Source organism: Manis javanica, chromosome X, assembly GCF_040802235.1.
Source record: "Manis javanica isolate MJ-LG chromosome X, MJ_LKY, whole genome shotgun sequence".
Lineage (NCBI taxonomy): Eukaryota > Metazoa > Chordata > Mammalia > Pholidota > Manidae > Manis > Manis javanica.
This window is the reverse complement of record NC_133174.1, coordinates 97,575,331-97,647,419: the sequence shown is the minus strand read 5'-3', so window position 1 is coordinate 97,647,419 and position 72,089 is coordinate 97,575,331. Positions and strand designations below refer to the sequence as shown.

Genomic DNA, 72,089 nt, shown 5'->3' with positions numbered 1-72,089 from the left:
TGGTAGGGAGGGTGGAGCAGCTGATTGCGAGATAAATGCAAAATTAAATAGACTATCCCCAAAGCCAATCAAGGGATAGAGAAAAAGTATAGAATCTGATACCTAATATATAAAGAATGAAGGAGGAAGAAAAAGGAGGAGAAATAGAAAAGAACCTTTAGATTGTGTTTGTAACAGCATGCTAAGTGAGTTAAGTCAGACTCTTAGATAGTAAGGAAAGTAACCTGGAACCTTTGGTAACCACGAATCTAAAGCCTGAAATGGCAATAAGTACATACCTATCGATAATCACCCTAAATGTAAATGGACTGAATGCACCAATCAAAAGACACAGAATAATAGAATGGATAAAAAAGTAAGAACCATCTATATGATGCCTACAGGAGACTCACCTCAAACCCAAAGACATGCATAGATTAAAAGTCAAGGGATGGAAAAAATATTTCATGCAAACAACAGAAAGAAAAAAGCAGGTGTTGTAATACTAGTATCAGACAAAATAGACTTCAAAACAAAGAAAGTAACAAGAGATAAAGAAGGACATTACATAATGATAAAGGGCTCAGTCCAACAAGAGGATATAACCATTATAAATATATATGCACCCAATACAGGAGCACCAACATATCTGAAACAAATACTAACGGAATTAAAGGAGGAAATAGAATGCAATGCATTCATTCTGGGAGACGTCAACACACCACTCACTCCAAAGGAGAGACCCACCAGGCAGAAAATAAGTAAGGACACAGAGGCACTGAACAACACACTACAACAGATGGACCTAATAGACATCTATAGAACTCTACATCCAAAAGCAACAGGATACATATTCTTCTCAAGTGCACATGGAACATTCTCCAGAACAGACCACATACTAGGCCACAAAAAGAGCCTCAGTAAATTTCAAAAGATTGAAATCCTACCAACCAACTTTTCAGACCACAAAGGTATAAAACTAGAAATAAATTGTACAAAGAAAGCAAAAAGGCTCACAAACACATGGAGGCTTAATAACATGCTCCTAAATAATCAATGGATCAATGACCAAATTAAAATGGAGATCTAGCAATATATGGAAACAAATGACAACAACAACAGAAAGCCCTAACTTCTGTGGGATGCAGCGAAAGCAGTCTTAAGAGGAAAGTATATAGCAATCCAGGCATATTTAAAAAAGGAAGAACAATCCCAAATGAATAGTCTAATGTCACAATTATCGAAATTGTAAAAAGAACAAATGAGGCCTAAGGTCATCAGAAGGAGGGACATAATAAAGATCAGAGAAGAAATAAATAAAATTGAGAAGAATAAAACAATAGAAAAAATCAATGAAACCAAGAGCTGGTTCTTCGAGAGAATAAACAAAATAGATAGGCCTCTAGCCAGAATTATTAAGAGAAAAAGAGAATCAACACACATCAAGAGAATCAGGAACAAGAAAGGAAATGTCACAACCGACCCCACAGAAATACAAAGAATTATTAGAGAATACTATGAAAACCTATATGCTAAGAATCTGGAAAACCTATGAGAAATGGACAAGTTCCTAGAAAAATACAACCTTCTAAGACTGAGCCAGAAAGAAAGAGAAAATCTAAACAGACCTATTACCAGCAATGAAATTGAAGCGGTAATCAAAAAACTACCCAAGAACAAAACCCCCTGGCCAGATGGATTTACCTTGGAATTTTATCAGACATGCAGAGAAGACATAATACCCATTCTCCTTAAAGTTTTCCAAAAAATAGAAGAGGAGTGAATACTCCCAAACTCATTCTATGAAGTCAAAATCACCCTAATACCAAAATCAGGCAAAGACCCCACCAAGAAAGAAAACTACAGACCAATATCCCTGATGAACGTAGATACAAAAATACTCAACAAAATATTAGCAAACCAAACTCAAAAATACATCAAAAGGATCATACACCATTTACCAAGTGAGATTCATCCTGGGGATGCAAGGATGGTACAACATTCGAAAATCCATCAACATCATCCACCACATCAACAAAAGAAAGACAAAAATCACATGATCATCTCCATAGATGCTAAAAAAGTATTTGACAAAATTCAACATCCATTCATGATAAAAACTCTCAACAAAATGGGCATAGAGGACAAGTACCTCAACATAATAAAGGCTGTATATGATAAACCCACAGCCAACATCCCACTGAACAGCGAGAAGCTGAAAGCTTTTCCTCTGAGATCGGGAACAAGACAGGGATGCCCACTCTCCCCACTGTTATTCAACATAGTACTGGAGGTCCTAGCCATGGCAATTAGACAAAACAAGGAAATACAAGGAATCCAGATTGGTAAAGAGGAAGTTAAATTGTCACTATTTGCAGATGACATGATATTGTACATAAAAAACTGTAAAGACTCCACTCCAAAATTACTAGAACTAATATCAGAATTCAGCAAAGTTGCAGGATACAAAATTAACACACAGAAATCTGTGGCTTTCCAATACATTAACAATGAACTATTAGAAAGAGAAATCAGGAAAACAATTCCATTCACAATAGCATCCAAAAGAATAAAATACCTAGGAATAAACCTAACCAAGGAAGTTAAAGACCTATACCCTGAAAACTACAAGACACTCTTAAGAGAAATTAAAGAGGTCACTAACAAATGGAAACTCATTCCATGCTCCTGGCTAGGAAGAATTAATGTTGTCATAAACGCCTTCCTGCCCAAAACAATATACAAATTCGATGCAATCCCTGTAAAATTACCAACAGCATTCTTCAATGAACTTGAACAAATAGTTCAAAAATTTATATGGAAACACCAAAGACCCTGAATAGCCAAAGCAATCCTGAGAAGGAAGAATAAAGTGGGGGGGGGGATCTCACTCCCCAACTTCAAGTTCTACTACAAAGCCACAGTAATCAAGACAATTTTGTACTGTCACAAGAACAGAGCCACAGACCAATAGAACAGAATAGAGACTCCAAACATTAACCCAAACATATATGGTCAACTAATATTCGATAATGAGGAAATGACAGTCTCTTCAACAGATGGTGCTGGCAAAACTGGACAGCTACATGTAAGAGAATGAAACTGGATCACTGTCTAACCCCATACACAAAAGTAAATTCAAAATGGATCAAAGACTTGAACGTAAGTCATGAAATCATAAAACTCTAAGAAAAAAACATAGGCAAAAATCTCTTAGACATAAACATGAGTGACCTCTTCTTGAACATATCTCCCTGGGCAAGGGAAACAAAAGCAAAAATAAACAAGTGGAACTATATCAAGCTGAAAAGCTTCTGTACAGGAAAGGACACCATGAATAGAACAAAAAGGTATCCTACAGTATGGGAGAATATATTCATAAATGACAGATCCAATAAAGGGTTGACATCCAAAATATATAAAGAGCTCACCCACCTCCACAAACAAAAGCAAATAATCCAATTAAAAAATTGTCAGAGGAGCTGAATAGACAGTTCTCTAAAGAAGAAATTCAGATGGCCAACAGACACATGAAAAGATGCTCCACATTGCTTGTCATCAGAGAAATGCAAATTAAAACCACAATGAGATATCACCTCACACCAGTAAGAATCGCCAACATCCAAAAGACAAACAACAACAAATGTTGGCGAGGTTGTGGAGAAAGGGGAACCCTCCTACACTGCTGGCGGGAATGTAAATTAGTTCAACCATTGTGGAAAGCAGTATGGAGATTCCTCAAAATGCTCAAAATAGAAATACCATTTGACCCAGGAATTCCACTTCTAGGAATTTACCCTAAGAATGCAGCACTCCAGTTTGAAAAAGACAGATGCACCCCTATGTTTATAGCTGCACTATTTACAATAGCCAACATATGAAAGCAAACTAAGTGTCCATCAGTAGATGAATGGATAAAGAAGATGTGGTACATATACACAATGAAATATTACTCAGCTAGAAGAAATAAACAGATCCTACCATTTGCAACAACATGGATGGAGCTAGAGGTATTATGCTCAGTGAAATAAGCCAGGTGGAGAAATACAAGTACCAAATGATTTCACTCATATGTGGAGTATAAGAACAAAGGAAAACTGAAGGAACAAAACAGCAGCAGAATCACAGAACCCAAGAATGGACTAACAGTTGCCAAAGGGAAAGGGACTGGAGAGGATGGGTGGGAGGGGAGGGATAAGGGTGGAGAAAAAGAAAGGGGGCATTATGATTTGCATGTATAGTGTGGGGGGAGGCACGGGGAGGGCTGTGCAGCATGGAGAAGACAAGTAGTAATTTTACAGCATCTTACTACGCTGATGGACAGTGACTGTGAAGGGGTATGTTGGGGGGGACTTGGTGAAGGGGGTAGCCTAGTAAACATAATGTCTTTCATGTAATTTTAGATTAATGATACCAAAAGAAAAAAAACTGTGAAGAAAAAAAAAAAAGAAAGATGTTGCAGAACTATTGACTATATTCTCTATGCTGTACTTTCATCACTGACTAATTCATATTATGATTAAGATTTGTGCCTTGTGAGAGAAATCTTCTGCATCTGTTGATGTTTTGTTGCCCTTGTCTAGCTTGGATTTATACTTAGTCTATAGGCACAGACCTGATCATTTACCCTTGCCCTCTTACAGCACTAAATTATGCTTTCTATCTTTATCTTGCATCTACCTACCACTTCAGCATTTTATTAAAAAAAAATAAGGGAGAAATGTGGGATTCACATATAAATCAAGTATAAAAATCAAATGAATAATCATATCTGACTTGATTGTTTATAGTTCATGATGCGTGATCAAAACCAAAAGTTTCTGTGATATGACTGCCCTTGCACTGTTCACCATGTAAGAACTTAGGCAACATGTGAGAACTTGTTCACCATGTAAGAACTTGTTCGTTATGCTTCAGAAGATTGGAGACTGTTGAGAGTTAGGCTTGGGGTTGATTAATGATTGTGCATTGAGTCCCCTATACAGAATTTTATTGTTGTTAACAACTATTTGCTCAATAAATATGAAAGATGCCATCTCAAAAATAAAAAAAAAATTAATAAAAAAGAGAAAAAAGATTTGTGCCTTGTTATCCTATTCACCTGTTTCACCCACTCACTCTAACCTCTCCCCCATGGTAACCACCGGTCACTTCTCAGTGTCTGAGTCTATTGCTGTTTTGTTCTTTTTGTTTTTAGATTCCACATATAAATGAAATTATGTGGTATTTGTCTTTCTCCACCTGATCATTTCACTAAACATAATGACCTCTAAGTCTATCCATGTTGTTATAAATGGCAGGATTTTTTCTTTTTTTATGACTGAATAATATTCCATTGTACATATGTACCACCTCTTCTTTATCCATTCATCCATTGGCAGATACTTTGGTTGCTTCCATATCTTGGCTACTGGAAATAATGCAGCAATAAATATGGGGGTGCATATATCTTTTTGAATCAGAGATTTTGTTTTCTTCAGGTAAATTTCTACAAGTGAAATGTGTAATTTTAATGGCCTGTTTTTCCTAAAGGAATTGTAAAAATTTGATGGTATTTATAATTAGAAAATTAATATTAAATATAAATTGGGTTGAGAGAAAAATAATAAAACTGTTCAGTTATTTTGAAAATATATTGGAATGAAAGAGCAAAAAGAGACCCACCCTACTGGCCTTGAATGCCTAAGAGACAATGTATCAGACATCTGTCTCATATATACACATTATCAGGAAGGGTCATGACTTAGATAAAAGCCAAAGGACAAATGAATGGATAGTAATTCTGTTGCCTGCACAATAGCAGTCTTAACCTTTCCCCAAGAAGTATTCCACATTCACTTCAGACAGGCATGTCGGTAGCTGGTAGACAGTTTGACTATCCCTTGATAGTGAGAGAATAAGAGAGACTCTGCTATCATATTTCCAAATTCTGGAGAGAAGACCCGGGTGTAGTATAGTTTTTTAAACGTGTTTTTTTACTTCAATGAAAACATTTGGTCAAAAACGCAAAATACCTATACTTTTCTGTTCTTCTAATATATATGTAAAAATAGACTGAATTGAAACACTGTATCTTTATCTATCAGGCCGTAAGAACAGACTTCAGGTGTATCATTTGACCTGGCTGAGGAACAAGATTTTGAAAGATGATCCAGAAAGTAAAAGAAGACAAGAGGAAATGCTAAAGACAGAAGAAGCCTGCAAAGCTATTGATAAGTTGACAGGCTGTGAACACTTCAGTGTCCGTAAGTCACATTTCATATTTACTATACGTATTTGGTATACTATTTTGCTTCCTTCATTTGATGAAGTGCATTGTGAAAAAGGAGAGAACTTGCAACTTCATATTATGAAAGTGAGTGAATTTCAATCAGACAACTTCTAGGTCTTTTATGCCACAAATGGCTGTTATTGAGAAAATATTTATTGACTGAATTAGCTATTGAAGTTAAGTTTGGTTTACTTTTTCACCTTTCTTCCCTTCTCAGTCACTCTTTAGTCCAGATGAATCAATATTTTTTCCTTCCTCTGTATATATTTGACTATACAAATGTTCTTGATGTATCTTCAATAATCTGGAGATACATATGATATTGTTCCTTGCAGAAGCAATAAAATAGAACCACATGATAATTTTTAAAAAAATTAAAAAATCTTTCTTAATACTAACAATGAAACTACAATGAGTCAAAAAGAAATTCTTATGGCCTGCTGGTTCTCACTCCCATAGTCAATGTTCATGAGTATAATTGCTAAATAGTTTCTGTCTAATTGGAGTGTTTTCATACCTCCTGTCTCTTCAGAACCATCCACTGTGAAATGGAGTAACAACTCCAGGGTGTCAGAATCCTACTCTCATCTATCAACAACTAGGAAGTAATGCTATCTCATTCTATTCTACTTCTGACATAAATCCCCTCTACTCTCAGAGTTCATTTTCATCTTTCTTCTTCAATAATTGTCCCTTCAGGCAGAAGTAGTGGCATATGTAAGAAAGAGTTGGAATCACATAAGTTTCAGTAGGATATTTCTATCCTGACTGACCATTTGTGTTCTACATATAAAGAGGCTTTCCCAGGATAGGTTTTCATATGTGTGTATGTATGTGCACATACACCATTAAAAGGAGAAGTAAGTACCCAGACAAATTAGGAATTAAATAAATACACTACTTTCTTCTAGTTTTATATATCAGTACTTTCCTACAAATCATATATAGTATTTTGGTAGCCAAAGGTGAATGATAGCCCCAGATATTAACCTAGGAGTTTATATAGTAGAACTGCCCCCTACTAGTAAATTTTTTAGTTCAACAAGGGAGAGTTCACAGAGATAGTTATCTTACAAATCTGTACTCTTGGTAAGTGAATAGACTAGTTAAGTCCAATTTTTTTGGATGACCCCAGTCCAACCCACATCAGCTCCCACAATCAAAAACATTTGTCCTACTGACAAGTGAAACAGTAGCATCTTCACACAGGAGGACAGCAGTATACTTACACTTGCATGGTATTTTCATAGCCTTTCAAGATCCATAAAATAACGGACACCAATTAATGCCATATAAAAAAATCATAGGAAGTGTCAACTTATCAGAGATTGTTTTGCTTATTGGGGGTATATTTATCATGCTTCTTTGACTTACTTGGGAATAGTACAAAAGAAAAAAAGAAAAAGAGGGTAATCTAGACAGAGAGAGAGAGAAGTTGTATATATTGGTTTAAAATGAATTCTGGCTAAAAAGAACAGCAACAGTGTCCCTGCCAAGAAAGAGGGGCTTTAGCACAAAGTATAAATCTAGCAGGTAGGATAACATATTCCATAAGAGCCACAAAGTATAGCTGAGAGCAAACATACTCATTTATACATTTTTTCTCTTTTTTTAAAAAAAACTCTTGAAACAATTAACATACCATACAATGCCCCATTTAAAGTGCACGATTTAATACTTTTTAGTATGTTTATAGAGCTGCATAACCATCACCATGATCTAATTTTCATCATCCCAAAAAGAAACCCTATAACTATTAGTAATCACTCCATATTCCACCGCACTTACATTCACCTTATTTCCCTCACAGTCCTAGATAACCACTGATCTATTTTATTTTGCTATAGGTTTTTCTGTTCTGAACAAATTATTTAAATGGAATCCTACATTATATGGTCTTTGGCTTTTATCACTTAGTATAATGTTTTCAAGTACATCCATGCATAGCCTGTACAACATAACTTTTTTTAAATTGCTAAATAGTATCGCAGTTGTGTAGATGTATCAGTTTTTTGTTTATCCAATATTTTATACATACATTGCTTATTTATTTTTACTCTTTCCACTGTTTGGTTATTAGGAATAATGCTGCAGTGAACATTCTCATAAATGTCTTTGTACGTGGCGATGCATGTTTTCTTTCCTTTTCGATAGTACTACCAGACTGCTTTTCAAAGTGGCTGCACCATTTTATATTGCCATAAGTATGAAGGCTCCATTTTCTCTTCATCCAGTCCAACACTTGTAGATATCTGTCTTTTGATTCTAGCTATCCAAGTGGGTGTAAAGTGTCACCTCACTGTCATATTGATTTGCATTTTTCTGATGACTAGTGTTATTGAACACCTTTTCAAGTGTTTACTGGCCATCCTTGGATTATTTATCTTTTTGTTGTTGAGTTGTAAGCATTCTTAACATATTTTGGATACTAAACCCTAATCAGATAAATGAGTTGAAAATATTTTCTTCCATTCCATAGACTGTCTTTTCACTTTCTTAATAGTGTCCTTTGAGGCACAGTAGTTTTAATTTGGTGAAACCCAATTTAGCTATATTTTTTCTTTTGTTGCCTATGCTTTTGGTGTCACATATAAAAATCCATTACCATGAATTCCTATATCTACTTCTAAGAGTTTTATAGTTTCAGCTCTTACATTTAAGTCTTTGATCCATTTTGAGTTAATTTTTATGTATAGTGTGAGGTAAAGGGTCTAACTGCATTCTTTTGTATGTGGATATTCAGTTGTCTCAGTACCATTTGTTGAAGACACTACTCTTTCCCTATTGAATGGCCTTGGCACCATTGACCATAGATGTTTGGGTTAATTTGTGGACTCCCAATTCTACTCCATTGGTCTATATGCCTATCCTTATGTCAGTACTATACTGTTTTGATTACTGTAGATTGTACTGTTTTGAAACTGGGAAGTGTGAGTTTTGCAACTTTGTTTTTCTTTTTCAAGATCATTATGGGTATTTGGGGGCCTCTTCCAGCTCCATGTGACTTTTCAGAACAGTTTCCATTCCTGCACAAGCAGCCATTGGGATTTTAATAAAGATTGCACTGAATCTCTAGATCACTTTGGATGGTATTGCCCTCTTAACAATATTAAGTCTACCCAGCCATAAACAAAGGCAATCTGTCCATTTAAGTAAATTTAGGTCTTCTTTAATTTCTTTCAGCAATGTTCTGTAGTTTTCAGTCTACAGTTTAGAGTGCTCTTGAATGCTAATGCATACACTCCATAAAACTAGGTAGTAATTTTGTTACCTTTTTGGGGACATCAAATTGTAACCAAATAGCTTTTCTAAAAATATGTTGTCTGTGTTCTTACATTTAGTTATGACATTTTCAATGACAAATACAAATACTTGCGTGTTCTTCTTAATTCTGTAGCATTGTTACTTCTTTATATTTTTATCATTGTAGTCCAACATGAAGAAACAACATATATTGCAATTGCTTTGAAATCGTCAATTCACCTTTATGCATGGGCACTGAAGTCCTTCGATGAGAGCACTGCTATTAAAGTGAGTGGTCTCTTTTTCTTGTGGATCATATGATTTTTCTTTTGAAAAATTACAAACAATAATATTTGGAACATAGTAGCAGAAATATATACCATTCTTCTACAGTTAATGTAATTTGAATATACCATGTCAATAATTATCATTTAACCCTTTTTTAGACAATTCACAGGCACCACAGCAAGGAAGACTGTGAGGGAAATCCCTGACCCTTCCCCCTAGAGGACCTCCCTACCAGCTCCTCACTCCCAATTCCTGTAGTCAACATGAAGACCTTCTCTTCTAAAGCCCCAAACACAGGTTTTGGGTGCCACCCCAATGACTTGAAGCAGAGAAAGTCCCTGTTCTCTCTTAGTGGGGGGTGGAGAGCAGAGGGAAAGTAAGGGAAGATGTGCCAGTGGTAGAGGGGGGAACCCCAGTGGAAGAGGAATGAGGGAATGGAAAAAGCCTTTGCTCTAATTACCAGGGCTACAGTAGATGGGGGTGGGGAGGAAAGGGCAGGTCTATATTCTTTCCAAGCTGGAACTCTAAACACATTTTTCTGGAGACCCATTGCAAGGAACGGTGGTTAGGTTTATTTGGATTACCAGTACTATTTCCATCTTTATTATGTTTTAACTGAACTTCCATACATCAACCTCTTAAGGTAATAATTTAAGTCCCAAGCAATTAAGCTGATGCTGATTTTTTAAATCACACCTCATTAACTGGGGGCTCTTTATATTTTTACTTTCTTTTTATAATCCTCCAGAATACCATGTAAATAGGATTATTTTGTACTTGTTCTATTTTAATAGGGCTAATTAGGGAACTGGCAGCATTATGTAAAGTCCAGTAGCTTCTAATCTGGGATGTACATCAGAGTCATCTGGAGCATTTGTTAAAAGTTTATGTCTCAGACCCAACACCAGGGCAAATCAGTACGTCTGGAGAGGGGCCTGGGAATCTATATTTTTAGTCAATGTTCCAGATGACTTTGCATTCGTTGGTCCATGGACAAGTTTTTTACAAAGCACTGATTAGGGACATATCATGACAGACTCCAGCAAGGCATTCTTGAAATGCTTTTGTATTTTTGGTATCTGCTTGCATGGTATATTTTGTAGGACAAAACATCACATGTGTATAATAAGGATGGGCTAATTTTTACAATTGCCCCTCAATGTCTATTTGCATAGTGAATATGTCCTTTTATACACAGCATAGACTACTGTATAGACGGACTGGGTCTGCCCTAACACAAATCACATCTCTGATCTGATCTCCCTAAACTGGGCCTCGGGTCAGCTGTCAGCTGTATTTGGATATGGGTTTGTTCTTGGGTGTCTGCTGATTCGTCACAGCTGCCTGGTATGGAACTGGAAAGCAAAGAAGATAAGAAGCAACACTCTCTCTAGCCTGATGCACAGTTCCTGGCCCAAGCCCTCACTCCAGTTCTTGAATCTTACCCCATGACTACAGTATGGTGAATCCCGTGATGCCCAGTCCTCTACTGTGACCTGAACTTGGCAATGAATCCTGTTTGGCTTTTTGTGTCCTTGGACTAGGAACCATAGGAGCCTAGAGTACATCCAATCTATGGTAGGTTAACGTGTCTGGCCTTTTTCATTCCCTACCAAGTATGCACTGATCAATCAGCAGACTCTGAAGGAGACTACATGTCCTATGAAGCCTATATACGAATACTGGCAAAAATACAGGCAGCTGATCCAGCGAACCGGTTTAAGAGACCAGATGAGCTCCTTCATTTGCTGAAGCTCAAGGCAAGGAATTTCAAGGCAGCAAACAGAGTGCAGAGCCATACAAGGCTCTTATGATCATTGGAGATTTGACCTTCAAAGGGAAGCTCAATATTTAGAACTTGGATGTAATCATGTTCTTGTAATGGTAACAGACCTAACAAAGTTATAATACATAGGCCTCTAAGTACATTATGTAATTTTAAAACAGCAGTCTGGGTTTCATAAACCTGTTAAGCAAAAGGGCAAGGAAATTTTTGCCTTAGAGTATCATTTTTGGCCTTTTGGTCACATTTGATTTATATCTACAGGTATTTCCAACACTTGGTCATAAGCCAGTGACAGTTGACCTGGCTATTGGGTCTGAAAAAAGACGAAAGATTTTCTTCAGCTCAGCAGATGGATATCACATCATTGATGCAGAAACTGAGGTTATGTCTGATGTGACCCTGCCAAATAATGTAAGATGCTTAGAAATTACCGTATACCAGAATTTGAGTTTTTCCAAATGTCAAAACTCTTCAAGACATAAAAATATGATTATCAATATCTATACTGAAACTGAGACCTAAGGTAAGTGTAGAGTGCCAGAAGGTAGTAATGGATAAACAAACATCACTGATGGTTTCTCAGTCTAGATAGCTTTTTTGCAGGTAGTCTTTTCTGCAGATAGTTTGTCTGGAACAGTGTTTTCTGTTTGTTTTTAAATAAATAGGGTTTACACTTTAAAACCTGGACTTCCGTTGATAAACCAAAATACCTGACAACAGCCGGCCCACATTACTGTCTCAACTGGAACCATTCATGCCTACCCCCTTGTAGATGGAATACATGTGATACATTCTTCTAGCCATCCACCACCATGTATTCCTGGTAACTGGTCCTAGTAGGTGTATGAGTTTGCAATCCTTGCTTTACTCCCTCTGCGGCCCCTAATGAGTTAACAGATTCTTTAAAAATACAGGCCTTTATTGCAGCATTACCACATGTACCACCTTCTTTATCCAGACTATAGCAAATTATTATTAAGTATTTTCTTACAGTATTATATTAAGAATTTCTGATGAAAGGATTCAGCTTTTTAAAAACTAGTGTTTCTACACTTCAACTCAACTCTTAAATAATTATAAATAATGAAAGTATGGCACACATCTAAAATATGGATAGTTGTAAAAATACTGTACACATCATTTATATAAAGAACTTGAACATAATAGAATACCCTTCCCACAATACACCATAGAAAATATAATTCTACTGTGTCTCAAATTTGACGGTGGCAATGATGTTTGTCCTATTGAAAATTTTACTTAAAAGGAGCAGTTGGACCAATAAATGTGTGCTTCACTCCTTTTTCATTCCCCAGTTTGTTGACAACTAAAATTTTAGCAATTTGACATTATATGGAAGTCCAGGAGTATACTTTGATGTAAATCACTGTAGTAATGCGATATCTTGCATAGCTTTCAGAATTGTCTTACATCTCTAACAAATTACATAGAGCAATTGTCAAATCGTTAGTGGGGACATTAAAAAAAGCATTTTGGCCATATTAACAATCTAATTAGTTAATCACCCAGTTGTCACCTGTGATTATATAGAAATCACATGGCTTATAGTGTAGAAAATACTTAACCAAGCTCTGCCAAAGCCACTTAGTTATGAGCTCAGGTTAATTTTGATAAAAATATTATTGTACTCTTCAGTTAGAGTGTCTTCCATAGCCTCCTGAAGTTTATTTTTCATGTCATGTTAGATAGCATTTATTTTGAAGCTACTGCAGTATTGAACACTGAGGTACTGGTCTAAGGTTACACTTATGTGAAAAGTTAGTCAAGAAGATTAAAGCCTGTTTTCCACTTGGCTCCTAAGCAAGGAGAATTATTTCCTTTTGAAGGAGTCAATTAATTAGAGTGGAAGCAAGAATGAGAGATGAGTTTTTAAAAAAACATTTTCTGACCTAATTAAGATACCACAAGTATATTCATAAAGAGTATTTTTAGTTAAGTGCCCTAGTGTCTTGACCCATTAAAAGAGAAAGGACTCTAATGTAAGGGAGGGGAACATGTCTTCCAAAACAAAATGTACTAAAAATAGTATTTTTCTAAGAATGCTAGGTTACAAGAACTGATGCAAAAGGGAGCTGTGTGTGCTAAAGAATATCTGGTTACTTCAGGAATCGTTGGAGAAGCAAGAAAATTACCTCTGAGGCTTTTTGGGTTTATAGCCATCTAGCTTTTTTCTGAACAACAGAATTTTTGAGACAAGCTTATTTCCTGTAATTAATTTTTCTCTCTTCCTTCATCTCATCTGATTCAATTGCTCATGCGAGTACCCAGGGAACGCATTAAAATTGCTTTTTGCCTCTGGATCCCCATTTTAGTTATAAGGATTGTTGTTGCTGAGACATGGCCTCAAACGCTGGGCCTGAGTACACTGGGTTTGGCAAGTATAGTTTCTGACCTTTTTTCCTGTAACTTGCTAATGTGGAGAAATGATAGAGAAATGTCATTGTTCATTTCTCAGGGAAATTCGATTAGTGTGACAGTATCTGTAGTTTAAGGAAATTTGTCATTTTGTGTTATACATCATGACATTTAAAAATTCTTAGCTATTTCTTAGTGTTTCATAGCATGTCATGTACTACATCTCTGAATTTGTGCATTGAAGGTATTTTGAGATGATACGAATTGAATAAGAAAACCTGCAATTTTTTGTGAAGGGAGGATGACTTATAGTTCAAGGAGCAAAGAGTATTATAAAGCTTTCCCTTGCAAACATTTTGAGCTCAAGCTATGTTTCAGTTCATATTCTATTTCTGATTTGAATGAATTGGCTGATAACCAGTGATTGTGTACTTGTTACTTGGTTCACACATTTGTCACTTTATTCACTGACATCCTGAAATGGATCTTAAATCTAACTCTGAAACAAGTCACGTTTCTTCAGTCATTATATATAATACTCTGCTACTTCTCAATGAATTTCTGTGTTGGCAATATATCTCTGCTTTTTTAAAGTTTTCTCCTAAATCTAAAGGAGAATATTGAATAGTGATGTCTTTATGACAAAGGGAAGGCTCTTTTTAAGTGTTAGCATGCTCTTCAGTATTGAAATTGAAGTTTCTCTTCCTACCTGCACTTTCAACCCCTTTTTGGTCTTTATTATTCAGCCAAGCTGCTTCAATTAAAGTAGTAGTGATAAAATGTTGGGCATATAAATCTTTATGAAACGTAATTCCAGCCCCTGAAAATCATTATACCACAGAATATCATCATTTTTCCTGATTCCTTGGGAATTGGCGTGATGCTCACTTTCAATGCTGAAGCCCTTTCTGTGGAAGCAAATGAACAACTCTTCAAGAAGATCCTTGCAGTGTGGAAAGACATACCATCTTCAATAGGTATGTACAAAATTCTTCCTTCAGATGACCCCAGAGAAGCTTCTGTTTCCTGAAGTATCATATTTTCTCAAGGCATATAGGGTTAATTTGGCATACTGCATACTTCTTACTTCCTTCATAAGGTGATGTGTGTGCTTGTCTTAATAAATTTGCAAGTCTGCCACAAAAGACTGATTTTGGCTGCCTCCGTTTCCATTTGCAATGATCATATATCTAAAATAGGAAAAGAACCCCTTTCCACAATAATGTATAATTTTATTTTAACTCCCTGTGATTGCAAGTTTTATAGATGTTGAAAATGCTTCATTCCATCACATTGATTTTAGGGATTTACTTTTATCTTGGGAGACTGCCAAATAATCATAAAAGGAACAAAATGTTTCTTTTTCATACAGTAAATTGTATTCTGTTTAGTAAGTGATATTTCTATGAAGAATCAAATGCAAACTGAATATGTGACATACTGGTTTTCACTAAGCTTTCATTTACAAAAGAGATAAATATGATAGACTGGAATGCCTATTAGGTACCACCTAGATGACAACATAAAGAACAGTGCCTTTTCAACTTAATCAAACCAGGACACTTTTTTCTTCCTGAGCAATGCAGGACTGCTAATCTGGGAAACTTAATAATTTGAGACTCTTGTGTATGTCTCTGAGGCCTCGTGACTACAGAGGTGATTCTAGATAGAGAAAAGAATGTATGAACAATAAAAATATTAGAGAGAGTAGAATGATTTTATGGAGGGTAAATGTTCCTGAAAGGAGGAGGAGTTTAATGAAGCAAATAAAGGAGAAAAGAAAGGGAGAGAGGAAAAGAGAGGGAAAGGGGAGACAAAGAAAAGAAAAGGTAGTTTGTTAATAAAGAAGCCAGAAGCTTCTGAAACATGTATAGGATGGCTAAATGCGATCCTCATGTGGCTTTAAGGATCATTTGAAAGAACTGCTTATTAACAGACATGGTTTTCATTATGGGTTGATGGCACTTCGCATTGCATCTGCAATATCCTTTCTTGTGCGTACATAATGTTAAGGATTTTCCTGAAAACCTCCTCCAATTTCCTCATATAAGTAAGAACTGACAGAGGATTTTAAACCACTTCAAGCGACAGAAGGTAAATGCTTACAATATAATTGACAGATCTGGGGCAAAAGAAACTGAAAAATAATGAATCTTGTTCTAACTGGTACAGTACTTTTGTGATCAGTATGTTAATCAGAAACTAGAGTAAGGAAATTCATCTCAAATGGTAAAGTAAACAAACTCCTATATTTATGCCACTAGATAATCATAAGACTCAAAGGGTTCTTAAAAAGTCGTCTGGTACAGCTCTTGTCCTTAGGAGGACAACTGCTGACCTAAAACATAAAGCTATTTTAAGTTGCTAGAATTTGAAAACCATCTCTCTCTATACAAAATAATTATAGCACTATAAGAACATGATATTTTGGTTTGTGTATTAATGGTATTTTGAGATTATACTAAAAACTACAGTATAACACTGACAATAAGGAAATTAGTGACTCTCTTTTTCTGTCTAAAAACAACTGCCTTATTATTTAAAACTAAGCCAGACATAGATTATACAGAATTGGATTTTACAGTCTAAATTTTACAGTCCCTTGAGATATAATAAATGGTTTCAATGATAAGATTTTTGCTGTGGATTTTCAAACAAATACATAGAGGCTTAACAATTACAGAAAGTTACCATGAAGCAGTCCAACTCCAAATCTTTGGATTCCATCTCATAAGCAAGCTAGCTCAGTAGCTAGATTAATTGACAGGTTAATTAAGGTGGAAATTATGTAAAGCCAAATGAACTGTGTACTTGGAATTAGCAGGTAGCCTGTGCACCGAGTTTAGAAAGTTTTGCTCTGTGTAGTTGCTGACAAAAATACCAATTTAAATAGAGTATTCATGTATGTGAAAAAATTCAGAATTGGATAGACTAAATCTATTACTTATTCCCATCACTCAGGCCATGAATTCCTTTCACTTCTTTTATATCTGGAGTGATTTTAATTTTAGTCTGAAATTGGACTTATAAAGTTTTCTTCCAGGACAGCCATTTTTCTGAATTACAATATGATTGTAATTTAATTACAATTTTGATATCAATTTCATACACATTTTGAATTGTAATGTAAAAGGAAGCAAATGATAATGTATGCTTGGCAAGTTCTGCTTAAGGGATTTAAAATGGCTCACACTATGCCTATGAAAAGCTACTTTTATAAAAATTTAATAATTCCTTCATGGGTCTTTTTATGTATATTTAATATATACATATGTAAGCCAGGTAAATTTTGGTTTAAACAAAGGCATCCTAGAACTTTTGATAAAGATAAAGACTGTTTAAAAAAACTATATTGGAGGCGGAGCCAAGATGGCGGTGTGAGCAGAGCAGTGGAAATCTCCTCCCCAAAACACATAGAGCTATGAAAATATAACAAAGAAAAATCTTCCTAAAATAGAGCCCACAGGACACAGGACAACATCCAGACCACATCCACACCTGCAAGAACCTAGCGCCTTGCGAAGGGGGTAAGATACAAGCTCCGGCCCGGCGGGACCCGAGCGCCCCTCCCCCCGGCTCCCAGGGGGTGGAAAGAAACCGGAGCGGATTTTTTTTTTTTTTTGGCGAGTGCTTTTTGGAAGCCTTAAAGGGACAGGGACCCCGGTGCTAGGGAGGCAGGGTGGCGGGACCGGTGAGCGGGTGCCTGGGACCGGCACTTGAGGACGGAGGAAATCGCGCGTTTTTCCCCTCTTTTTTCTCTTTTTGGCGAGTGCTTTTTGGAAGCCTAAAAGGGACAGGGACGCCGATGCTAGGGAGACAGGGCGGTGGGACTGGTGAGCGGGTGCCTGGGACTGGCGCCTGGGGACAAAGAATATCGTGCATTTTTCCCTGCGGAACCAGTGGGCAGGTGCTTTTTGGAAGCCTTGAAGGGACAGGGACCCTGGTGCTAGGGAGGCAGGGCAGAAGGACCAGTGAGCGGGTGCCTGGAAACGGCGCCTGAGGACAAAAAAAAAAAAAAAAAATCAAGTGTTTTTTCCTTTTTTTTTTTTTTTTCTGTTCCCTCTCTCATTGTTGCTGTTGTTGTTTTGGTTTGGAGAGTGCTTTTTGGAAGTCTTAAAGGGGCAGGACAGGTCACTTAGACCAGAGGCAGGGAATCTGGGGATCCCTGGGCACTCTAACCCCCTGGGCAGCAAGGAGCACAGAGGCCCCTTACGGAGAAAAATAGCCTCACAGCCGCTACCCCTACAACGGGGCTCCACCACACAGCAACAGCAGAGATAAACCCCATAGCAACCGGGCAGGAAGCAGAAGCCCTGTCTGCACACAGCTTCCCAGGACAAGCCACTAGAGGTCGCTATTCTCCCAGGTGAGGAAGGCCACAAACCAACAAGAAGGGAAGCTCTTCCAGCGGTAACTTGTACCAGCTCTGCAAACTATCTCTATCACCATGAAAAGACAAAACTACAGGCAGACAAAGATCACAGGGACAACACCTGAGAAGGAGACAGACCTAACCAGTCCTCCTGAAAAAGAATTCAAAATAAAAATCATGAACATGCTGACAGAGATGCAGAGAAAATTGCAAGAGCAATGGGATGAGATGCAGAGAAAAATGCAAGAGCAGTGGGATGAAGTCCGGAGGGAGATCACAGATGTCAGGAAGGAGATCACAGAAGTGAAACAATCCCTGGAAGGATTTATAAGCAGAATGGATAAGATGCAAGAGGCCATTGAAGGAAGAGAAGCCAGAGAACAGGAACGTATAGAAGCTGACATAGAGAGAGATAAAAGGATCTCCAGGAATGAAACAACACTAAGAGAACTATGTGACCAAGCCAAAAGGAATAATATTCGTATTATAGGGATACCAGAAGAAGAAGAAAGAGGAAAAGGGATAGAAAATCTCTTTGAAGAAATAATTGCTGAAAACTTCCCCAAACTGGGGGAGGAAATAATCGAACAGACCATGGAATTACACAGAACCCCCAACAGAAAGGATCCAAGGAGGACAACACCAAGACACATAGTAATTAAAATGGCAAGGATCAAGGACAAGGAAAGAGTTTTAAAGGCAGCTAGAGAGAAAAAGGTCACCTATAAAGGAAAACCCATCAGGCTAACATCAGATTTCTCAACAGAAACCCTACAGGCCAGAAGAGAATGGCATGATATACTTAATGCAATGAAACAGAAGGGCCTTGAACCAAGGATACTGTATCCAGCACGACTATCATTTAAATATGATGGTGGGATTAAACAATTCCCAGACAAGCAAAAGCTGAGGGAGTTTGCTTCCCACAAACCACCTCTACAGGGCATCCTACAGGGACTGCTCTAAATGGGAGCACCCCTAAAAAGAGCACAGAACAAAACACACAACAGATGAAGAATGGAGGAGGAGGAATAAGAAGGGAGAGAAGAAAAGAATCTCCAGACAGTGTATATAACAGCTCAATAAGCGAGCTAAGTTAGGCAGTAGGATACTAAAGAAGCTAACCTTGAACCTTTGGTAACCACGAATCTAAAGCCTGCAATGGCAATAAGTACATATCTCTCAATAGTCACCCTAAATGTAAATGGACTTAATGCACCAATCAAAAGACACAGAGTAATAGAATGGATAAAAAAGCAAGACCCATCTATATGCTGCTTACAAGAAACTCACCTTAAATGCAAAGACAAGCATAGACTAAAAGCCAAGGGATGGAAAAACATATTTCAGGCAAACAACAGTGAGAAGAAAGCAGGGGTTGCAGCACTAATATCAGACAAAATAGACTTCAAAACAAAGAAAGTAACAAAAGATAAAGAAGGACACTACATAATGATAAAGGGCTCAGTCCAACAAGAGGATATAACCATTCTAAATATATATGCACCCAATACAGGAGCACCAGCATATGTGAAACAAATACTAACAAATCTAAAGAGGGAAATAGACTGCAATGCATTCATTTTAGGAGACTTCAACACACAACTCACCCCAAAGGATAGATCCACCGAGCAGAAAATAAGTAAGGACACAGAGGCACTGAACAACACACTAGAACACATGGACCTAATAGACATCTATAGAACTCTACATCCAAAAGCAACAGGATATACATTCTTCTCAAGTGCACATGGAACATTCTCCAGAATAGAACACATACTAGCTCACAAAAAGAGCCTCAGTAAACTCCAAAATATTGAAATTCTACCAACCAATTTTTCAGACCACAAAGGTATAAAAGAAGAAATAAATTCTACAAAGAAAACAAAAAGGCTCACAAACACATGGAGGCTTAACAACATGCTACTAAATAATCAATGGATCAATGAACAAATCAAAATAGAGATGAAGGAATATATAGAAACAAATGACAACAACAACACGAAGCCCCAACTTCTGTGGGACGCAGCGAAAGCAGTCTTAAGAGGAAAGTATATAACAATCCAGGCACACTTGAAGAAGGAAGAACAATCCCAAATGAATAGTCTAACATCACAATTATCAAAACTGGAAAAAGAAGAACAAATGAGGCCTAAAGTCAGCAGAAGGAGGGACATAATAAAGATCAGAGAAGAAATAAACAAAATTGAGAAGAATAAAACAATAGCAAAAATCAACGAAACCAAGAGCTGGTTCTTTGAGAGAATAAACAAAATAGATAAGCCTCTAGCCCAACTTATTAAGAGAAAAAGAGAATCAACACAAATCAACATAATCAGAAATGAGAATGGAAAAATCATGACAGACTCCACAGAAATACAAAGAATTATTAAAGACTACTATGAAAACCTATATGCCAACAAGCTGGAAAACCTAGAAGAAATGGACAACTTCCTAGAAAAATACAACCTCCCAAGTCTGACCAAGGAAGAAACACAAAAGTTAAACAAACCAATTACAAGCAAAGAAATTGAAACGGTAATCAAAAAACTACCCAGGAACAAAACCCCGGGGCCAGACGTATTTACCTCGGAATTTTAACAGACAGAGAGAGAAGACATAATACCCATTCTCCTTAAAGTGTTCCACAAAATAGAAGAAGAGGGAATACTCCCAAACTCATTCTATGAAGCCAACATCACCCTAATACCAAAACCAGGCAAAGACCCCACCAAAAAAGAAAATTACAGACCAATATCCCTGATGTATGTAGATGCAAAAATACTCAATAAAATATTAGCAAACAAAATTCAACAGTATATCAAAAGGATCATACACCATGACTAAGTGGGATTCATCCCAGGGATGCAAGGATGGTACAACATTCGAAAATCCATCAACATCATCCACCACATCAACAAAAAGAAAGACAAAAACCACATGATCATCTCCATAGTTGCTGAAAAAGCATTTGACAAAATTCAACATCCATTCATGATAAAAACTCTCAGCAAAATGGGAATAGAGGGCAAGTACCTCAACATAATAAAGGCCATATATGATAAACCCACAGCCAGCATTATAATGAACAGCGAGAAGCTGAAAGCATTTCCTCTGAGATCGGGAACCAGACAGGGATGCCCACTCTCCCCACTGTTATTTAACATAGTACTGGAGGTCCCAGCCACGGCAATCAGACAAAACAAAGAAATACAAGGAATCCAGATTGGTAAAGAAGAAGTTAAACTGTCACTATTTGCAGATGATATGATACTGTACATAAAAAACCCTAAAGACTCCACTCCAAAACTACTAGAACTGATATCGGAATACAGCAAAGTTGCAGGATACAAAATTAACACACAGAACTCTGTAGCTTTCCTATACACTAACAATGAATCAATAGAAAGAGAAATCAGGAAAACAATTCCATTCACCATTGCATCAAAAAGAATAAAATACCTAGGAATAAACCTAACCAAAGAAGTGAAAGACTTATACTCTGAAAACTATAAGTCACTCTTAAGAGAAATTAAAGGGGACACTAATAAATGGAAACTCATCCCATGCTCATGGCTAGGAAGAATTAATATCGTCAAAATGGCCATCCTGCCCAAAGCAATATACAGATTTGATGCAATCCCTCTCAAATTACCAGCAACATTCTTCAATGAATTGGAACAAATAATTCAAAAATTCATATGGAAACACTAAAGACCCGAATAGCCAAAGCAATCCTGAAAAAGAAGAATAAAGTAAGGGGGATCTCACTCCCCAACTTCAAGCTCTACTACAAAGCCATAGTAATCAAGACAATTTGGTACTGGCACAAGAACAGAGCCACAGACCAGTGGAACAGTTTAGAGACTCCAGACATTAACCCAAACAAATATGGTCAATTAATGTTTGATAAAGGAGCCAAGGACATACAATGGCAAAATGATAGTCTCTTCAACAGATGGTGTTGGCAAAACTGGACAGCTACATGTAGGAGAATGAAACTGGACCATTGTCTAACCCCATATACAAAGGTAAACTCAAAATGGATCAAAGACCTGAATGTAAGTCATGAAACCATTAAACTCTTGGAAAAAAACATAGGCAAAAACCTCTTAGACATAAACATGAGTGACCTCTTCTTGAACATATGTCCCCGGGCAAGGAAAACAACAGCAAAAATGAGCAAGTGGGACTACATTAAGCTGAAAAGCTTTTGTACAGTGAAAGACACCATCAATAGAACAAAAAGGAACCCTACAGTATGGGAGAATGTATTTGAAAATGACAGATCCGATAAAGGCTTGACGTCCAGAATATATAAAGAGCTCACACGCCTCAACAAACAAAAAACAAATAACCCAATTAAAAAATGGGCAGAGGAACTGAACAGACAGTTCTCAAAAAAAGAAATACAGATAGCCAAGAGACACATGAAAATATACTCCACATCACTAATTATCAGAGAAATGCAAATTAAAACTACAATGAGGTATCACCTCACACCCAGTAAGGATAGCTGCCATCCAAAAGACAAACAAGAACAAATGTTGGCAAGGCTGTGGAGAAAGGGGAACCCTCCTACACTGCTGGTGGGAATGTAAATTAGTTCAACCATTGTGGAAAGCAGTATGGAGGTTCATCAAAATGCTCAAAACAGACCTACCATTTGACCCCGGAATTCCACTCCTAGGAATTTACCCTAAGAAAGCAGCAATCAAGTTTGAGAAAGACAGATGCACCCCTATGTTTATCACAGCACTATTTACAATAGCCAAGAATTGGAAGCAACCTAAATGTCCATCCGTAGATGAATGGATAAAGAAGATGTGGTACATATACACAATGGAATACTACTCAGCCATAAGAAGTGGAAAAATCCAACCATTTGCAGCAACATGGATGGAGCTGGAGAGTATTATGCTCAGTGAAATAAGCCAAGCGGAGAAAGAGAAATACCAAATTATTTCACTCATCTGAGGAGTATAAGAACAAAGGAAAAACTGAAGGAACAAAACAGCAGCGGAATTACAGAACCCAAAAATGGACTAACAGGTACCAAAGGGAAAGGAACTGGGGAGGATGGATGGGCAGGGAGGGATAAGGGGGGGAGAAGAAGAAGGGGATATTAAGATTAGCATGCATGGGGGGTGGGAGAAAGGGGAGGGTGGGCTGCACAACACAGAGAGGACAAGTAGGGATTCTACAACATTTTGCTAAGCTGATGGACAGTAACCGTAATGTGGTTGTTAGGGGGGACCTGATATAGGGGAGTGCATAGTAAACATAATACTCTTCATTTAAGTGTAGATTAAAGATTAAAAAAAAAAAGAAAGAAAGAAAGAAAGAAAAGGGGGATTACTCCTTGATAGGATAAAACTATTGGTAAATCAAAGATCAACGCATGTTTTAAATATCCTTAATTTTGATCACTTAAAGGGTGTCAGATGATCAGCTATGGAGGTACTCTTTTCTGATAATATTCCTTTCTCTTAAAAAAAAAAAAAAGCAGTCCCTATGTGCTGACTTCCAATGAGTTCTGCACAGTGGTATAGAGGGCATGTCAAAGTGTGGGCAAAGGGTCTGTTTGTTTCTATGCAGAAGATCAAGGCCTAGCTTGGATACCCAGAAAATGAACTAAGATACGATATGAGGAGGAGCTTCCGGCATCAGCACTCTCTGGAGGACTCGTGCCGGGGGATGATCATCAAAAAGCCTCCACAGGGATCCGGGCGATGCTGTGGTTGTGGCTGCGTCCACCCCACCATTTCCTGGACTTGCCATTGGAATGAGGAGGGAGATGTCTAGGCTGGCATGTGCATACAGTGAGACAACGAATTTGACCAGATCTGTACTGTTGGAACTCAACCAGGAGTTGGGAGGGGTGCAAGTTGTAGCACTCCAAAATCTTATGACTATAGACTATCTACGGTTAAAAGGACATATGGGTGGTGAACAGAACCCAGAAATGGGCTGCTTTAATTTGTCTGATTTCTCTCAGACTGTTCAAGTACAGTTGGACAATATCCATCATATCATAGACAAATTTTCACAAATGCCTAGGGTGCCTAAATGGTTTTCTTGGCTTCACTGGAGATGGATGGTAATTATAGATTTGCTTTGTTTATGTCACTGTATTCCTATTATGTTAATATGTGTGTGCAAATTAGTTAGTAGTTTAAAACCTATACATACATAAGGTACTCTACAAGAAGATATGTCAAAGAAATAATCAATCCTCCCATGTTTTATTCCATATGCTGCCTCTATAGCTTTTCTTCTTCCTTCCTAATTACAACCCCTAAATAGAATTCGTGCCTCATATCGAAGTTACCGAGTATCATAATTCCTCCAGGTGGTAAAGATACCTCGAGACAAGTGCTGGGCATAGAAGCCACAGGGCATAAATCTGCAAAGAAGTAAAAAGCTAACCTTTGCAAACAATATGGCTTCTCTCTCACTTACCAACTTTACATTTCCCTGTATGGCCCCGGAAGATGACTGGTTAGCCAGAGACGGTAAGATTCCTCAAGGGAGGAACAACCTAAGACAGGCACAGTCGCAGGGGGGCCATCAGGTGAGAAATTGGGGATCAACAGAGGTGAGGCTCAGAACCTCATCCCCCCTGCTTTGAGAGAAATCTTCTGCATCCGTGGATGGTTTATTGCCCTTGTCTAGCTTGGATTTACACATAGTCTACAGGCACACACCTGATCATCTACAATTGCTCTCCTACAACACTAAACTATGTTTTCTACCTTTATCTTGCATCTACCTACCACTTCAGCATTTTATTAAAAATAAAAATAATAATAATAATAAAGGGAGAAATGTGGGATCAACATATAAATCAAGTATAAAAATCAAATGAATATTCATATTTGACCTGATTGTTTATAGTTCATAATGCGTGATCAAAACTGAAAGTTTCTGTGATGAATGCCCTTGTACTGTTCACCATGTAAGAATTTATTCACTATGTAAGAATTCGTTCACCATGTAAGAACTTGTTCGTTATGCTTCAGAAGATTGGAGACTGACGAGAGTTAGGCTTGAGATGGATTAATGATTGTACATTGAGCATTGACCCCCCTATACTGAATTTTATTGTTGTTAACAACCATTTGATCAATAAATATGAGAGATGCCCTCTCAATAAAAAAAAAGTTACATTACCTTACAGATGCGTTTCATAATTGGAGAAATTGTATGTCCGACTATCACCACATGTAAATGGGCTTTTTTAAGTGTAGCAATGTTTCTAATACTGAATTGTATCACTGTCATATTGTATGCCATAAAAATTTTACAAAAATTCATTCATTAGAGTACAGGCTAGGCATATAAGCTAATGTATAGACTACACTAGGTTACCATAAAGCTGCTTTATTATCAATTCATGAATCATTATATCTGTAAATAAATATGAATTTATTTTTCAAAAAAAAACTATATTGTAATTGTATCAGCTCAGTTTATTGTCTTTATAAGAAGATGGAAAGTGTAATGAACGGGGTTCTGATTTTAGTCATGTTAATATGGAAACAAAATTACCTTGTTTTAGTGTTTTCCAGACTATTTTAGCTTGATTCAAAATCTTGATATTCTTTTAAACTCAGGATTGCATTTACCTATGGAAATTTGCTTCCTTATAAAGTACATAAAGAATATCAATTTTAAAGTTAAACATCTAAAAATAATGTTGCTCACATTGATTAATTTACAAATATTATACCATTCTTGCATCCCTGGAATAAATCCCACTTGGTAGTAATGGACGATCCTTTTGATTTATTTTTAATTTCGGTTTGCTAATATTTTGTTGAGGATTTTTGCATCCATGTTCACGAGGGATATTGGTCTATAATTCTCTCTTTTGTGATGTCTTTGGTTTGTTGTTTGAGTGGTGCTAGCCTCACAGACACTGAGAAGTGACTGGTGGTTACCATGGGGGAGGGGGAGGGGTGGGTGGATGGGGAAGGTGAGGGGAATGAAGGGGCACAAAAATTCTCAGCCATAATATAAGCTGGTCATGGGGATGGAAGTACAGCATGGAGAATATAGTCAATGGTTCTGCAATATCTCTCTATGCCAATAGATAATAACTGCACTAGTTGGGGTAAGGATTTAATAACATGTGTAACTGTTGAATCACTCTGTTGTATACTTGAAACCAATACAATGTTGTATATCAACAATATTTTAATGCAAAAAATTAAAAATAATAATACTGCTCTCCCTGCATCAGAAAATACCTTACAGCACTAGCTGACTATATGGATATTTACATGATTAGGTTTTCTGCTATAAGGCAATTGTCATAATCTTTACTGTCACCAAGTTGTAACACAGGGTCCAAAAGTTAACATCTTCGCAAAAATTCCCTGAGCACGAGGGACTTTTAACAGTATCAGAAGAGCTTGTAACATCATGGAATTGCATTAGAATTGCTAAAGTCATTATCTGAGCAAGTCTTTTTTTTAACAGTTTTAATTTTCAAGAGTTAGTCAGGTTTCCATGTATATCACTTGAGCACACATATAAACCCTTATGGAATGCCATACCTCAATGAAACTGTAAAATAAAGACTGGCTGTGGGTAGATCTGACTTCCTACAATAGGGTCAAATTAACCCTTAGCTTTTCCTGTGGTATTAAAGAATATGAATACAAAGATTAATTGATATCTAGTTATTCAGGATTGGTCACAGTGGTGACAATAAATAGCTGGTTTGAACACCACTACTAAGCAACGCAATAGCGAAATGACTGACTGTAGAAGGAAGAAAAACCAGTGTGCTTACCTGAGCTGGAATAATGAACCTTTTAATAATCAAATACTGATTGTGGTTATACATTTTTTATCACTTATAGATTTTGTATTTTTCTGAGTTTTAATTATTATTGTAGCTTATGAGTGTACACAGCGAACCACAGGATGGGGCCAAAAGGCCATTGAAGTCCGCTCTTTGCAATCAAGGGTTCTGGAAAGTGAACTGAAGCGCAGGTCAATTAAGAAGCTGAGATTCCTGTGTGCCCGAGGTCACAAGGTATAGCTCACATCCCCCAGTTAGAGCAAAAAAAAAAACTAAGCAAGCAATGAAAATTAAGGAAATGTATATCCTTTTCCTTTGGCAATAAATGTACTTACGCTATATTTCTCAAATTGGCATACTATTGCTAAAAACAATTTTGCATTTTGCAGTAGAACTATTGATTTGGCAAATGAAGTTTGATTTAAAAAATAAGCCATTTTCAGAAAAGTAAAAATTCTAATTATATCCTAAGCAAAATTTAGCCACTATTTTGTCTGCTACAAAATCCATTATTTGATGCATATTTCTTTTCATGTTCATATTAATATGGTATTTTGAAACAACACGATTGAGTACATCTACCTTTTATAGTTTCAACATATTCCAGTAATAGAAGGAAAAAGTATTCATATCTGCTGCACACCTAATTATGTGGTAGAGTTTGTGCTAAATACTTCAAAAGCTATCGTATTTTATCCTTAGAAGTGGCTATTATTATGTCCATTTTACAGGAAAGAAAAGTAAAATCAAGATTTAACGATTATATGCATAATGTGATCAATTTTAACAACTAATTCAGAGAGTTTAGATGAAAAAATGCATTGTATAAAATCACTAAAGTCCCTACATATTAGGAGAAATAATAACATGAAGTAATAATCTTAATAGGAGTAGGAAACATTCACATTTAGAAGAGACTGCAGAGGACCCAAATTAATATCAGAACACCCAGAGTAAAGCACTGTGCATCAAGGAAAGGTACACGTTTGTAATATTAAGGGATAAATTGGCAAGAACCCGTGTTTGAGGTCAGGAAGACGTAAGATGCAGTTCTGTCTCTAACACCTAACTAGGTGTAAGAACCTGGAAGTTTGATTAATTTTTCTGAGCCTTAGTTCCTTCATCTCCAAAATGAGAATATTAATAATGGCTCCAGGAACAATTCTGAAAATTAATAATGACACAGATGGCCTGGCACATACATGTGTTAAGTTGAGAATAGCTAGTGTTATGATCATCATCATCATCATCATCATCATTATGTCACAAAGCCTCCTAAGTATCTACTGTGGATGCTAAAAGCGTTAGTCCTAACAAGAGGCCTCTGTTCCCGATTTATGTTCATGTTCTGTTCTAAATTTCTTTGTGGTACAGACACTACTTACACGACATGTTCCTCTTGAAGCCAGTTGGTTTAACTCATATCAATCTACTGATGTCAGCCATTGTACTGAAATAGAAAACTGCACCAAGTAGCAAATTTCAGTGATCACTTAAACACTAGCAACAATGATGAACGCTACCAAATAATCCAATCACTTTATACTAAAAGCAAAGGGAAAGCCAACTTGAGTAGAAGTAGATTAAATCTCTTTAAAAAGCAAAGAGGATTTGTTAAGCAAAGCCAGTGAAGAAGTTCAGCAAATGAATGCCACCAACAAAAGCCTAATTTTACTTAAACTATATGAAGAACAACTATATAGAACATGGTAAAAGTTTTTTTATTACATAATTTAGACTCCATATTTATTAAAATTCTTTTCTTTCATTTGAGAAAACCCTGTTCTGAAAAACAGTGTGTCTGTCTTGATTTTTAATTGATTGATGAGTATTCATTGAAATTATATCTATCAAATATCAGGCTACAGTTTATTGAACGCTTACTGATGGTTTCTCTTTCTCTCTTTTTAAAGCTGTTCTGTACCTCTACCCTACGCAATCGCCACAGCCGGGTATTTTATGACCCTTGGAAAACTTGAAGAGCTCCAGAGCAATTATGGTGTTTGAAAGGTTCCGATGATTTATTACAACATTTACAAACTTCATAAGCACACAATTTGCATCTTAAAATTTCTGAGATTAAATGAGCATTCAGTTTTATTGTTAGGGAAAAATTAAATCAGATTCTTTACTTTTAATGTAGCACACAATAGTTTTAATGATAAATGCAGCTTTATATATAAAATTAACTATAGCAAGCTCTATGTACTCCAATGGTGTACAACGTCTTTTGCACAAACTTCGTAACTTTTGTTACTGTGAATTGAAATGTTACTCTTTGGACAGTTTGGACAGTATCTATATTCAGATTTTACAACATGGAGTAAAGAAACCCGCAAGAGTTAGATTCCAAGAAGCTTTCAAAAGAATTTGCCCTGAATGAAGCTTTTCAGAAAAAATAAAAATAACAACAAATCACATGTGAATTCACACTCATATAAAGAACCAAAGGTTAGATTATGGAATGAAAATAATAATCTATGCTATAAGCTAGACTAAGGCTGAACAACCTGCATGCTTGGAAAAAACTACAGTGATAAAGGGGAAAAGGCCACCCATTTCCTCACCGCTCCATGACAGTTAAGCTCACAGTCAGAGACCAGTTTTGTTATTTTCATCCCATGTTAAGCTGGTTTTCTCCTGAGAAGAAGAAATAAAAAAGCCTCAGATGCTTGATTTTCCTCAGAACCTCCAAAGATGTGCAATAGCTGTTTTTAAAAACCACCAAATAATATACTTGCAAGCCTAAAAATACAGGACTGAACTCCTATACACATGTACTGTAGAATGAGTTGTTTCATTTCTTGTTTTTTTAAATACTTTAAAATAGGTGTCAAAGTCTACTCTTAAGGACAGATTAGTTGACTTATCAAAATTCTTATCTGGTCAGCAATGTGACCATCAGATGGCATTAAGTATTTTCTCAATCCCAGATTAAACTATATAAAATTTTTTCCTCCGGTTATTAAGCAAAAACAACAAAATGTAACAACAAAAATCCTTCGGTTGTTAATACTTGTGATTTTCGTGTTTCTATTTCTGTAAAATCAGAATGTAAAAGTGATAAGTCCACTTATAGAGACTTAACAGTATAGGTTAAAAAAAAAAAGGAAAAGATTTTGAAAATAAATGCAACTTTCATCAAACACCCAAGTCTACAAATTGAGAGTAGTGAACATCATGCTAGTCCACCGCCCCAGTGTATTATAGACGCCATGGATAGGTGGTGTTTGGTCACCAGTGGTAACTGTTACCTGGTGAAAAGCATAATTTCTGCAAGTCCATCTTCAATACCATGGTTAGTTCTGGGGCAACAGAGAAGCACAGAACTACCACGAAGTATACCTCAGTATAATCCTCTAGCTCTTAGCTCTGCTTCTAAAAATCTGAAGACAGTGCTGGTGGGATAATAGTTTTCAAACTACTTGGCTAACCAGAATAAAAAAGCAGCTAATTTTGTGTGATTTCATGATAGCACAATATTTCTTAGCACCCTGGTGCCAGGAATGGCGACTTGGATTTTCCTAACAACTTATATCAAGAGTGTAGTAGCTCAATAATGAGCACTTAGGAGAACCTGAATCCATGAACTGAAGAAGTAAATGTGATTCACATTTCTTTTACTGTGACAAAATAATGTGACCCTACAGCTGGCTTATCCTGAGAGTTTACAACTCAAATGACTTTTTAAATGTAGTAGTTTAAAGAGAAAACAAACTTTTTTTGTCAAATTATTTCCTTAGAAGTAGTCTTGATTATTATAAAGTCGTACACCAAAAAGGCCATGGGGAACTCTGTGCAAGTACCTCATTGCTGAGCAAATGGAGCTTGCTATGTTTCAATTTCAGAAAAATTTCTCACTTAAATAGTGTAGTAGAATCACGTCTTTTAAGAATTCACTTTTTTTCTTCATAATATTAACTCAGAGTTAAGGTACAAAATAAGTTTTATCTTAAAATCATATTTTTAAGGCAGTAAGACAGTAAACTATTTTAGTAAGCCAACTCCCATTGTACCCTGTGGCTGTTGTTCTAGTAAATGTAGATAGTAGTGAACTGAATCTATAGGGATGTTCCAAAGTAAACAAGCAAGAGACATTGCCAATGTGTAACTGAGCTTGAAAGGATAAGGTGTTATTGAAGACAGGAAGCTGGGCCCATATTAAGAAGGGAGATTGGAATGTTGGGTAGCTAAAGGACTGAAAGAACTAAAAATATTTAAAGTGGTTTGGAGGTAATGAATATTTCGGATTTAGATGTCATTCCATATGGAATTTGTACACACTTTTCTAGCTGAAAGAAAAAAGTGAACAGCCAATTAAATTTCAGTTAGTGCACAGTAATAGACAAAAGATATTTTATCTACACATCGCCTTGTAGCAGCAGCACCTGGCCTATCACTGAAGTGTAGAGGAGGACTCCTGACTAGCCAATTTCCCTAGCCTGGTGATTTGAAGCAATGAAAGTTCTGGCAGGTTGTAAGTAGCTTTGGAATAGAGTACAGTTTGATGTCAGTGTACTTCAGTTTTTTCACCAAAGCCCTTTTCCAAAATAAAACACATTGTTGGAAATATTTGAAAACTAGAAAACAAGGTATGAAAAAGGCTGACAAGAAAAGCTCTGAGTGAGTAGGTCTGCTGAAGATCCTCAGTGGAAACAGTAAGAAAGAATCAGCATTAAGATGGTAAAATAAGCAAAGCAGAAATCGCACATGAACACACAACATTAGAATGCATGAATTTTAACATTTTCAGTGCTACCAGTTTCTAGATAAATTAATCACCAACTGTTTTCCGTCAGGACTCATTTAATTGATACAGTATACATGAAACTGGGAATAATGCCACATGTATTCAATGGGATCTTTTAAGTACTCTTCAATTCTTTTAAAAAACGTGCCTGTTTAAATCAATTTGTACTCAATCTGTGCTCTAACTTTAAAAATTACTGAAGTAATCTTTGAGACTGCTGATTGTTTCATCAGAAAGTCTGCAATGAACTATTGTTCAACCTCTAAAAATAAATATTTTAAAATTATTGGCTGATGTCATTATTTGAGATCTACTTGTCTGATGTTAGAATTAGGACTCATTCAGGAAATACCCACTTCTTTAAGGTATGTAGTTGATGCCCTGATTGGAAGGTGTTAGGAGTTCTGCCTATTTGTTGTTCCATTAGGAATTCTAGCTAAGGAGGGGTATATCGATCTGATTAGAATATTTCTGGGTACAATGCTGGAGTTTGAAACTGATTAATTTTCCCCTAAATCTGTGGGACTTTACACAGACACACAGACTCACACGGTATGGGTATAAGCCAAGAAAGTTTAAATGCTGACTTCCTTCTGATCCCACCCCAGTATCTTGAAGTCCAGTGAAGAAAGAGGAGGAGGCTTATCCAAAGGAGGACTAAAGATGCATCATTTCTTAGCATTCAAGAATGGGGTTAGTGCCTGTTGATGGTGGAAAATGGAATAAACAGAGCAGGTTGTCAAGGAAGGTGAGGCCTTCATTTGGGAGGAATTGAAGAAAAGAAAAGGAATAGCACTTCTCCCAGCAGGTCACAGAAGCATTAGACGCATGGTCCCATGACTATCCTATTGTCTCAGAACATTCTGGAGAGATGTTTATCAGACTTTCCCATTAGGGCCAGGTGGGTGTGGTACTAATTTGTCAGTTGTAGCCAGGCATTCAGGAGTTGTGTTACCTGGACACAATAGGCTTGTCCAGGCTAAATTCAAAGTGCTTCATTACAATCAAACTGACTCATTCAGTTTGATACACAGGCCCCAGACCTCAGCTGCCTTAAGGGACAGTGTTCTGAGCCAAAGTTAAAAAATATCACCACAGATTGGAATTAGATCGGGCAGAGTGATGCCTCGAGGTTGAGAGAGAGGGCATTATCCTAGAGACCCTTTACCAAAGCATAGGGACAGGGTAGGTCATGAGAGGAAATTGCTTTTAGTAACATTATCACTGTCAAAGGGACAAGGGACCAGTGGGTTTACAGACTCCCAATACTGCAGGTCTATTAACTGAATCTTTTTCCAGCACTGTGATATCTAATATAATAGCACTTCTTATTTATAGGGCCATTTGCCCTCACTTAAGGATACTCAGGTTCCTGAAGGTAATAAAACCATTGAGCGTGGCTACTCTTTAACTTCAAAAATTGAATAGAGACACGTTTCAGAAAACATTGTCACATGTCACGTTCTATGTTGTTCATAACCACGTCAATTGATTCAAAAAGAATAGTTCCTGAGGGAATAAAATTGATTCTATACAGCTCTATATTTTCAGAACCTAGCCCACAGCCTACTTCATAAATGAATACAAAATCAGGTTCAGGATTAACTTTTTCTTACAGCTTTACCACACCACGTCACACTGCCTCGTTTCGTGTTTAACATAAAGCAAAGGCTCAATGGAAACCTTAGTTGAAAGGAAGAAATAGGCCTTTATTGCCTTGTCATTAGTGCTATTTAATTTAAAACAGCTTAAAATTAAAAATCACAAATCCTTTTGTTTCATCAAAGTACTATCTGTGTTCTAGTGACCAAAAGGTAATGACCTGTTCTGGATAATTTCAAATGATTTTACCTACTAACCTGAAATAAAACAAAAAAATTATAATGGTGTGTTTTTAAGTTTTGTTTCCTTTTAAAAGCAACACATAAGGAACGTCTATGCTCCTTTAGTAATTACCCAAGGTTCGTGAGTAATGACAGATTGTTTAATAACATAAAAACAGCCCAAAAGCAAGCCACTCAACTGGCAATTTTGTACAAATATTTGGTTTGAAAGTGATTATTTTTCACTAAATTGACCATATGTTGTACCATCCTGAGACAAATTTAAGGGATCATCAAAGATTGTTGATATATATTTTGATCCACAAACTTTAAATTATATTCCTGTGAACAGATGAATCAAGTTCCAGGCAGTCGCTGAATGTAGTTTTTTAGTAGCTTAAAGATTGTGTCTGACTAGCAGGTGGACAGGTAGCCATTAAAATTCATGCTAAATGGGACCATCTTTCCAAAAGTCTACAAGCAAGCGTACAATACTGCAAAGTTGCATCTCACAAGTCAAGATAGAAATGAATATAAGGAAGTTCAAAGCAAAACAAAACTGAAAATCTCTGTAAGTAAAATTAATATTATGTGATAGGCTTGGAAAACAGGCACTTCATTTGACTGTAAAAAGCATGAGTTTTACTTCACAAACCTGAGTGTGCAAAAACCAAACCAAAACAAACAAAAAATCATTTTTTGAACTCCGACTCTTATCCCACCAGTTTGAGAGGAAACTTAATCTTAATCGTCATTTAGACCTTCACTCATCTATTACCATTGTACAAAGATCAGAAAATTCATGGGTTACCCCACTGGTCTACAATCTAGGCTATTCAACATCGATACGCTTCTTGCTCACCTAATCTCTTACAGTGACCCTGACACTTCTGTGTCATGTGCGGCTATGGAAATCATTGTCAAAACAAGAATCCCAGATACCTAGAGTCATGTCCACTGTGGTGACACTCCCTCCTTGGGTGCTGGGTGGACATGGGTCCCTCCTGCTTTAGTAACCACAGTTCCTCATAATGTTTCCTCTTCCAAGTGAACCTCTTTCTCCCTCTAAGCTTTTGTACTTCTGGCCCTGCCTCATCCTATATAAAATGTAACTACCTCTTTCCCTTCCCTTTGTGAGAATGACATAACATAGTTGTATCAAAGAACTTAGGTTTTAAGAAAATCCAAGAAAATTTAGGTTTAAGAGACAATCTGTATCTGCCCAAGACAAAGGAACCTTCCATAAACTTGGAGAGAAGAAACTCAGTGAGAACAAATTAAGAAGACAATTAGTTATTCAGTCCCCTACATATGAAAAAAAAAATCCAGTTTAAGGTCATCAAAGAAATGAAAATGTAAAAAAAAATGAGGCACTATTATTACTATGATGATGAAGTCCAGAAACTCCTAGTCATTTCTAATTGCCCTGTAAGAATCCTGTCCTAAGTACCCTGATTCTCTCCTGGGTGTCCTTTTGCTCCTTCCAGACAACTGTCCCATCTAAATCATTGCCCCTCTTTTTCCCTTGATAGCCTCCACCTTTGAATCTCTTGGTATCAGACTACACTAGCCTTTAATTGTCCTTGTTACCGTCATGTATAGACCCTGACATCATTCCTCCTCATTCCTTAAAAACTTTAATACTGGCTGGCTCTCATTTCGTCCACCTCTACTTCTAATTCTTGATGAAGTTAATATCTACTTAAATGATTCTGTCAATATCCTTCCACCTGTTATCCATACCTTCCTAAACCAATAAATTTGACGACATTATCTCAGCCACCAATTCCCACAGTAATACTCTCTAGTCTATATCATTACCATTAACTGTACTTTTTCATAAGCTCCATTTCAGTTATTCCGCTCTCAGACCACCACCTTCGTATTTCCAGTTGACTTCCTCTATCACTGGACTTCAAAATTTCTTTGACCTCATATGGACCCACAATCCATTGATCTTAACACCTTTTGACTGCCCTTTACCCTTACCCAGAAACTTTCTCAGTCCCTTACTTACTCAGCTAAGATTTTATGGTGTGTCAACATAATCAATCCTTTGCATGGACCCTTAACTCCATTTCCTTTCTTTCACTTGGCAAAATCACCAATTTCCTTGAATTGAACTCTTCATCTTCTCCACACACATGTCAGGGCAGCTAATTGTGGCTACTGAAAATACACAACTGTGCTTCACTGGTCTCATTACTAATTCATAACTGAAAACCACCAGTAGGCTGCCAGTGCCACCCAGTAACTTATACATTTTCTTAGTCTGCTCACTCTTCCTACTCACACCTAAGAAGATGAAAAATTCATATTTTGTCTTCTGTCTTTAATCCTCTAAAAGTTCTTCCTTTATTTTCATCCTCACCTAATGACCTGCATTCCTACTTGACTGAGAAAATAAAAACAATGTTTCTGATCATCTTGTCCACCCATGTATCAAATAGATTTTCTATAGTTCTTTCCCAACTCAGTTTTATATGAATTCTAATCAGACTTTCATCCCTACCATTCCATGGAAAGAGCTAAAGAGCTCTTCTCAGGGGAGAAATGAGCTCTTGTCAAACTCATCAATGACCTTTACATTGTTTAATACAATGGCAGTTCTACCCAGTCTTTTTTTTATTAACGTATCAACAATGTTTTGGCACTGAGACAACTTTTTCTCATGGGTTCTTCATACAACTCAGCAGGCCAACTGCTGATAGCCTCTCTTGTTTACTTGAAGGTGGCAGTACAGCTCAATTTTATACTTTCTCCCTTGCCTGCAGACCCTGGCTTGCTTTCTGTTCATGTTCCCTAGTCTTCCAAATCTTGCTCTCATTGCCACTGACAGGGAGCCAGCCGCAGAGTTGGGGAAGGTTTGGATTGAGTATGCAGTGCCCTGGGAATGAATGCCTGTGGGCCGGTCCGGGAGATCGGCAGGTGAGATTTTCCCTGAAGTGCGTGGACTGATGAAGTCCAGAATGCAGTCAGCAGGAGTTGTATCCCTTTAATTCGCTCGAGGAATCACTCATACGCTGCTCCCCAGGTCTGCTCCTACCCACCCCCGCCCCAGTGACAGAGCTCCCAAGTTAATACTCTCGATGCCCTGAGAGAGAAATGAGTCTCTGGCAGTGTTCCACACAGCTGGGGAAACCAGGTGTTCACCCACCCATTCTCCCTTTCTCCCGTGAGAGAAATCATGGTCAGATTCATTTAACCCTAAGCTGTGCTGTCTTGAGGTAAGAGTGATACTAGAAAAGTCAAGCTTTTTCTCTTACGTGTTTCACTGTGTCCAAACTCAGTGTTAATGTTTTGTCTTTGTTTTTCTTTTTGTTTTGCTCCAAGGGAGTGAGGGAATTTCTCCTCTGGAAATCTAAACTTCCACAAAGGCTCTCACACATAGCTGTCTTCCCAAGTCAGTGTTCTCCGTGTGCTCCCAGACCACAGCCAAGAGGGACTGGAGCCGGCTCACTGCAACCCGTGTGAAGGTCTGTTTGCCTATTAATGCACAAGTGGATGAGAATCCTCCCAGGTCCCTTGGCGTGTGGTGTTGAATCCCACCACACCCACAGAGGCAACTTTGCTCACAGGTGGATGCCAAAGTTATGCAGAGGGAGACAAATACAAAAGATGTGTTTTGCTACTGTGGTGCTATTGTCCAGATGATTCCAACATTTGACTTACTATCTTTTGATTATCTTTTCTTATTCAAGTTTTAATTTCCCGAGTTGTTGGTAAGACAGATTTATGTTGTTTCCTCCATATTTTATTGATTATGTTAAATACTCCCATTTACATTTTTTTATCTGAGCAGGCAGGCACCCTGCCTAGCTTTAGCACCCAGGTCCTTGTCTACTTTTGTGGTCTGTGGTTACAAAGACACTTTATTATTTTCAGAGGCTTTGCAGTATCATTTTGTCTGCCTGGTTTATTTGGTGCTGCTGAAGCTCCCACAGGTAATTGCCAGTGTGGCAGAAGATGTTTCCCTAGGCCTGGGTGCCTGGTGTTTCTAAGTGGGGAAGGGGAGTCTCAGGCTATTGAGCCAAAGAGGCTTCTCTGGCAGTGGTTTGTTCTGGCATGTTTTCCTCTGTCTGTGGATGATGGTGAGTACTTCTCTGGCTTGGCACTTATTGTTGTAGGAATTCCTCTACTAATGCCCTAGTATCTCCGGGTGGGGAAGGGGAGTCTTATGCCAATGGAGACAAAGATTTCTAGGATGAGCTGACTGCTGTGATGGAGCCCCTCTTGCAGGTGTTACCAAAGTTGCCCCAGTATCTACCTGTGTGGGATTGGGGTGTCCAGTCCAGTGGGGAAGGAGAGTGCCTCCCTTGACTACTTATTCCTCATGAGGCTCCCAATAAATCTCTTTTTCTGGTGGGGGTTGGGCTTGTCTGGTATTGTCATAGGAGCTCTCATTAGATCCGGGGGAAAAATGAGCCTATCTGGGCTACCTTGTTACTCACTTGGGGGTTAGAAAAACTTTAAAAAAAAACCACAAACCTTACCCCTGCATTGTTTCTCTAGTCCTGGGAGTCCCAAACCACTCTGAAAGGGTGAACTTTCAGAGTTCGCCCTTGATTGCCACGTGCATTGCAAATTCAGAGTTTATAGTTGTACCTCATGGGAAGAGTCAGGGAGAAGTGAGTCTGCTCCACCTTGTCCCTAAGACGTTAAGTGACCTAACCAATGCATCATGCATCCTTTTATTGCCTTCTTTTCTGTCGGCCTCCTCCCTGTCTCCGACCCTCAGATTAAGGAGGTGAAGTGATGAGATATCAAAGACATGAACGGACCTGCCAGGGAACTCAAGGCGTAACAGCTCAAGAGTGATGCCAAGAAGGCACTCCTCATATTTATTGAGTAAATGAACATCTGAAGAAATCTGAGTAGGGGGTTCAGCACATGATCATTATCTATCCTTGAGTCCAGCCCAAGGGTGGGACACTCCTCAAGGACACCAAAACCATGTGAGGGCGGTCATGAGCTGTAAGAACTTTTTATGGCTTTGATCACTCTGTCCTTGACCAAACATCAGAGGTCGTAGGAGAGACAATCAAGTCACATATCTTCATACATTTGATTTCTATATTACTTGATTTATATATTAAGCCCATTAATCCCACACTTTTCCCTTTCTGTCCCACTCTACCAGCTCTCCGACTCCTGCTTTCTGAGATTATCTCTCAAATAAACTATCTGAACCCAAGTCCTTGTATCAAGTTCTACTTTCAGAAGAAGCCAAACTAAGACAAACCCAATAGGTTAAAAATAGGCTAAAGACATGAATAATATGATCATCAAAAGAAATATGAATAACTTAAAACTTATTAAAAATATGTTTGACCCACTTACAATGAAAGAAATAGAAATGAGAACAAAGATACCACTTTTTAATGTTGAACTTACTTAATTTTGCAATTAAATGCATCAGCTCCTCCAATTCCCATAATCCACCTTTTTTGGTTGAGCTAATCATATTTATTTATTTATTTATATTCGAATGTAGTTGATGGACGATGTTTTATTGGTTTCAGGTGTACAACATAGTGGTTTGATAATTCTATACATTGCTAAATGCTCACCGCAGTAAGTGTCCTTACCCCATCACTACATCAAAGAGCTAAAAATACACTTACCATAGGACCCAACAATTCTTCTACTGGGAATTTACCCAAAGAAAACCAAAATATCATTTTTTATCTGTAAGATAGCAAAGTTTAAAGATTTTGATACTATGCCACTTGTATGCACTATTGTTGCAATCTCTTTGCAAGGCAATTTGACAGTAGCTTTCAGCGCACACATTCCCTTTGATCCAGCAATTTTACTTCTAGAAATATAAACTAGAGATGTACTCACACATGCACATAAGTATCTGTACATAGATGTTTGTTTCAAAATTGGTTATAATAAAGCACTGTTCTAGGGAGAAAACCACTGAATCTCCAGTCGATAAAGTATGGTAACTCCATACAGCAGAAAATACGCCATTAACAAAAACAGAACATATCTATGCGGGCCGTATGTAAAAATCTCTCAGATTCATTAAAGGGGCAATGCAAGGGGCAAATATGTATATAGTATAATTTAAAAATTATAGTATTTATATTGTCTATTGTATTACAAAATAACACTAACAAATATTGCATCTGAGGAAAAAAATGGTGTTTGAGTGGGTGAAATATCTATTTTTCATTTTTTATCCCTGTGTTCTCTTAGAATGTTTGGTTATCCTCACTTATTATTTTTCAACTATAAAAAAATCATCAAATAAATAATGAATATTGTGTTCCTTAATTGTAATTAAAATGAATTTCAGTGTAATTTTATCTATTGATCTCGGACAGAAAAACATGGAGCTGTGGAGCTTGCACGTACACACACACACACACACCCCCTCACACACTCCAAAATATGAAAAGTAAGTATCTACATAGAGGTACGCCTTATTCTTCACAATTTTCCGAATTGTTTCTAATGTGCATGTATTACTTTAATTATAAAATAATAAAGCCCTCTCCCCTCAAAATATATTTTTATAAACTCTGCGTGGCGTGTCTTGGTGTCACCATCACCCTCCTCACTGCAAAGCTTCTGTATCCTATTACTAGCTATTCTTTGCCCTTGACTCCTCTACTTTGGTCTAATTGCTGCTTAGCATGAGAAAGACAACAATCCCCTCACCTAAACACTTGAGCTTAGGCCTCTAATGTAAGTAATATCTATCAAGGGGGAATATGATTTTTCCCTGAGATGAAACTACAACTGTTTGGTATTTGGATTATAGTTCTGCTGTACTTGATGAAGAAAGCGTTTTAACAAAATCAGAAAATAGAAATAGCATCTGTTTTCCTACTAGATTTAGGAAAACTGCTCTTAAATTTGCTTTTCCTATGAACCATACTAGCCACTAAGTGGGGCTATAGGCTCAAGTATGAGAAACGTAAGGCATAAATTCAATTATTTTATGAAAATAGATATGATGATGTTCTTGGGAGTTCCCCAAGAATAATGACAAAAATTCAGGAGTATCTTCCTCCCAAAATTTCCTCCCTTGCTTAAAATGAGTATTCAGAAGCTAAGATGTTGAAAGGCGAGATGGGGTCACTTACAAGGCCTAGGGGCTATATTCCCTATGCTATACTTTTCATCCCCATGACTTATTTATTTTATAACTGAAAGTTTGTAATAACTTGTATGGCGACAGATGGCAACTACACTAGTGGTGAGCATTTTGTGATGTGTATAAGTGTCGAATTGCTATGTTGTACACCTGAAACTAATATATTATATGTTGACTATACTTAAGTAATTTTTTTAAAAAAGAAGGCCTAGGGATGGGACACATAAATGACATTCAGTTTCATTATTTCAGTTCATACAAGATTATTTAAAACAATTGGAATTTTGCAGAACATATAACAATTTCAGTATTACAGAATGTTGCCTTTTTTATTTATAATTCCAGCATCCTGAACCCAGGAATTCTACATTTGGGATTTTACCCAAAAAACAAATATCACTAACTTGAAAAGACATATGCACTCTTATGTTTATTTCAGATTTATTTAAAATAGCCAAGATATGGAAGCAACCTGTGTTCATCAATAGATGAATGGATAAAGAAGATGTGGTATATATACACAATGGAATATCACTCATTCATAAGAAAGAATGAAATGTTGCTATTTGCAATAACACAGATGGACCTAGAGGGTATTATGCTAAGTGAAAAAAGACAGAGAAAGAAATACCATATGATTTCACTTATATTTTGAATCTAAAAAATAAAACAAATGAACAAAGAAAAAGAAATAGACACATAAACACAGAGAACAAACTAGTGGCTGCCATAGGAGAGGGGGACTGAGGGGTGGGTGAAATAGGTGAAGAGGATAAAAAGGTGCAAACGTTCAGTTATAAAATAGTCATGGGAATAAAAAGTAAAAAAGAAAGAAAGAAAAAGACAATTCCAACTTCCGGCATTTCATTTGGCATTCCACTATACATCTGTGATTACTGGAAGACATAACTTTACACACCAGGAGACTAGAAAGGAAAAATGCCTTAAGTTTATGTCATATTTAGTATGATTTTTGTAAGTGGTTCACATTATAAATTGATAACTCTATCATTCATTTTTTAAAAATACCTTATTGCCTAGAGTAGTGGTTCTCAACTGGGGGCAATTTTACCCCCTAGGTGACATTTGGCAATATTTAGAGACCATTTTCATTTTCACAAATGAGTGAGGTGGATGCTACTAACATGTAATGTATAGAGGCCAAGGATGCTAAGGAGGTACTCTATACCTGCATTCCTATTATCTTTCATGATCCTTAATACCACAATACAAAGACAGAGAGAGTGGGAGAGACAGAGAGAAGGAAGGGAGGGAGGGAGGGAGGGAAAATAGTAAGTGAATTTCCCAAGGTTGTCAGCTCTCCTGACTTTAGGGCCATTCCAGAAACCCACACCATCTCTTTGAAAATTGATATACAATACCACAACAATTTTGAAACTCTTGTTTTAACAGCTCCCATGCAGATATATGGGTAAGTTTTTGTATGAATAATTATATGTATATATAAATAACAAAATAATACAAGCTTCAATTTATTGAACTTTGTATTGAATACCATGCTTAAACAATTTATATATATATATATAATTGATTAAAATTGCAGTAATCTGAAGAGTTGGTGTTATTTCTGCTTCACAAATGGTAAACTGAGGTTCAGGGAGGTGAAATAACTTGTACAAGGTATAGACAGAGCTTGCACGTGGAAAAATCAGTGTTTATATGAGGTCTGCTGACTCGTTCTTGTTTTTTTTAATATGCTTTATTTTTTAGAGTAACTTTAGATTCACAGCAAAATTAATCAGAACCAAGTCCATATTTTTAACCACTGTCACATTTCGTGCCACCTTTCCTATAAAGACTACCACTACAATACACACACACACACACACACACACACACACACACACACCTATAAATACTAAGTGTGCTACACATATTTGTAACCGAAAGGGAGCCTAACTGAGAAGATTTGTGGCAGACAGATCCTAATACCCAGTCTTTTCAAGCTTGGTATGGCTCTTAGATTCAATCAGCCAGCCAAGTATCAGTATTTTTAGCTGGAAATGTAGCTTCCCGTAATAAAGAAGAAATTTCTGAGCCTCCCCACTTATGATATGCGATTAAGTTCTAGCCAGTGAGGTGAAAGTAGAATTGTCATGTGATCACTTCCAACAACCTTCTTTATAAAAGTGCTGAAGTTTGTACTTTGTGGCTTTTTCTTCATCCTTTCCTCTGTCCTGCTGCCTGGAATGCAGTTGATGCTTCAGACCTAAGGATGAGAGCCACGATCAGCAAGGTGGAGAGTGAGCTAGAGGAGCTTAAGTTCTCAAGGATTTCATTGATGAGAGCTGCCGTATCACCTCTGAAGTGTGAAACTCCAGACTTTTACATGAGAGAAATACATTTCTCAAGTATTTCTCAAGTATTCAAAACTGCCATTTTGACTTTCTTAGTCCCTGGCAGCAGATCCTAATCCCAACTATCATAAGGATAAAGTGTTTTTCAAATGGAGAACTAAAGGCCAGGAATGCAGGCAGGCCTCAGACCCTACTGATTGTGCCAGAACACTGCTTTCCCAGAGAGGCTCCAGATTCAAGCCTATGGTGCCTTTTTCCCAATGATGTTTCCCAAAATACAGCCGAGGAGATACTCAAAGGTTCATTTTTCTTTGATACTGCGGGACACAAACTTCCTGAGATAAAAACACCCTTACTCCATGAAATCAGACCTTCTTTCACTTTGTCATATAGATATCTTCTTAGACATATCTGACAGATACATGGAGAAGACTGAGTCTGTGTCGACTAGACCTCAGCAATGTCTTCCTTCACAAAGGCCCTTATTAGATGCAATTCACCTCCTAGCAAAGAATTTTACATTGTACACTAAAGGTTTACATGCTCTGCATAGATGCACATCTGAAAAACTGAATGAGGAAGGCATGAGAGAAGAGACTGCAGGGACTGCAAGTGAATTCAACATGGAAGAATGTAGAGTCTAACAGTATGAGTCAACCGTGCAATAGAGATTGAAGTTAAAGAACAATAAATATTGGTACAGTTTATGGCATTCTAACAACATTAAGGCATAGTCAGTCCAAGACGACTGAACCCACCTTGACCCCGCACCCAAGAAGCACCTTTGTGTCCTTGGAGAAGAAATAGCTGTGAGCATAGAACTAAATTATATAGCACAAGAGTTCCTTGCATATTGACAATAAGCTTTTCTAAATCAACACAAAGATATGCTAAAAAGGGATTTCCTTATGGTTCCAAGAATCTTAAGCCCAAGAAGTGATTATAACAAATAATTATGTTGAAAGTATACTATCACGTTGCAGATAATGACTCAGGCAAACTCTTGAGTTGTTCTCTGGAGTGCTGACGTTCCATAAATAAATGACCAGTGGCATGTGAACAGCCAGGACATCCATGAAGTGAGCATTGGAGAAGTTTCCCCAAATGGCAGGAGCAGCAACTAGGTGAAGAGGGTCAGTCAGCAATAGCAATCACCCAAGTCTGTGCAGCGGCAGCAAGATAACAATGGTGAGAATGGATGAATTCAGGGTGTGACACATGTCTAGGTAAAAACAACCTTGAAAGCAGTCTAGGCAGAGCATGATTTGAAATTCACCAACTTTTCTTGAATGCCTAATATTTGCGATGCTCTCTTCTAGATGCTGGTGAATGTGTAGTGTCCCAATAGTCAAGACAAAAAATTATTTCCAGGAGGGTGTAGTGCACAATTATGTCAAATACAAATAGGTCAAGTAAGACAAAAACTGGGAATTAGCCTTGGATTTAGTAACTTAAGAGGTCCTAAGCAATATTGACTAGAATGTTTTCAATGGAATTACAGTGATAAAAATCCGATTGGAGTTGATTCAAGACAAAATATTACGAAAAGAATTGGAAGCAGTGAAGAAAAGGCATCTTTTTTTTGTACAGTAGGATGCTGAGTAAGAGTACAGCTGTCGCAGGGTTCGTATATTAGAAGATAGAATCCCAATGGCAGGGTACCCTAGCTCCAACACATGATATATCTGTAGCCCTATAACTCGAGGAAGTTGATCCCAGAGCATGAGTTGGACAAGCATACAGCTTCTTTGGTTGTCTTAAAGAGGAAGCTATAAATTCTGAGAAAGCAGAAAGTGTGCATTACTTTGAGGCTTATTGAAAACTTTGGGAGTCAAGGTTTAAAGACGCCCATATTTTCTTCTCAAATAGGTAGCAAACAAAGTTTGAGAGGCAGAGTGCTTGGCAGCTAATGCTGACTAAAAGCAGAGGTTTAGTTCAAGATGCAGACCATCTAAGAAACCACTCTTAGGAATCCACAAGAATATACTCATGAAAGGAGGGACCCTAGGAACAGCAGCCTGTAGGTAGACCTATGGTGAGCTGTGTCAGTATTAGAAGAGCTAACTCATTGCCAACAGGACAAGAGGAATATGAGACACCGTGCAGTTCAGACTTGAGCTCTTGGAGGGAAACACCCTTCAGGACTGGGCATACCATCAGGAAACACAGTGATATGTTTATAATCTTCACTTTACTAAACAAATATTTTTGAACTCGTAATATAGCCTGGCTTGGTTATGGGCACTTGGAAAATATCAGGAACAAAATGTAAAAATATTCAGGCTTTCATGAAAATTATACTCTGTTAGGCACAAAAGTAAAAAATAAATATAATAAATATATGAATTATATAGAATGTTAGATTATGATAAATTCTATGGGAAGAAAGAAGACACAGAATAGGATTAAGGTGGATTGAAAATACCAGCAGGAAATAATATAGGGAGATCCTGTGTACATTTTACCATGTTATCTCCAGTGGTAATACCTTGTGATATCTTGCAATATCCCAACCGGAATACTTACATTGGCGCAGTCAAGATACAAAACAGTTCCATCAACACAAGATCATTCCCATTGCCCTTTTGTAGCCACATTCTTCTCCATCCTTTACCTCCCCTCACCTAGGTATCTTTGTGGTGATAGAGCTATTCTGTACCTTAGCTATATCAGTGTTAATATTCTGGTTGTGATGTTGTGTTATAATTTTGCAAGATATTATCCCTATGGGAATCTGGGTAGAGGGGGCATGGATTTTCTCTGTATTATTACAACTGCATATGAATCTACAATGACCTTAAAAAATCCCTATTTTAAGTCTATTCATATCTTTTAAATTGATCCAATTAAGTCATACCTCAATAAAGTTCATTTTTAAAAATAAACTTTATTTTTATAATAATTTAGATTTACAGAGATAAGATAGTATAAATGGATTGATAAATGAATAAGATAGTATAGTTTCCATACACGCACACCCAATTTCTCCCATTATTAATATCTAACACTAGTATGGTACATTTATTGCAATTACTGAAACAATGTTGAAACATTATTAGCAAACTCATAATTTATTCAGATTTCCTCAGTTTTTTCCTAATGTCTTTTTTCTGTTCCAGAGTCCCACCCAGGATATCACATTATGTTTATTCACCATGTCTCTTTGGCTCCTCTTAGCTGTGACAGTGTCTCAGATTTCCTTGTTTTTGATGACATAGTTTTCAGGAGTACTGGTCAGGTATTTATTTATTTAGATTGTCTCTCAATTGATATTTTTCTTATGCCATGATTAGACTAAGGTTATGAACTTTGTGAGGAACACAACAGAGTTTAAGCACCATTTTTATCATATATCAAGGATCATACAATCAACCTTACATCACTGTTGACGTTGACCTTGAACACCTGGATAAAGGAACTTGCATCAGATTTCTCCATTGTAAACTTACCCTTCTCTTCCTCTTTCCGTCCAATACTCTCTGGAAGGGAGTCACTATGTGCAGCCTGCATTTAAGGACAGAGATTTATGCTCCACTTTCTTGAGGGCAGAGCATCTACATAGATTATTTGGAATTCTACTGCATAGGCTATCTGTCTATTCTCCCCCTATGTATTTACTTATTAAATCATTTATTTATATCAGTATGAACTCATGGATATTAATTTTATGCTTTGAGTTATAATTAAATACTACTTTACTTACTCTGTTGCTCAAATTTTTCCAGCATTGGTCATTGAAAGATGTTTCATCTGGCTTCTATGTATTATTAACATACTCCCAACATTGTGCTTATTTTGAGCAGTTCTTTACTTTCTGGCATTACAAGAGGCTCGAGGCTCAACTTGTATATTTTCCATCCCATTTCTATAATCATCCATTGCTCCAAGAAGCTCTGGATCCTCTTTTAGAGACTAGTAATAGAAACCAGGATTTGGGCACTAAGTGCACTTATTGCTACTGAAGTGTTATGGCTTCTAGGCCCTCTCAGCTGACAAAGCAAGGAAACGTGTGTGTACACTAACCAGTGTATGTACACATATCTATAAAAGTTTCTGTATGTAACATCTGTATCAATATTGAGCTAACCATGAGTGTATGATGATGTGTCCAGTTCTAGTCTTTTAACACATGGGTCATTCTAGCCTCCTCTCCTTGTTGATCTCTAACTTCTTGTCCAACAATGAGAAACTTAGTTCCTCACCTCCATCCTCCACCCATTTACTTATTTGTTCAATTCCAATGTACATGCATAGTGGTTTCAGAATTGTTAAGCCATACCCCCATGGTGAAAAACTTTATCACCTACAGTATAATGCTAATATGAATTTCACTTCACCTGTTATCATACAAACTCCAGTCTTTTCCAGAATTACTTAGGTCAGCCCCTTTCCCACCCAACACTCTAAAGCAAAGTTGTTTCATATATTTGTAATACAGTTAGGTTCTCTTTTCATGGTCTGCATTCCTTCATGGGGTCCTCCAACTTTCTAAATGATTTTTAAATTTGTGTACTGTAAGATTCAGTTTTTGTGCTGTAAATTTCTATGGATTTTGAAAAATGGAGAATGTTATATATCTAATATCACAGTATCATACAGGATAGTTTCACTACCTGAAAAATCTATACTGTATCTATTCAATTCCCCTTCCTCCTTAACTCCTGATAATTACTGATATTTTTACTGTTTCTATAGTTTTGCCTTTTCCAGAATGTCATATAACTGGAGATCAAATACTATGTGGCCTTGTTAGACTGGCTTCTTTTACCTAGTGATATGCATTTAAAATTCAATCATGTCTTTTCATGGCTTCATCATCTTTTTTTATCACTCAATTATATTCCACTGTATGGTTGTACCACAGTTTATTCATTCACCTATGTAAAGACATCTTAGTTGATTCTGGTTTGGGGCAATTCTGAATACAGTGGCTATAAATACTTACATGTAAGTTTTTGTGTGGACATAAGTTTTCAAATCAGTTAAGTAAATACAATGAAGATCAATTGCTATGTCCTATCATAAGACTGTTTACCTTTGTAGGAAATTGCCAAAATGCCTTGAAAAGTGGCTGTACCATTTTGTATGCATACCATAAATGATGAGAGTACTTATCTACCACCTTGTCAGCATTTGATGATGTCAGTGTTGTAGCCATTCTAATAGGTTTGTATTGACATTGCCTTAATTTTCAATTCCCTGATGCCATATGATGTTGAACATCTTTTCATATGCTTATTTGCCATCTGTGTATTTTCTTTGGTAAGGTATCTGTTTACATCTTTGCCCATTTTCAGTTGTGTTGCTTCTTTCCTTATTTTGTGTTTTCAGCATTTTTTGTATATTTGGATTTAAGTCCTTTATCAGATATGATGGTGCAAATATTTTTCCCAGTCTGTGGCTTGTGTTTTCATTCTCTTAATGGTGCCTTTTGCAGAGCAGAAGTTTTTAAATTATTAAAGTCCAGGTCATCAATTTATTTTTACATGGATTTTGTTGTCAGTTCTAACAACAACTCAGCACCAAACTCAAGGTCTCCTAGATTTTTCCAATAATTTCTTTCAGAAGTCTAGTTTTGAAATTTAGATGTAGATCTATGATCCACTGAGTCCAGTCTTGTGAAAGGTGCAAGTTTGGTGTGTAACTTCATATTTTTGCATGTAGACCTCCAGTTGTTCCAGCAACATTTGTTGAAAGACTGTCCTTGCTCCATAGAATTATCTTTGCTTTTTGTCAAAGGTCAGTTGATTATGTTTGCGTGGGTCTATTTTTGGTCTCTCTATTCCCTTCCACTGAGGTCGGTCCCCTCCCTGCCTCTAAGCCACAGACAAGGGAGGAGACGCAATGCGTTTCAGGAGACCTGAAAGGACCAGCCAGGGGGCTCAAGGCGTAGCAGCTCAAAAGCAATGCCGAGAAGACATTTCTCATATTTATTGAATAAACGAGCTTACAATGAACTCAAACATCATTATCCGGCCTTGAGTCTAGCCCAAGGACGCGATGCTTCTCAAGGATACTAAAACTGTGTGGAGGTGGCTCCGAGCCATGAGAACTGCTTTGGTTTCTCATCACTCAATCCCTGATTACCCATCAACAGAGTGTGTGGGAAAAACAATCAAGTCATGTGTGCTTATACATTTGATTTCTATCTTACTTGAATTATGTATTAACCCCATCAATCCCACAACTGAACTATGCATCCATCATTTTGCCAGTACCATATGGTCTTGTTTACTGTAGCTTTATAGCATATCTTGAAATTGGGTAGTTTGTGTCTTCCAAATTTGTTCCTATTCCTCTTTGCTGGCTCTTCTAGGTATTTTGAATTTCCATAAAAGACTTTGAGTCACTTTGTTGATATCTACAACTTGCTGAGATTTTGATGGGAATTTCATCAAATTTATACATCATGATGAGATGAATGACACCTTGGGTAATATCAAGTCCTCTAATCGATGAACACAGAATGTCTCTCTGTTTATTTGGATTTTCTGTTTTTTTTTTTTTTGGTTTCTTTCATCAGTGTTTTGTAGTTTTCCACATAGAACTCACACATATTTTTTGTAGTTTTCCACATAGAGCCTACACATATATTTTTAGACTTATACCTAAGTATTTCATTTTATTTGGTGCTAGTATAAATGATATTTTGAAATTTCAGAGCCCAATTGTTCATTGCAGGTATTTAGGAAAGCAATTGATTTTTTTGTATATTAACCTTGAAGTTTATGACCTTTCTATACTAACATTATTTCCAGAAAATTTTTTTGTGAATTCCATGGAATTTTCTATATAAACAATATTTTTTAAAAGAATGTTTTATTTCAACAACAAATGTTGGTGAGGCTGTGGAGAAAGGGGAACCCTCCTACACTGCTGGTGGGAATGTAAATTAGTTGAACCATTGTGGAAAGCAGTATGGAGGTTCATCAAAATGCTCAAAACAGACTTACCATTTGACCCAGGAATTCCACTCCTAGGAATTTACCCTAAGAATGCAGCAATCAAGTTTGAGAAAGACAGATGCACCCCTATGTTTATTCCAGCACTATTTACAATAGCCAAGAATTGGAAGCAACCTAAATGTCCATTGATAGATGAATGGATAAAGAAGATGTGGTACATATAAACAATGGAATACTACTCAGCCATAAGAAAAGGGCAAATCCTACCATTTGCAGCAACATGGATGGAGCTGGAGGGTATTATGCTCAGTGAAACAAGCCAAGCGGAGAAAGAGAAATACCAAATGATTTCACTCATCTGTGGAGTATAAGAACAAAGGAAAAACTGAAGGAACAAAACAGCAGCAGAATCACAGAACTCAAGAATGGACTAACAGGTACCAAAGGGAAAGGGACTGGGGAGGATGGGTGGGTAGGGAGGGATAAGGGGGGGAAGAAGAAGGGGGTATTAAGATTAGCATGCATGGGGGGGGTGGGAGAAAGGGGAGGGCTGTATAACACAGAGAAGACAAGTAGTGATTCTACAACACTTTGCTATGCTGATGGACAGTGACTGTAAAGGGGTTTATAGGGGGAACCTGGTATAGGGGAGAGCCTAGTAAACATAATATTCATCATGTAGTGTAGATTAATGATAACAAAAAAAAAAGCAGTTCCTGTGTGGTGACCTCCAATGAGTTCTACACAATGGTATAAAGGGCATATAAAAGTGTAGGCAAAGGGTTTGTTTGTGTTTATACAGAGGATCAAAGCCTAATTTGGCTACCCTGAAAATGAACTAAGATACGATATGAAAAAGAACTTCCAACATCAGCACTCTCTGGAAGACTCATGCCAGAAGATGATCATCAAAAAACCCCAACAAAGATCCACGCGCTGCTACAGGTGTAGATGCACACATCCCACTGGTTCCTGGACTTGCCATGGGAATGAAGAAGGAGATATCTAAGCTGGCCTGTGCATACAGTAAAACAACAAATTTGACTGGATCTATACTGTGGGAACTCAACCAAGAATTAGAAGAAGTGCAAATTGTAGCGCTCCAAAATCTGACAACTACAGACTATCTACTGTTAAAAGAACATATGGGATGTGAACAGTCCCCAGGAATGGGTTGTTTTAATTTGTCTGATTTCTCTCAGACTGTTCACATTCAGTTGGACAATATCCACCATATCATAGATAAATTTTCACAAATGCCTAAGGTGCCTAACTGGTTTTCTTGGTTTCATTGGAGATGGCTGGTAATTATAGGTATGCTTTGGTTATGTAACTGTACTCCTATTATGTTAATGTGTGTGCACAATTTAATTAGTAGTTTAAAACCTATACATGCTGAAGTTACTCTACAAGAAGATATGTCAAAGAAATAATCAATCTTCCCATGTTTTCTTCCGCCTGCTACTTCTATAGCTTTTCTTCTTCCTTCCTAATTACAACCCCTAAATAGAATTCATGCCTCATATCGAATTTACCGTGTATCACAATTCTTCCAAGTGGTAAAGATACCTCAAGACAAATGCTGGGCATAGAAGCCACAGGGCATAAATCTGCAAAGAAGTAAAAAACTAACCTTTTCAAACAATAAGGCTTCTCTCTCCCTTACCAACTTTACATTTCCCTGTATGGCCCCGGAAGATGACTGGTTAGCCAGAGACGGGTAAGATCCCTCAAGGGAGGAACAACCTAAGACAGGCACAGTCGCAGGGGGGGCCATCAGGTGAGAAATTGGGGATCAACAGAGGTGAGGCTTAGAACCTCTCCCCCGCGGTTCTGAGAGAAATCTGCTGCATCCGTGGATGTTTTATTGCCCTTGTCTAGCTTGGATTAACACATAGTCTACAGGCACACACCTGATCATCTACATCTGCTCTCTTACAACATTAAACTATGTTTTCTACCTTTATCTTGCATCTACCTACCACTTCAGCATTTTATTAAAAATAATAATAATAAAGAGAGAAATGTGGTATCCACACATAAATCAAGTATAAAAATCAAACGAATATTCATATTTGAACTGACTGTTTATAGTTCATAATGCATGATCAAAACCGAAAGTTTCTGTGATGACTGCCCTTGTACTGTTCACCATGTAACTTATTCACTATGTAAGAATTTGTTCTCCATGTAAGAACTTGTTCGTTATGCTTCAGAAGATTGGAGACTGATGAAAATTAGGCTTGGGGTTGATTAATGATTATACATTGAGCATTGAGTCCCCTATGCAGAATTTTATTGTTGTTAGCAACCATTTGATCAATAAATAGGAGAGATGCCCTCACACACACACAAAAAAAGTACACACTTCCAATTGTAAAATAAATAAGTAACCAGGATGTAATGTATAGCATGAGGAATATAGTCAAAATATTGTAACAACTTGGTATGGTGATAGCTGGTACCTAGAATTATCATGTATATAAATGTTGAATCACTGTGTTGTACACCTGAAACTAATGTAATACTGTGTGTCAACTACCCTTCAATAAAAAATAATTATTTAAAAAAAAAGAATGTTTTATTTCTTCCTTCCCAGTGCATGAATTTCTCACTTCATTTTCTTGCTTTATTCCACCAGCCAGGGCTTCCAGTATGATGTTGAATAGGAGTGGTGGGACAGGATATCATCACCTTGTTCCTAATACTAGAGCAAAAGGGTACAGTTTCTTACTGTTAAGTCTAATGTTAGCTAGAGGTTTTTAGTAGATGTTCATTATGAAGTTAAAGATATTCCTCTCTATTCCTATTTTGCTGAGATTTTTTATCTTGAATGGAAGTTGGGTTTTGTCAAAAGCTTTTTCTTCATCAATTGATATAATCGTATGATTTATCTTCTTTAGCCTATTGATGTGGTGGAGTATATCAATGTTTAATTGCTAAATCAAATTTGCACACCTGTAATAAATCCCAATTGGCAGTGGCCAATAATTCTTTTTATATAATGTTGGTTTGGATTTCTTAATATTATATTGAGGATTTTTGCATCTATGTTCATGATAGATATTGGTCTATAGTTTTCCTTTCTTGTAATGTCTCTATCTCATTCTGGTATTAGGGCAATACTAGCATCATAGAATGACTTAGTAAACATTCCTCTGCTTCTATTTTTCTGGGATAGATTGTGGCAAACTGGTGTCATTTCTCTCTTAAATGTTTGGTAGAATCCACCAGGGGAAACCATTTGGGCTTGGTAATTTATTTTTTGGAAGGCCATTAATTATTGCTTCAGTCTTTTCAATAGATATTGGCATATTAAGATGATCTGTTTCTCCATGTGCAAGCTTTTTAGTTTGTGTTTTTCTGGGAATTGGCCCATTTCATCTAAGCTTTCAAATTTGTAGGCATAGAGTTGTTCCTAGTATTCTTTTATTATCTTTAAGTGTTCATGGGATTAGTAGTAATGACCTCTTTCATTTCACATATTGGTTATTTGTGTCTTTTTTCTTTTTTTTCTTTTTTATGGTTTTTTCTTTTTTATGGATAAAATGTCTTTGCTAGACATTTATCAAATTTATTCCTCTTTCCTAAGAACCAGCTTTTGGTTTCATTGATTGTTTTCTATTTGCTTCCTCTTTCCAATTTTTTTTATTTCTGCTCCAATGTCTATTATTTATTTTTTTCTGCTTGCTTAGGCTTAAGCTGCTCTTCTTTTTGGTTCCTAAGGTGGAAGCTTAGATTACTGATATTATATCTTTGCTCTGTTATAATATATGAGTTTAATGCTATAAATTCTCCATAAGCACTGCTTCTGCAGCATACCAAAATTTTGATAATTTGCACTTTCATTTTTAATTTAGCTCAGAATATTTTAAAAGTTCCCTTGAGACTTCTTTTTCAACCCCTGTTTTACTTAGAAGTGTGTTGTATAGTCTCCAAGTATTTGAGGGTTTCGCAGTTTTCTTGCTGGTCTTGATTACTAGTTTAATTTCACTGTATCATTAAAACACACTTTGTATGATTTCTGTTTTTAAATTTGTTAGGGTGTATTTTGTGACCCAGAATGTGTTCTACCATAGTGAATACTCCATGTGAGCTTGAGAAGTATGTGTATTCTACAGTTGTTGGGAGTATTAATTTAATGTCAGTTTAATCAAGTTGTATGTGCTGTTCAAGTCTACTATATTCTTACTGATTTTTTGCGCACTTGATGTATCAATGATCGATAGTTTTCAAGCCTCTGAATATAACAGTGGACTTGTCTGTTTTCAGTTCTATCATTTTTTGCCCAACATACTTTTGATGCTTTGTTGTTAAATGGGTATATATCGGGGATTATGTCTTCTTGGACAATTGACCCTTTTATCATATGTAATGACCCTCTTATCCCTAATAATTTTCCTTGTTCTGAAGTCTGTTTTTAATAAAGCAATCTGCTTTCTTTAAAAAATCAAAAGTGTCTGCTTTTGTCTGAAATTAACAGCTATCTCAGCTTTCTTTTCATTAGTGTGTATCTTCCTTCATCCCTTAACTTTTAACCTGAGTCTTTATATTTAAAGTGGGTTTCTTGTAGGCAATATTTATTCAGATCCCATTTTTCTATCTACTCTGACCATTTATATATTTTAATTGGTGCATTTATACTATGAACATTTATAGTGACTATTGATATAGAATACTATCGATCACATTTGTAACTACTTTTTGTTTATTGTGCTGGTTCCTTGGTTCTTTCCTACCGCTGCCCCCACCTTCCAGGCTTCTGATGTGCTCTGTCTCTTTGTACTGTGCCTTTTCTTGCTTTTTAGCATGATTTGTAATTTTTCATATTGAAAGACAGACACACTGTATCAGATAATAGCAAGTGAGATAGGCCCTTAAGATGAGTTTTTATGTTAATCTGATTAGGAGTTTAGCTATGTTTAATATTTATAGTATTTGTAGATGTCAGAAGCTTCAAGTTCCTCCCCTTCCCTTGCTTTTATATCCTTTGTTGTCTTTGGGATTTCCTAAGAACTCTCCTATAGGTATAGTCTGTCTAGTGCAGCTTCTTCAACTATAATACATTATTATTATAACGGGTGTGGTGGTTAGGTGCTGGAGAACAGAAGAGCTTTATAATCTTGTGATTAAATATCAATATTTTAGTAGGGTCTGAATTCCTGGACTGTGACCTTTACAAGTATTTACAGCTTTCTCCACATTACAAGATAGGAAATGTGGAGGGAGCTAAACTAGGGAAAGTTCTCTTCCATCAAGTGGGATAAAACTCTGGCAAAGGCTGACTGGAGAGTAGATCTTGATAATGGTTACTTTTCCTCTCTCCCTGCCAGAGTCAAAATTCAGGGTTTTGTTTCTTTGCGTGTGTGTGTGTTTGGTTCTTCACCATGATAACCAGATCATGAGAAAGGTAAAACCATCAAAAGTGTAGGGCACCCCTAAGACTATTGCTCCCAGAAGTTTCCCACTCTCACGTTATTCCATAGTCAAAATTACCATTTGTGTCTTCCTACTAGGCTTCTGCTCCAGGAAGGAAGAACTTGGCTGTGACTCTGGATTCTCCTCTGTCTACAGATTTCAGGGTGACATTTGCCCTAACTCAGGTCTCTGATAAGTCCGAGAACAGTACAAGAAAAGTTTTCAGTTTCTCTAGCTTTCTTCTTTTTGTAAGTGTGAGAATAATAGCTTCGAAGCTCTTTATATGTCACAGCTCAAACCAAAAGTTGACATTGATTTTTTTTCTCTTTAATTTGTTAGATTTTATTTTATTTTTACTTTCAGTTGACTTTGTTTTTCTCTTTTTATTTTGATTAAAAAACATAACATTTACCATCTTGAATGACAGTACAGTAGCATTAGCTATTTGCCTATTGTTGTGCAGCAGATCTCTACAACTTTTTCACCTTTCAAAACTGAAACTCTATATCCATTGAACAAGCCCCCTTTTCCCTCTCACTACAGCATCTGGTAACCAGCATTCTACTTTCTCTTTCTAAGAGTTTGGCTACTTTGGATACATCATGTAAGTGGAATGGTGCAGGATTTGTCTTTCAAAGTTTTTTTTTAAGTCAAAAAAGAAGCAGTTTGCAATGTTAGTTTTGTAGTGATAGGTCTCATTGAGAAGTTGGCTTTTGAGCAAAGATTTGAAGAAGTGAAAGCCTTCGTCAAGCAAGGATCTCGGGGAAAACATTGTAGGCAGAGGGAAGAGCCAGAGCAAACATCCTAAAGGAAGAGTGTGTTTGGCATATTTAAGGAACAATAGGGAGGCCATTGTGGATGGAATAGAGAGATTAAAGGACGCTAGCACTAGGAGAGGAAGTCAGCTAGAGAACAGCAGGTAGAATGGAGAGAACATGAAGGCGTTTGTGGATAAAGACTGTGTTTTTTCTAAGGAAAATGTGAATCTATTGGAGGGTTTTTGAGCAGAATAGCTACATAACCTAATCTATGTTGTGGAAAGATCAGTCTGGAAACCATGTTGAATATAGTTTGTATGTGTGGTAGCAGGGACATGGTTAAAGATGGAAAGAGGGGAATTAGGAGGCTAATTCAGTGACCCAGGAAGAGAAAATGGTTGTACCAGAATGGTAGCAGTGTAGGTGGTGAGAAATGGTTGAATTCGGGATATATTTTTGAAATTAGAGCCACAATATTTGCTGGTAGATTGGATATGGGTTGTGAAAAAAAGAAAGAGGTCAGTAGTGAACCTCATGGTTTTGTGCTGTGCAACTGAAAAAAAATAGAGTTTCTATTAACTAAGATGGGAAAGTCTCTGGGTGGACCTAGTATCAGAAGACTAAAAGGTGTAAGCTGAGTTGAGATGTATAAAAGACATTCAAACAGAACTATCAAGAAGGCAGTTGAATATAGTGTTTGGGAGAAAGATGGACAGAAGATATGAATTTTGGTGTCTTCAGCATATGGATGGTATTTAAAGCCATAAGACTGGACATCACTAAGGGAATGAGTGTAGACAGAGAAAATGAATAAGGGCTGAATCTTAGATGTCAATGTTAAAAGGTTAGGGAGAACAGAAGAAACTAGAAAGGGCAGTGAGAAAGAGCTGCTAATGAGGTTGGAGGAAAGGTATGAATGAGAATGACGTCCTGGAAATGAAGGAAAATATGTTTATCAAACAGAAGGTTAAACCCATTGTGTAAAATGCTGTTGCTAAGTCAATCAATATGAAGACTGTGAATTTAATAGGATTTAGCACCATAGAGGCCATTAGTGACACTTATGATAGCAATTTTGGTGAAGTGATGAAAGAGAAACTTTAGATTTCTGAGAGAATGGAACTTATTTTTTGTTAGGGTAATAGAAAAAATGGGAAAGCTATGTTCTCTTTTGTAACTAGCAATAGAAGTCACAGAAAGACTAGATGTACCAAAGTGTAGAGAGTAATGAGCCCTTCTTAGGTAAGCAGAGAGCTATGACATCTCCCATAGATGAGGGCAGGTGTGGCTGATAGGGATACGATAATGAAAGATCAGGCCTTCCGTAGATGGAGAGGTTTTGCCAAGACATGAGAAGTGTGCCAAGTGTTAGACAACAGTGTGGACTGGCAGGACATGTTGCAAACTATACAAGTCTCAGAAACAATAAGAAATTGTGTGGCGCAATAATTCATTCCACAAACTCATCATGAATATTTTCCCAAATGATGTTACTGGAAGAGCTGCTAGAAGAAAGGGAAAATTGCAGTAAGGACATTCCTGCAGTGCTTGAATTCTGGGCTGTGCAAACTTGAATCCAAAGGCAAAAATTATTGGAAACTATACCTAAACCTCTCCCAAATCAAATACTCACAAAATCAAAGGAGTAACTATGGTGCAAGAGTCTGGAAGTTGGGCTCTTCACAGATGAACCCAATCTAATTAAAGCTGAAGTTTTGCCTACCTTCAATTCTAACTTAAGAAGAATCTAAATGATCATCTTCTCAACCTAACCCATAGACTACCAGTCAGCAAACTGTAGCCCACAGGCAAATGCAGCTTTCCATCTGTTTCCATAAATAAAGTTTTAGTAGAATAGCACCACATCCATTCATTTATGTATTGTCTAACCATGTTTGCACTACAATGGCAGAGTTGAGAAGTTGCAACACAGAACATACAGCCCACAAAGCCCAAAATATGTACTGTCTGGCCCTTTGCAGACAAGCAGTCTCATATCAATGACCTCAAATTCTACTTTAAGAAACCAGAAAAAAAGAAGAGAAAATTAAATCCAAATTAGGCAGAAAAAAAGTCAGAATAGAAAGCAATGAAATAGAAAATCAAAAAACAATAGAAGTTAATGAAAACAAGCTGGTGTTTTGAGTTACCATTAATTGATCAAAAATGAAAGAGAGAAGACAGAAATTACCAGTAACAGGAATGAGAGAGGCAGCAACATTAGAGTTTCTAAAGGTTTTTAGTGAAGCACAGTCAGGATAAAGTAGAGTACCTAAAGAGCCCTATATAATGAGCTTTCATATATATACATATATATGTATTTTTATATATGCATACAATGCCTCTACAGTTGATTAAACTAAAAAATTAGCCATGCATAGTTTATTTTCAACAGGAATATTTCTATGCAACTGCATTCCACTATTGCAAACTAAAAATGTACATTCCCACTAGGAAAATAATGGTGCTTTTCTCAGGCATATGCTGAATGATTTCTAGGGAATAAAGAAGTAAATTCAGTGCTTTCATGAGAGTCCGGGCCTACACACTCTCCCTGCTGAAATAATATGATGATACCCTAATAAGGTTACTAAATTAGTTTCAAAGTTCCTAGCACACTCCTCAAAAATTTTGGTGGTGAGCCAGCACTTTATTTTCCATCCTCATAACCTATAACCACTCCCTGCAACCTACTATTTAAACACAATGTTTGTATCAAATTTAATTATTCAAAAAAATCATTATGTATTGAGCATTTACTATGTATGTGAGGCCTGGTGGTACAAACTAAATAAGACATTCTCATCCATTACAGAAACTTGTATTCAAACAGGCAGAGAGACATCTATTCGAATCCAAAATCATTACTATACAATTATATAGGCATTACATGAAAAATATTTAAAATACAATTACGTAAAAAACAGTACCCTTAAAATAAACTGTACCTTGTTTGGATAGTTTCATGGGCTGCCAGGGAAGTAAAATCCCTTAGGTTGAGGATCACATAGGGTTGCAGCTGGTCCTGCTAACGGGGGACTATCCAGGTGTGGAATTTTACCTGCTGGTTGGGGAGCATACATGGTGAAAGCAGAAGAACTTACAACTAACAATTTGGGGCACTGTGAGTCTCAAAAACATTAAGGCCACCCATGGAATTTCAGGCCTGAAAATACAGAGCTAAAGAAGCTAGACCTAAAAGAAACTGTCTATGGTCTATTGAGTATATTTATATTTAATTTAAGAACAGTTTAAACTAATCTATCACTGTGGAAATGGAAACAACCGTTTGAGGTGAAGATTGATTACAAAAGGACATGAGGAAACTTCCTGGATAGATGCAAATGTTTTATATCTCCACTTGAAGTTGGATTTCAAGGGTGTGTACCTTTGTGAAAACTCAGTAAAATGTACACTATCAATATAATTATTCCACTGCAAGCGAATTATAAATAAATGTGAGTGTGTATTCACATTCATGAAGTGGTGGATAAAGAATGGGATGAGAGGAACTGGACACATCAGGTATTAATAAATTTTTAAGTTTTGCCGTGGAAGTAAGAATGTGGCGTCAGTTAAAAGGGACATGAAATCAAGTAATATTCTTTTTTATGATGGAAGAAATAAAGGAAATTTGTATCCACTGAAGAGCAAAAAAAGATGATTTTATGAGAGTCAGAAGAAAGAAAAGCTAGAGCTTAATCAAAAGTAATAAATAGAATATATGATCTGGTGCAAAAAAAAGATTGATTTTAGAGAAGATTAAGGAAATATTATCTTTGTAATAAGCAATAAGTTAGAGTATATGGGTGTAGATGCTGCTAATTGGATGGAAGTAGTGATAAGAGTACATGAAAATTCCCCTGTAATTGTTTTGATTTCTCCGCAAAATAGGAAACAAAGTTATCAACTGAGAGTGAGGCTGAGGGAGATGGTAAAATGACGTTGGAGTTTTGAGGAGAGAGAATGAGTCACCTGGGTGGATGGAAGATTGAATGGATTCGAAACAAGTAATAAGACACTTGGCAGATTTAAAAGTATACTTCAAGTGTGCAGTCATTAATTTATTATTGCTAGCTTTATTTTCCCCATCTTTTCACGTGCAGGCATGGTAGAAGTTTGGACTTTATTAAAGTTGCACTTTCCCTTATAAGTGTACCAAAATGAAAAAAGGGTAAGAAGAGCCAAGGACATAGGCAAGAACATCATTGTCATGAATGACCATGGAATTTAATCTGGATAAAAATACCTAAATATATTAACTATTATTATCATAGATGCCCTAATAAAATGGCTTCAGAAGGAAGGATCTATAGCTTTAAAAAATGTATAGCTGTAAAAGTGTCACATGTTCCTTAATTTTTAAAAATGAAATGTATGAAATAAAAATTAAAAACGCAACATCCACATTTCTAAACCCCATTACTCAGGGTCAACTCATGTTAAATGCTTTGCATGTATGCCTGAATATGAAAAATGTAGTTGATTTTCAAATCCTCTCCCTACACATACAGCATTTTTGAGGAGTAAATGGGTTGCAGTCCTCGAAAGAGAAATATCCATGGCTGAATAAATCTAGGCTCCCTCAGAATTAGTAAATTCTGGGAACATAAATTAGGGTAAGCAACAGGAAAAGATGTCCCTCTAATAGTTAAAGTCGCTTATAATAAAAGCAGAGATTTTTCTCAGGTCATCCTGCTCTAGCACCAGAGAGGCATTTGAACCCTGTCTGAAGCAAAACTTGATGTTGCCAGATGCAAAAGGGGTAAAGTGCTTAATGGTGAGAGTTTAAAGGTCCTCAGTGTTTTCAAAGTAAACACTAGTTTTATTTAACTGCCAAATGCTTTACTTTTACTGACAAAATGCTTTAGAACTCCCAGGCAGGCTAGTGAGTTATGAGCCATAGGGACTATTCAGGTAAGAAATTTAACTATATGTGTGTTGGTGATTACAGAAAACAATAGGGAAATGAGTATAGATAGAGAAGGTATTCACCAACATAGCTTAGAAAACAAGTTATTGAGCAGAGGTGATATAACAGAATGCTTCAGCTCAAGCTCTCAGTAACAAGATCAGAGGAAGAACATGCCTCCACATCACACATAGACCTAATTTTAATCAATACAAAGCAAAACTTGTTATCTCTGCTCAGTTACATAGAAATGTTAGATTCAAAAGACTCCAGGTCAAAAGCCAAAAATCACTGAAAATTAATTTGAAATATTCACCTTTGCCTAGGAGTAGCTCCTGGTCCTTTCTGATGTGAATTGAGCTAACCTTTTTTAAGGTCTCTCAGTTTTGCAGCTCTGCTTATTATTCCAATCTGCATAATAAAACTCCATGTGTGGGAAGAGCCCATACAACAGGGTATTCCTCCTTATAACACAGTAGTGAGGGACAAAAGGGTAGGAATATTTAGGAAAATGTAATCAGTTACATAATAGTAAAAGATAACATTTACTGGGCACTTACAATACAATAACTGCAGGATTGAGGTGCCATTTTTATCATCTCCTTTCCACAAATAGTGAGGCCCAGAGAGTTGAGTAAGTGGTGGGATCAGAATTTAAACCCATGCTCTGGTGCTAGTACCCATGTATATCATTGGTTTATTATATATGGTCTTTCTGCCTAAATTCTTTAAAAGTTAGGAAAAATAGAAAACAACTCAGTCCAACTTAAGCAAAAGTGAATTTGTTATAGTAATATTAAGGGCTCAAGGGGCCAATAAGAAACTGAGAAGTTGGGTTAGGAATAACCAAAAGTGGTGGTGTGGCATGATTGGTCTGATTAGGGTACAACAGGATTTTTGCCTAGACCTCAGACATTTAATAGTCTTTTTGTCCCTATAATTAAGATGCAAAATCTGGACACACGGCTTTAGATTATCCTAACTTCAGTCAGAATGTGCCTACCTCTTGGTTAGAGCAGAGCATTGCCTTTATTTAAGTAGACTTAACATGAAAGGCAAGGGCAGTTTTTAAAAAGAAATCAGGAAGGGGAAAGTTGTTGGTGGATTGCTACAAAACAGTATGTATCTATTAGAATCCATGCCTATGGCTGCCCAAAGCTTTCTTCTCACACACTTCAAAAATTGACCCTGCCTAAAAAGATACAATCGTTTCATATACAACACAAATCAAATTCTGTCACTTGCCACGATCATCTCAGTCACTTCACTGAACTCCAATTCCAAGATCTCTGGGGAATGCTGATACCTCTTCTAGATTCATTGTGATTATAGTTCAATATTCTTCAACCTATAGACTAAATTTAGCCACCATAATAACAGTTTATGTACAGTTTTGGAACAAAGACAATACATATCAATTAAAATATATAGGTATAAACCTATGACCTGGAGAAAGAACCCATTTGTACAAACCAAAGCCTTCAGTTCTGCAGCTGGTCTTGAGATCGTGTATAGACTTTATGACTTCCTTCTTCCACTCTCCACTCTTCTTTTCATGAGCACATTAGCAGTCGGGCTTCACTGTTCAGTGGTATACTCACACTTTAATTCTTGGCTGATCTGAGCCCTTGGATACCGTGCCTGAGAAGAGTTGCACTGATTTGTGTTCGGGTGCCAATCTCTCAATCTATACAACAACTTCAGATTGTTTCCCTAACATTAGAGCCATTTCATGTTATTCAGGAATTAAAGGACTTTCCAACGTTCCCATAGTCAGTAAGGGGTAGAAGCAAGGTTTAAACTCAGGTTCCTCTGACTTCAAAACTCACACTTGTGATATTAGTCAAGTTTCTTGAAAAAATAAGAAAGTGGATAAGAGGCAGGGAATAGGAGGAGCAACATCAGGGGAGTTATTCTTGTCCTGGGCCCACAATCAGCAAAAGCAGGACTACTGGATGGGCAGAAGGGAGATGGAAAGTAAATAAGATAGTTGTCTCACAGGATGGGGGAAGAGGGCTGCAGATGGAGACAAGCCCTTGCAAAATCATACTTGGCAAAGTTAATAATTTGCAATGAAATAAATAAGTGATAGGGGGAGCAAAAATCAACTTAGACCTTGTGGAGGCATTTTATCTCCACTTCTGGGAAGTGTGGTGTATCAGACAGAAAGAGTAACCCTTACTTCTCCAGCCTGCAGTTACCATTATATCTGAATTGCTGTACTTGCCTTCTTTCCTGCTTTATTGTTCTCCATAGTACTTTTCACCATGTAAGGCATAGTTTATTTTACTTATTTAGTTTCCTGTCTGTCTCTCCACACTTGGAATGTAAGCTCCATGAATATTCTTGTTTCGTTTTGTTGGAACAGATCCGGACATACGGCAGGCCTACCATGAATGTCTGTTGAATGAATGAGTGAATGAATGCATCATTAAGAGGATTTGTGATCCCCCACCTTCTGATAGAAATGTTGGGGTTCTGATACCAAGTTTCAGCTTCCCAACTGGCTTCTTGGAAGCTCATGGCTCCTCTTCCAAAACTGATAAAGCATTCTGACTGCTTTTGTTTATTGCTTTCTATTTACTTTGTGGGTGGCTGTATTGGGCATGGAAGTGCACCATAGAGATTGCTTTTCCAGGAAAGACTTCTTGTTCCAGATTCTAGGGGTCCTGTCTGTAGAAAGTCTTCAGCTTTTAGCCCCTTTAAGGACAGTCTCGGTTTCAGAGAAACATCTGGCCCATACCCAGTGACCGACTGAGTTGTGTGTGTGTGTGTGTGTGTGTGTGTGTGTGTGTGTGTGTGTGTGTGTGTGTGTGTGTGTGTGAAGGCTTAGACATTTCAAGGTATTAATCCCAGGGACACTCCCTAATAAACATCCTATATAATAAACTCTGTTTCAGAGGCTGCTTTCTAGAGAATATAACCTGCAACATCCTCACAAGTGCTACCAATTTCTCTATTACTTGGAGTAAGGTTAGTAGTATGGACTGAATGCTGAGATTGCTAACCCTCAGTGTGACTCCATTTGGAGTAAGGAAATAATTAAGGTTAAATTAGGTCATCAGAGTGGGACCCTGACCTGATAAGACTAGTATCTTTATAAGAGGAGATACCCGAGAGCTCACTCTCTCTCTCCACGTGCATACACATTGGACGCAAGGCCATGTGAGGATGTAGCACAAAAGCTTCAACGAGAAAGAAAGATCTCACCAGAAACGGAACTTTTCAGCACTTTGATCATAGATTTCTAGCCTCCAGAACTGTGAGAAAATAAATGTCTTTTGTTTAAGCCAACCAGTTTGTGGTATTTTGTTATGGCAGCCTGATCAGACTAACACAGCCAGGCTGCTTAGTAAGTAGACTCAGCAATAAATCCATTTTTTAAAGAAGATATAAATTTATTTCTGCTCACCTGATTATTTGGGATAAGCATTTTAGGTCAGTGGGTAGCTCTCTTCATGTGGGTATTTAGATATCAAGGTCTTTTCCATCCAATTTTTCTGCCAAGGCAGTGTTTTTAATCTGCAGTCCACAGAACTTTCAAGAAAGTCTAAGGATTTTTCAGAGGATCTATAAATTTGTTTATGAAAACTTTCATCTTGAATTTTACCGACTTCCGACTAAAATTTAACATTTTATTCATTTATGAATGTGGTACACAAACCACAGTAGTGGTAGCTGTACTTGTGAGAACAGTAGGGAAGCCATGTGGCTATAATTCTATCACAGTGGAGACGGGTAAATAGAGTTGGTAAATTCCCTCTGATCCATAACACTGTTCTTTCGTACTCTGACATCAGCCCACTGTCTGATGCTCACCAACAGGAATAACGACTAGTATTTAACAAGGAGCATGGAATGTTTACAAAATGCTGATGATCTGGATATTATAAGGGTTCCCATTTTACAGATGAGGTATAGAGTTAAAACACCTTGTCAAAAATAGTAAAACAGTCCAAGTAGCAAAGCCAGAATTTTAATGTAACTTCAGTGAAACCAAACTCCATGTTAGCAATGAATTTTTGGTACCACAAGTCACTTTCCCTCTCTGGGCTTTCAATTATTTATCTATAAAACCAAAATGCAAACTATACCAAGGGAAGCAAGCCTCCATGCAAATAGGTCTAATAAGAAAATAGTAGAATATCTGTGGACTACATACCTTTCTAAACATACATATTTATTTCAATCTGGAAGCACAATACCGCAAAAGTACTTGTGCACATATTATTTCCTTGTCACTGAAAAATTTCACCTTAGGGCTAAAATTTCAGATAATACACCAGTAACACTCACTGTGCTGTATATGCGTACTGAATTCTAATACTGGGGCTTTGAACACATATTGCCAGAGATGAAATCTAGTTTGGTGGGTGGGGTGGGGTGGCATGCAAAAGCAAGAGAAAGTTGTTGAAGGATCTGGGGAAAGCGAGTCATCAAACTTCAGTGGGAGTAGAGACAAAAAGACAGATTTGTACTGCAACAAGTGGGAAAGGGGTGCAACACTTAGAAAGGAGTCTGATTAGGATATAGAAAAGGAAGGGCTGTGAGATGTGATACAAATGAATATTCATTCTCCACTTCTGGCTTATAAATTAGCAATAAGGAAACTTTTTTTTTTTTTGGAGGAAGGGAGGGTGGGCATATATAGGGAAGTTGATTTCTGCCTCTCTTGCTCTTTTGTCTCATGCTTGTTAGGTCACAAAGCCACATCTCTAGCAGTAGCTCAGTCCGCGACTCAGCACCATAATCAAAGCACCTTTTTACAACTCACCAATGGCAGTTCTGGCAAGGAGACAAAAGAACTGTTCTGATAGGATGGAAGGAGGGGTGTTGATAAGTTCACATATAAACCACCATATCTTTGTTGTTTTACATTTCATTGATCTTGTTATTGGAATACTGGGATATGAGGGCATGACCTGCATTTCAACTACTCCCCAGAGGGCAGAGAAGGAATATTTGCTGGCCCAAATTCTTTGGAGCTAACTAATGTGAGAATTATTCTGACAAAGTAAAAGAATATGGGGCCTTCCTGTGCTTTGACTAATGAGTCACTCACTGACTATCTGAATATTTGGTCACAGGAGTGATTCTTTCACACCCTATGCAGTTCAGCTAGGGTCCAATCTCTACCCCTGCACAAAGGAAAACACATCCAAGCCCACATCGATCACATTAGGCTATACTATTTATTTATTTCCCTTTTCAATAAACACATGCAATTAGCCAATAGCCTCTTTTCCAACTACACTTCCGTTGGGTCCACAACTTTCCCTAGGAAGAGAATGCTCCTGGTGTTTTTCTCCAAAATCAACAACAGGAAGGATCTGTCAAATTGAATGATAGGATGAAGGGGAGTTATCTCAGGCTGATCCAGGAATCTAACTTCAGGGACAGCTACAGCTTCGGTTCCCTTTTCACCAATGTGCAGCAGAGCCTTGTGAGCGGCCTGTGGGGGCAGATAACAAACACTAATGACTCCCTGAAGAAACAGGGAAAGTCTTTGGACCTGTTTGGAAGCAGGAAAGGAAAAGGAAGGATGGGGCTACCTCTTTAACTGTATTGTGCTGATGCTGCTTGAATGTGAAGGCTACTTGGCTAAGGATAGTTAATGAATCTCCGGTGATCCGAGAGCTAGCTCTCAGGAAACCACCTCTTTCTCTGTGGCTTTCTGCCTCTAGAAGTTCCTTCTTAAGCTTTCCCCCACCCCGTCACTTCTTCCAGAAGCGTATCTCACCAGCGTCAATTCTGATCATTAAGTTCTTCTATCAGGATAATTTTAGGACATGAAACTCAGAGATGGAAGTAACAGTTACAGTGACTTGTTTGGGGATAATGAGAATGACCCTGGAGTCAATCTGGCCTAGGATGAGTCAGTCAGCCTTTCTAGGCATCAGAATCCTCACTGATAAAATAAGATAGTTAAATTAACTGACTATCAATGGCTCTTCCAGCTCATACGTTTAAGGAATCTAATTAACCAACTTACCTTGGAAAGTTTAAGACCTTTGTCCCCTGTGAGTGCAGGAAAATCAGCATCATCAGCAAAAGCGTCCTGGATGCCCATCTTCAGAAGGATGGCTCCAAGGTCATATGTGGCCGAAATGGAAAACTTTGGAACAAACAAGTCAATCCATCTGTGGGGAAATGAGGAGAGAACATATGTCTATCAGCACATCAAGCTCATGTTTCCCTCCTTCTCTCTGCCACTCTATTATATTGGATTCTGCTCTCCCCCTGTACTCACAACCATTGCTATGCAGGTCATAGCACCAAAACCCTCAGAAGTTATCCGGGCAGGAAAGAGCTCTGGTTCAGTCAACGCTGAACTGCAATAGTGGAAGGAGAGACATGTGACTCACTTATAATAAAAAAGAAACATCTCAGGGGTGAGACATGTGACTCACTTATAATAAAAAAGAAACATCTCTGACGTTGGGGAGCCAGTGGCGTGAATGTCAATGGGTAGCCCTTAAGGAATTTCATAGATTTCCATATAACACTCCCAGACCTGTGTGACTGCCCATTCCTCTCTTAATATCAAAATCCTACCCATCCCCCAAGTTCTAGTTGACTTTTGGGAAGGCATCAATTTACTAGTTGGCCAACTTTGAAGAGTTCATTTTATTTTTCCAGACTTGACTTCTTATTTGAAAATTGCCTATGATACTATCTCATTTGCAGATTTGTTGTGTGCTTAACAAAATGATGTATACTGCCCAGCAAAGGGACTGGCACTGAGTATGCTCTTGCTATACCTTAGTGGTCATCACGCAGATGCTAAGTGGTTCAGGGTGACTCTGCTTCTGTGTTTCTGGGAACTCAGTCTCACCTACACCATTCTGCCCACCCTCCCCTTGTCATATCATCTAAATATTTACCCCTTATTCAGTAAGCGGTTCCACTTCTTCAGTGTTTTAGATGACATGGCCCCTTCCACCCACTCCATCTGGCCCTCCTTGGGAAGGACAAAGAGTGCCAGAGCATTCTTGCTGTAATCCATTTGTAGCACTGTGCAGTTCAGCTCTGCATCCACCAGGTGATAGTACTGTTCCATCTGGTGCATCATGGGCACTTGAACCATTGTGGTCTTGTCCACTAAGAAGCTGGAACCCTCTTCTGTCTTGGATGGATCAAAAGGACTTGCCCACTGGGCTTAAAATAGAGAGAGAAGGAGTTGTTTGTTTTAGCCAGAATTAGTGCTAATGTAAGGTTTTCCATCAGTCATCTCGTCTAGTAATTAAGACCACCACAAATGTAGGGACCTACTGTCAACCAGTTAGACAAGTGAGTAACTAAGGATCAGGGAGATAAAGTGACCTTACACGGTCTCCCTGCTAGCCAGTAGCAGAAGCCAAGAGTCACACCCAGGGCTGTTGGACACCATGTTTAACAAATGTTCCGTCTGTGTTCAAAACCACTATAGTTACACTAGACCCATCAGAGCCACAATTTCCTCTTCTGCAAAAAGGTATAAGCACATCCAAAACACAGGGTGAAATGAGACCACAGATCTGTTCTGCCATTTTATCCATCTACAAGTGTATGGTCTGTGGCCAAGAATTGTTCACTCCTCCACCAAACATGGCTGACATGTGCTGTAGAACCAGGAGAAATCATTTGGGCACAGCACCTTCAGAAAAGAGTCACATGTTTCTTGTTGTTACAAGCACCAGCTATAGAATCAGACAAACTTGGGTGGGAATACCAGCTCTGAAACTCATTAACCTTGTGAACCTGGGCACTTGTGAGGATTACAATGTGTGTAAACCATACAGGTAGCATGATGCTTGGTACATAGTGGGTGCATGGTACATGATAGAAACATTTATGTAAAATGCCCAAGAATGTACAGCCAGTGAGAGTCACGGTAGGGCTTAAGCCCAAATCTGTTTCTCTGCCAACTGCAAGCTTGTCCTACCTCACCAAATCTTTTTAAAACCATGATTTTCTAGCTGATGTGAGCAGGATATTTATACCACTGTCACTCACATCTCTGAAAGTGCCCTCTCCCTAGAAATGTCCTCGGCTCGTTTGCAGAGTTGAGTCCTTCCTGGGAGATCCAAAACTACACAGAGCTATGTCCAGTAGAGCAGGTCACTGGTATGAGGGATACCTAGTAATGCCAGTGAGAAGAGACCATGAGCTCCACCCAGTGCTGCACCAAATACAGGAACACTGAACTCGAAAAGCGTATCTCAGAGCTGTACCTTTAAAGTGGATATAGTTAACCAGGACCATGATGGTATCCGATTTGAGATCTTGGATGATGCCCACAACTTTCCCCTTGGTTTGCTTCTCCACATGACTGTTGATCTCCTGCTGGGCTATAGAAACATTGGAGAAGTCGGTAGAAAAGACTTCAGTCTCATAGAGGCTATTGACATCATTCAAGAACTTTGCCAGTGGTTTCAGCTGCTTCCCAATGAAGAGAGCATTTCCCATCTGTAACTCTAGCTCTTCCTTTGGAAAATTCAGTGAACAGATCAGGTGCTGGAAGCCCTGTTCGATCTCTGTCACTGGAGTGTCTGTGAGGTTGAACCCCAAGCTTTCCAGGATTTGAGTTTGGGTGCTGGAGCGGGCCCCAAGGGAAAGCATGGCCAAAGCTGCAGAAATGCTCACAGGGGATAAGAAGATGTTCCGGTCTGGGGTCTCCACAGTGAACCTCCGGTACAGGTTGAATGCAAAGTCAGCATTGATGGATGACATCGTATAAAGAGTGCCGTTTTGTTGGGGGGAATGGCAGGTAGTTACTTTGCCTTCAGAGCTGTTAGGTGGTGCACAATGCAGCCCAAGCAGCAAGAGAGCCACATAGAGGAACAGTGGCATTTTGGAAGGAAGGTAATCTATAAGACATGAAGTGAGAGAACCATTGGGGCATCTTAGCTGGATGAAAACTCTGAGCCAGAACATGTAATAACCCCCCATCGTGATTAGCAAACAATAGAAAATATTTAAGGGTGTACTCACCGGGGGCCGTGTGGAAGCTGCTCTCCTCTGAAAAACGAATGACACATCTAACAGGAGCAAGGAGTAGGAGAGGTGGCTTTCTGGGGCCACAGAAATACTGGCGTGGACTGTCATTTAGATGTAATACTGGCATATGAAAACTCAGTAAATTAAATTTATGGAAATTGAATTTTATTTGAGCCAGAGGCAGCCTTTTGGAGAGTGAGGAATCCTTAAAGAAAACTAGCACTCTTGCTGAATTTTTTGTTTTAGATTTGAGTTTTGAGTTTTTTTTAATTTGGCATTTTTCTTAAGATAAAATCTGTAAGAGATGAGACTAGAAAGTACCTATACTTTTCTTTGGGTAAGAGATAGAGATAATTTTCATAAGATATGCTTAGTTGGAATGGAAGGGTGGTGGTTTATGGAACAATGTACACGTTCAAGAGCTGAAATTCATGCATTCATGCAAAACATGGAAGCCACAGGAGTATTGCAAAACAACAGGAAGATGAAAGTATAACTTTTTTGCATTTCAGATCTATCAGTATCATCTAAATAGTCATTTCTAAATTGCAGGACATCTTAACACTATTATGCTTACTCTCACTCATGTTATTTTTTTGATTATTAGAGCAGGAGCCAGAAAATATGATGAGGGATTCTCTGAGCCTGGAAGAGTGTGTGGCTGTGGAGAAAGGGAAATTAGCTGTAATGTCCATGACTGATCAGAAGGAAGAAACACAGGGAGTCAGAGCAGGACTCCTTCCTCAGCCCTCCATTTTCTTCCTGAGTGATCTCATGCTGTCCCAAGAACTCAGTTGCCACCAAACAAAACCGCACATTGTAGTCCAGATTTCTTTTCTGCATTCCCAGCCATTTGTCCAGCTTCTTACTGGATAAATCCACCAGAATGTTCTACACGTATGTCAGTTCCAATTTGGAAATGGCAAAGTTTCCAAAAGCAAAGACATCATCTCCCTAGCCCTCAAGCTTTACGCTTCATCTTCGTTCCACATCGCTATCTACTGAGATTCCCAGGTCAGAAACCTGGGAGTAATCCCAGGGGCTTCCTTCATTCTCTTTCACCACATCTAATGAGTCATGGTGCTGCCCTGTGAGTACTACCTTCTAAATACTTTTCAAAACTTCTCCTTTCTGCTGCCACTGCCACAGTTCATGACCTGAGCTACTTCACCAGCTGCTAGCAGGTTGCACTGCTTCCTATTTCTCCCACCTCACCTCACTGCTTCTATCACTCCATCCAATCTCCAATTTTTTACCAGAATCCTCTGGCTGTAAGTCACAGAGTCTGGTAGAAGGTCAGTTATCAGATGACCACACTTAGACCTTGGCCTTTGGAGCCAGGAATTTGGAGCACATGGTTTTATGGAATTCTGGCTTACTGATAAATAAGTTCAAAGTTCCCAAGGAGAAAAAAAGTACTTACAGCATGTGCTGAAGAAGCCACTTGCATCTCTCAGAAAGCAAAATCTCTCCATCTTTATAACATACCCTGTATTGCAAAAGTAGAGCACTCTTAGTTACTCATTAACCCTTGAATTAACCCTGGGATATTTTCAAAGCCAATGTATGAAACCAAGGCCAAAAGGAACAAAATAAAAAATGATAAACATGGAACTTTGAGTGATTGCTTTGGCTGTAGGATCCTGCATCTATAGCACAAGAGAAAGAGGACTGTCAGAGTTGGTGGTATCCAGGGTCATACCAGGACATGTGTCCTTTCAGCAAGCAAGATGAGGCCCATGGGTGAAAATGCCAAGAGGCAGCAGGATGAACACTATTCTATTCACCAGGGACAAACAGTGTTGGGCTAGGCAGCCTCTTGAGGGAAGGTGGCATACTGACAGAGACTGGGTGAGCCTCTCTAATAGGTGCTGTAGAAATCATGTACTCATTGGCTTGGAGGAGATGATGTCAGAGGTAGCTTCTCATTTTGGACTTCTGATGCTGCACACATTTATGCCTGCTCAAGGGAAAAGCAGTCCTGTCCT

At 37.6% G+C, this 72,089-nt stretch overlaps 1 protein-coding gene and 1 long non-coding RNA gene across 15 annotated transcripts; one reads left to right on the top strand and one right to left on the bottom strand.

Moving 5' to 3' along the window:
* Nucleotides 1-11,878: 11,878 nt before the first annotated feature.
* Nucleotides 11,879-27,288, top strand: LOC140847337 (uncharacterized). Of its 2 annotated transcripts, none has more exons than XR_012127330.1 (3): nucleotides 11,879-11,978; nucleotides 14,785-14,920; nucleotides 27,222-27,288. It is a non-coding gene; the product is annotated as an uncharacterized lncRNA (long non-coding RNA). The 2 variants fall into 2 exon arrangements; XR_012127331.1 differs by lacking the exon at nucleotides 11,879-11,978 and adding an exon at nucleotides 13,710-13,795.
* Nucleotides 27,289-41,119: 13,831 nt separating this feature from the next.
* On the bottom strand, nucleotides 41,120-71,628 carry LOC108407867 (thyroxine-binding globulin). Of its 13 annotated transcripts, XR_012127352.1 has the most exons (8): nucleotides 70,096-71,344; nucleotides 69,336-69,971; nucleotides 68,007-68,280; nucleotides 67,115-67,262; nucleotides 62,724-62,763; nucleotides 59,159-59,274; nucleotides 46,579-46,633; nucleotides 43,005-43,041 (listed from the first exon to the last, which is right to left on the bottom strand). XR_012127352.1 is itself a non-coding variant. In XM_073227498.1 (7 exons), exons 1-6 carry the CDS (start codon nucleotides 70,226-70,228, stop codon nucleotides 59,174-59,176), a joined length of 1,332 nt encoding a protein of 443 aa, XP_073083599.1. In that variant the 5' UTR covers nucleotides 70,229-71,343; the 3' UTR covers nucleotides 41,120-43,041; nucleotides 59,159-59,173. The 13 variants fall into 13 exon arrangements, 7 of the variants coding, with proteins under 7 accessions (XP_073083599.1, XP_073083600.1, XP_073083598.1 ...); XM_073227498.1 differs by lacking the exon at nucleotides 46,579-46,633 and having other exon boundaries at nucleotides 41,120-43,041; nucleotides 70,096-71,343; XM_073227499.1 differs by lacking the exon at nucleotides 46,579-46,633 and having other exon boundaries at nucleotides 41,120-43,041; nucleotides 59,159-59,271; nucleotides 70,096-71,343.
* Nucleotides 71,629-72,089: the final 461 nt, after the last annotated feature.

Bases quoted from the DNA above. Each gene is read 5' to 3' on its own strand.
- LOC108407867 (XM_017677487.3), bottom strand. From the start codon at position 70,228: ATGCCAGTATTACATCTAAATGACAGTCCACGCCAGTATTTCTGTGGC. The intron at 68,281-69,335 runs GTACAGCTCTGA...CTCTATTTTAAG, and splicing joins TAACTATATCCACTTTAAAG to CCCAGTGGGCAAGTCCTTTT. The intron at 66,575-67,114 runs GTAAGTTGGTTA...CTGCCCCCACAG, and splicing joins AAGGTCTTAAACTTTCCAAG to GCCGCTCACAAGGCTCTGCT.